Source organism: Camelus ferus, chromosome 8 (assembly GCF_009834535.1).
Source record: "Camelus ferus isolate YT-003-E chromosome 8, BCGSAC_Cfer_1.0, whole genome shotgun sequence".
NCBI classification, from domain to species: Eukaryota; Metazoa; Chordata; class Mammalia; order Artiodactyla; family Camelidae; genus Camelus; species Camelus ferus.
Window position 1 is genome coordinate 26,545,271 of NC_045703.1, and position 72,089 is coordinate 26,617,359.

General features: G+C 36.1%; 2 long non-coding RNA genes across 2 annotated transcripts; one reads left to right on the forward strand and one right to left on the reverse strand.

Moving 5' to 3' along the window:
- The first annotated feature begins 7,989 nt into the window (after positions 1-7,989).
- On the forward strand, positions 7,990-25,976 carry LOC116665302. The gene is made up of 3 exons (XR_004321850.1): positions 7,990-8,001; positions 13,954-13,959; positions 25,779-25,976. It is a non-coding gene; the product is annotated as an uncharacterized LOC116665302 (long non-coding RNA).
- Positions 25,977-40,289: 14,313 nt separating this feature from the next.
- Positions 40,290-50,496, reverse strand: LOC116665303. Its single transcript, XR_004321851.1, has 3 exons — positions 50,484-50,496; positions 41,472-41,474; positions 40,290-40,416 (listed from the first exon to the last, which is right to left on the reverse strand). It is a non-coding gene; the product is annotated as an uncharacterized LOC116665303 (long non-coding RNA).
- Between the last annotated feature and the right edge of the window lie 21,593 nt (positions 50,497-72,089).

Consider the following 72,089-nt stretch of genomic DNA (forward strand, 5'->3'; position numbering starts at 1 on the left):
CAAACTCAAGAAAGATAGTTGATTAAAAAAAATCATCCATAATCCCATCACACAGAAAAAGCTGGTACAGTTAGTTCTGCTAAAACATGACATGTGCTCTTAAAACTCATAATGTTATAATAAGCTAAGTAAGAGTGAATACATACATTTATAGGAAAAGGTCTCAAATCAGCTTTCAGTTACCTTTGCTTCTCTCCACTCTCACACAAGTCTGTTCCTCAAAGATGCCATTCTATTAAAATAAGAAGGATTCCTGATGATTTGTTCCCTGTCGCTTACCTCATGCTATTCTTTTTTCACAGTTTCTACCTGGATATTTGTATTGCTGCTTGTGAGGGTTACAGACAAATGTAGGTCAGGATGACATACCATCTTAGTGTGTCAAATTTATTTCAAAGATTTGGGGAAAAGTTTACTTATGTCTAAAACAGAGCATTACTAGACAGTAAAATATAATCTTTGCATCAATTTAGAAATGAGAACCTTACTCTTCAGAACTATTTTCCCCTTCATGAAGGCTGCTTTGTCCTTCTAGGTTTTTTGGTGGAAAAAAAATCTGGGAATGCAAGACTACAGCCTTAGGAATGCTAAATTCCTAGAAGGGGAATTTTATATGTATTTTAAAGATATTATGCATTGCTGACCTAAGACACTGAAACAATTTACCATTCCCCCAGCAGTATCTAAGTATGCTCGTTTTTCCAGTCAAGCTGTAATCATGTGAGGACCTTCAATTGTAGAGTTATGTTACAGAAGAGCCCCGATCCTGTTGGTTTTATAAGGGAAGCTCACTGGAGTTACTAATTCAACTGGACTTTTAAGCCAAATATTCATAGATGTCTTGTGTGTGCTCGTGTGTCAGCAGGGAGACACTCATACACCTTTTGTGCATGTGTCTTTATCTGAAGCAGGCACTACCATGTCATATCAAGTAATTCAAATAAACTTAGTAAACTCTCATTGTTTCTCAGTGTCATGTTTTTCGTCTTAGTAAAGGTAATAATGAATTTTTGTGTTACTTTTAAATGTGTGCAGTTTAACTTGATTCGAAAACCCTTTCCCAATGATTTAAGCATTCTTCAGAACGTTCTTTTCAGGGACATCGTTGGACGTCTTAGTTCATTTTTGTGAGCCTACATAGATATCCCATGGTGCTGAGCTCTGTTGGCATTTTCCTTTGCTTTTATTCAGCTTGGCTCTGTAACATTTACTTTGTCAATTATAGTCATCTTAGTATTCACAGTCAATTCTATCACTGTGTGACTTTAATTGTATTTCGCTAAATTAAAGAGGCATTATAAAGTTGTTACCCTTTGATTTTTCAGTTTAATTTCATTTTTCTTTAATCTTTGAAGCACACTGGATTATCAATTAGCATAATAAAACAGTCAGGGTGGAATTTAGTAACTATATTGAATATTCTATAAAGTAGACTAACTTGTACAACACAAATGTATGCAAGAAGCGGTAAAATGCTTATCATTCCATGACTCCACCTTAACAGTATCCCCAAATGTGTCTTAAACTGATAGTATATTGGACCATTACACAGGAAAACATTGTTAATGGCTGAATAATATTAATGCTGTGCACTTTAGTAATACATTTTATCCAAAGGCCTCAAAGTGCTCCACACATGACAATTAATCACGTCTTACCACCCGACTCCAAGCAAGGTGTTATTATCTGCTATTATAATTTAGATAAACTATCGTTACAGTTAAGAAAGATGAAAGATTAAGTGACTTGTCAAAGATCACATATTAGCTCAGTACCAGCGCGATATAACTCAGATTCCTGACTGCTGCTATTAACATCAAGCACAGCCACTGCGCGTGGCATCCACCGGCCATGGCGCCGTCCTCTGGAATTCATTTACTACACACTCATCTATTATGAAGTTTAAGTCAACATGAATATCATGGCATCAGACGGTGTATTCTCACCCAACGCCATATTCGGAGGCAAGTGTGTGTGTAATTTTCTGAAAGATGGGGAAATATTAAACACATCAGTTAGCATCATTTTTTTTTTTTCATTTGAAAATTTTACATTACCTTTAAAATGGTATTGAGCTCGCTCATTGTTCCTAGTAACTGCACATATGAGAACAATGGGAAATTGAAAGTGGTTTCCACTGATAATGAAAGCGGGGCTGTTACCAAAGTAGAGGTCCTGGGATGAAGTCTTTTCACAAGACTATTGCTCAGATTTCATGGTCGTGCCTAAGTGTTTGCGACAAAGGACACCGTTGATTTCTTTTATGATCTTTATAATTTGAGGGAATGGCAGGAATGGCAAGTCTCTTGTTTGCCTTTTCTTTCCTTTTATTTCCCTATATCCACCATAAATGATTTTTTTTTCCCCCTGGTAAAAGTAGTTTTATTTAGTTGAGGGCTTCTGATACCAACTCTTCATTCAGCACCGTAGATCCATTCCAATGTCCATTTAGTGAGAATCACTGAGAACGATTTGTGCAATTGATTGCTGACATTGAGCACGGAATTGATGCTTCCTCGTTTCGGGAGCCCTTCCTAGAGGAGACAGAATTGTCAAACAAAATGCAGGGTAGTATTTCATCCGGATGACACTGGATATCGCAATTGCTGGAGCTCAGCTTCTGAAAATCCTGCTTATTTTCTCTCTGCTTTTTGACACCAGGCAGCACCGATCTCCCCCGAATGCTAGAGTGTTTTGTATTTGTATTCATGGTAGCTGTGCACTAAAACTACCGCAGATAATTTAGGTAATTGGCAAACCACAGGGGCACTTAGTCTGCTCACCTGCCTGTTTTAGATTGGCTCGTCATCATTCTAATTGGCAGTGGGTAGTTACTGGTCCATTTGCCGTGTATTATGACAAAAGATGCTAATGGGCCCCGGCAGTGGGTGTGTTGTCCCTTTGCCCTGCTTCTGGCATGTGGAAAGCAATCCCACTGTTTTTGCATAGGAAGTAGCATGGCTGGACATTTTTCCTACCTCAAAAAGAGTTTTTCCTTTGGTAAAATGACAACTTTTCCTGGCAAAGGCCTAATCTCCGAATTGACAGGTACCCTTTCTCGCAGTCGCCACGCAGGACATTGTCCCTAAAAACCAGAGTACATCCGTCAAGGTAGTTTTCATCACTTGCACCACGTTTTTATTATCAGAGCTCCTCTGAAGCTTGAAATTGAAATCTGCTTCTTTCTTGACATTTTTCTCTATATTGGGCATGTAATTACGGGCCCAAACGAAGTTCAAGAGGAATGGATCAACAAAGCCCACAGCTAAGTACACTAAACTTTGATCTTGAAGGAAAATATGAATTCTGAGGTAGATTTGGACAGCTGTGCTATGAATGCCACAGTGAGCAAATGTGGAATCAGAAGAAATAGCCCATGGTTAGCTGACTTTTTTTTTTTTTTTTTACTTAAGTGCAAAGAACAAAAAAAAAAATAGAAATCCAGTTTTCCTAGCATAGGATAGTGGTTCTTAATATTTTGAAGATAAGACCTGATTTTTAAAATAATAAAGTGTCCAGTTGATAATAATTGTAATTCTACCACTTACTGATTGAAAACACATTAGTCATAATTACATAATTGGAAGAAATATTTATTGTATTAATTATATCAACTACCACATATTGAGGGGGGAAAAAAAACAGTGTAAAGGACATATATTATTGCAAAGACCATGTTTTGTGTTAATATATAGATTGGCAGACCCATTACAATAGCACTATGGCCTGTTTTGAAAATCACTGATCTAGGGCCTGCCAAGAAAGACCGAGTTTAGTTTAGGTTTATAGTCAAATGATGGTAATAAACATTCATCAGGTTAAGAAAATGGGTTAATGATGTTATGACATTGTGTGGGAAGTAATGGCAGGTGTGTTTACTAAACATTAACCTAGAACTAAGGAAAAATAACGTTTATTGATTAGAATGCTGTTAAAATTCTCTTGTAGTTCTGACTATTTGTCAGTTTGAGTTGACATTACCTGTAGTCATTAACATGAGTTGGTATGCTAAAATTTTTGATTCGTGTGCTCAGATTTGAGACAACATTATGGAATTCATTCAGAACAGAGGCTGCAGGCTCTGGCCACATTCTCACGCAATGACAGTAGAAATGAGGTAGAGGATTTCTGGCAGCTTACCCTTTAGGAGTGCATGCATTATGCGCCTGTCTACAATTCCATTCTAATCAGTTTCCCTTTCCCCTGGACATTGTTTTCTGCTTGAATTTTAGCCGGGGTAGACCCCAGCACAGTGGTATTTATTATTTGTGTTCGAAGATGCTGTTGCTGTTGGAGAATGTAGTCTGTTGAGTGAGAGAAAAGTTAGCAATGTGGACTGCAGCCGTTTTTCTCTGATGGTGCTTACTTTTTTTTCCCCCTCTGGTGTAGAGCTAAAGCTTCAGGAAAGTTTAGCACTTCAGTTGGAGTTGGGCCAGGAATCTCTGTCAAAGAGCATGGGAAATAGTCATGTCTTTAGGCTTGTCTGCCGTGTGGCTTTCCCATCACCTATATGGATACCACGTGATTAGCTATGTCGTTCCTTGGGGCTTTAAACATTGTGTCAGAGCACTTCGCTAAGGGTTATCTCATCTCAACCTATCAGCGGGGGGCTTACCAGCCATCTCGTCTCTGTTCATGTCATGAATGGTACATCTGTGCTAGCTTAACTATATTCTGGGACTTCCCAATAAATGGTCCTGGACCAAGGTTTCTCATCCTTGGCCTTCGTGCATTTTGGAATAGATAATATTTTGTTGTGGAGGACTGTCTGTGCATGGTAAGGTATGTGGCCTCTGCCCACTGGATGCCAGTAGCACACCTCTCCCTAGGTGGTGACAACAGAAATGTCTTACGACTTTGCCAACATACTCCTGGAACTAAAATCATCTCAAGTGGAGAACCACTGCCCTAATCGGGCAAGTGATGCTCAATATGGCCTATGTATTAAATGAAGATGTAAGAAGGTGGATATGATATTTATTATGGGCCTAAAATATTTAATCAGAGATAAAATGAGACAGTACAATGACCATGGTTGAAATGACTCTCCGGGCTCAAGATGGAGCCGCTCCTGCTGAGAGCACCACTTCAGCAAACCCAGACTTAGAGAGCGCCGTGTCCCTGAAGATGCTCCACTTGATCAGAAACACAATGTATTCAGTCAGCCAATCCCCAAACGCCAAGTCAGTTCTGGGCCTTCTCACCCAAGACAAGGTTGGCTCTGTGGCCCCAGACAATCAGGTATTTTCTGCTTTTCTCTCCCTTGTTCTTTATTTTTTATCCTATAAAAGTTTTCTCAATATGGGGCCTCCTGCCCCATTTTGCAGTTCTTTAAAAGGAGACTGCTTCATGAAGTGTTAAAGTCCGTTTGTATCATCTAAATTGTCTTCTTTACTCATTTTTCCACACCATTTTATAGACCCTCAGTTTGGGGAGAATTGCAGTATCACATTGTCTCTGCAATATCATTCTGTCTTCTAAAGGAATAACAAGCAGACACATAAATAATAAAGATATGTATACTGTGTGTGTGTGTGACTTTTCAGTGTGCTGAAGTCAAGTATGGGAATGTTTAGTGCTAATTTGTAAAGTTATATTGAAGCAAATTGCCTGTTCTATGGACTTGAAGTGGAAAGGGATCTGTAAATGTTATCACATTGATTTTTTTTTTTTTAAGCAGAGTTTGACCTTAGTAGGTATATAGGAAGAAACTATATTTCTTTCTTTCTTTTTTTTTGGTCTTTTGGGATTAAAAATAAATTGCCCAAGTTGAAGTAGTAAGCCTATTGTATATGAATAAAATAGACCTTAGGAAGGCGTTAGAATCAGGGACTGAGAGCCGTTTGGCGTCTTTCCATATTTGTTCATATGTTCGTTTAACAATATTTTCTGAGCAGTCCTTCTGTGCCGGGGCTGTGCCGGCCTCTGAGTGCCCAGCAATGTCAAGGCGCACATGCTCACTCGTAGAGCTCGGGCTCTCTCTCTCTCTCTCACTCGACCCCCTGCATTCCTGCTTCAGTCTTCTCTCTGTATCCCAGAAGACCAGTTTTGTGTACTTCCCAGTGTCTGTGCATAAAAGAATTTCCCCACGTAGCCTATAAATGTTAGAAACCAGGCCTACTGAGAGAGTAATCTCTTCTTGCCAACCACAGGTCTAAGGGGAAGGGACTGTGATTGGCCAAGTTGGGTCAGCTGCCCGCCCTGGACCTATCAGGTGTGCCAGGGGGTGGTGTCCCACGGGACAGGCATGTCTGCTGGGGGCTTTTCCCCATGCGAATGGGGAGGCCAGGTTCCCAGGGAAGGGAGGTTGTGGAGATTATCCTCAACATATTCTGTACCCCAACTTGGAGTGAACTGCTTAGTGATAAAATGCAAAATGTGCACATAGTAACTGAAGAAAATAAGAGGAAATTGGTTCCAGGTCATAGATGGACCAGTCTGTGCTCGGTGACATAAGTCCTCACCTTCAGAGACATAGAAAGTTAAAGAGAGCAGAGTGGAATCAATAGGAATAGATATGGTACAAGTCACAAAAGTGGCTCAGTTCCTTCCTCTCTAGTCCTTTGGAGATTCAGGGGACATCATTTGGGGATAATTCAGGAGTAAGTGTAAACAGTCACAGCTAGGAGAAGGAAGTAAAAGACCCCGGGAAAAGCACAGGCACCTTTATTTAAGGTTCACACAGACCAACCAGCTCCGTGGCTGGGGAGTGTCAAGCTACAGATACCAGAGTTTGCTGGGGAGGCCCGTGTGTTGGAGGAAAAGGAGAGATGGAGAGTAGAAGCGTCTCCTAGACAGCCATGCTCCCTGCAGCCCTGCAGTAAGCTTGCTGTTTATCACCACTGGGTTCAAGCCGTGCAGCCCTGGGACCCTCTACCGTCTGCGGCCTCTGCAGTTCACCTTGGGATCAGTCGACTAGTTGACTGTTCCTAGACCTCTCATCTCTGTAATCCTTACACAACAGCAACATTGAGAGGGGAGGGTTATCAGAATCTTTGAAAGCTAGCACATAGTTGAAAAAAGGCACATTGACCTTATACTTTGGTATTTGATAGGACCCTGAGCCTCCTGCTTCTTTCATGATTCATGAGCACTTACATTTGGGAGTAATTATGCTGTGATCTAGCTAGTAATGCAGTGTCTCATTTTCCCCAGTTTTTCTTATATCTTCTTCTGGAACCCATAGAGGAAAAGGGTGCTTTGCAGATCAGGGCTTGGGCAGTCTAAAAGTCATGTAGGAAAATAATACTAAATACTCTTGAACCTGCATCCAATCCCCAACCCTGCCATTGTATGGATATATTTACTTTTGTGATACAGACTCAGAAAGAAAACGTAACCATGAGCTTAGTTTCTCAGGGAAAGAGTAAGAATGCTTTCAGAAAAAGGCCAACAGCTCACCTGCTGTGAACGGCTATCAGCAATGAGTAATATACGTTTGTTGCTCATGGTAGAATGGTACTCATGGGTTTATTGCCCATCCAAACATGATTAGTGTTTCCAACTTTAAAACCACCAGGTAGAATACAATGATTATTAAAGAATAAGTGAGGAAAGTAAGCTAATTTAAATTTCAACTATAATTATAGCAATTGTTTAGGTTTAGAATTCTTTAAACAATCCTTTTTTTCTGGGAAGGATATTTCATTACCATCAGTGCATCCATAATATAACGCAGACTGGCTCTTAGTTGTTATTATTATTTTCCTCAAGTTCTCTATATGCAGTGCAGCCCCTCATTATCTGTCTGTCTATTTATCCATTTATATATCCGTCATCTATCTCCCTATCTATCTACCTATCTCTGTATACATTGCTACCCCTCATTTTACACATACATAAATATATGTAATCTGTGCATCTTTATCAATAAGTAAAAAGCATTGCAGTGCATATATTGCACGTTATTCTGAGGCAGACAGCTCCCCACAGCTCCCACATCCCCCATTGGTCTGCCACTGCCTCTGATTTGAATCATTTTCTCCTCTTGTGTGCTCCTCCGTATTTCCCACGTGGGGATAATATTAGAACCTACCTTTCATGTAATTGTTTTATTTAATATGTTGTGAGGGTTAAATAATATATGTGTCTGGCATATACTAAGAACTCAACTGTTTTGTTACTTATTCAAATAGAAAATTGGGATATTTTTAGTACCTCATTTTTGTGCATCACTAGGCAAGTTATAGACTACAATTGAATTGATTAAAAACTTGCTTAAAAAATGCTAAGTGTTCCAACATTTTTTGAAACTGCCGGGTGTGAATCAGATCACATTTTAATCTTCCTGGCAGAAATGCAGGGAAGCCCTTATTACAAAAATGTTTGGCACTAGCAATAGAGCTTGGATCCACTTAGAATTATACACATTTTGTTGATCGGAAAAGTTTGCAATGGTGCTGAGGGTCTTCATTATGGTAGGAGTAATCATATGATGCTTGTTGCATTCTTTGTTGTCTTGTTACACTTAGCATTTTTAGTGACTGTAGTTTCCTTCAGTTTATGTGACCATATCCAAAATCTATGACGCAAATTGGAAGTTGACCTCTAAATACAATTCTAATTCTCTTGAAAACTTATTACTTTCTATATCATGGACATATACACACATGAGCACATCCTCATAAGGAAGAAAATATTAATTCTAGATAAGGTTGAAAAAAGAAAAGTTTTCTTAACAAAAGCAATTCTGAACCATTTAGGATTGAGGTGATTTTGTTGAAATTCCTTTTTTAACAGATCTGTAGACAGGACTGGTTTAATATGGAAAAGCTAATGTATGCAAACCAGGTGAAGGAGGATTGAACTTGCTGAAAAGACTGTGAATATGAAGATGTTTTGTCCACTGTGTATGTGTGTGTATGTGTGTTTTTACAGCATCTAGAGTGTATGGTATAGTGTAACGGTGTAGTATAAACTGAACTTGCTGTTGTTGACAGAAAGGAGGATTTTAGAAACTTTTAGACCATGAAAATAAATTGCTGTTTTTTAGGGCACTTGTGGTTAGAATAATGGATGCGTGAAGCCATAGTCAACACACATCCTGGAGGATTCCAAGTGAGTACTATAAGGGGAGAGGGTTTAGCTCGGTGGTAGAGCACATGCTTAGTGTGCATGAGGACCGGGGGTCAATCCCCAGCACCTCCATTTAAAAAAATTAAAAAGAAACCTAATTGCCTCCCAGCTGCCAAAAAAAAAAAAAAAAAAAAAGTGAGTCTTATAAACTACTTTGTTAAAGGTGAAATGAGTTAAATTATACTTAGTTAGAATAACTGGTACTTAGTTCTGGGGAAACCAAACTTGAAATGCATTAATATCAGCAGTGTGTTTTGAAGACATTGCTTAGAAAGTGTACTGGGAAGCAAGGAGAGGGCAGGAAAAGGACATGTTTGACTATAGGTATTTGTCCGTTGTTTGTTCACGTAACATTATGATGCGTGGATTTTGCTGAAGGTACAGCTGCATTTTGGGTGTGCTAAGTCAGCATGTCCCACCTGCACTTTACTAAGGAGGACTGTAAACTGCACCCTAATGACACTGATAGCAGGCCCAAAGGACACGTGTCCACTGGGTTGAAATAGACTGCAAAACACATAGAGCAGACAGTCATTGCAGCTGAAATGGTGAAAACTTGATTCATGTATATGTTTATACATTATATCAGAACAAAAGTCAACACATTAGAAAAAGGAAATTACTATTAAAAGGAAAGTGATGAAAAGAACACAGTGAAGCAAGTTGTCCCTTAGTAACTTGCTGATAGGCTTTAAAAGACACAGCATTTCTTAAATTCAGATTATCATGTAATAACAAAAGTACTTGAAACTGTGTGTCTGGGTTACTAGGACTTCCATAACAAAATGCCACAGGCCAGGTGGCTAACATGACAGAAATGTGCTTTCTCACAACTCTGTCAGCTAGAAGTCCAGGGTCAAGGGGTTGGCAGGCGTGGTTCCTCCCGAGGCTTCTCTCCGGACTTGTAGACGATGGCATTGCCTTCTCACTGTGTCCCTCACAGGGCCTTTTCTCCGTGTGTGAACATTCTTGGTGTCTCTTCCTCTTTTGGCGAGGACATCAGACACACTGGAGTAAGGCCTTGCCCTGATGACCTCATGGAAGGTTAACTGCCTCTTTAAAGACCTAATCTCCAAATGCAGCCATAGTCTAAGGTATTGGGGGTAAGCCTTCAACACGTGAAGTTGGGGGGAGACAATTTAGTTCGTAACGCTGTGCAATATTTGTTTCATGTACATAGTTTTAAAATAAAAAAATTTAAGACCATTTGTGCCTCTTAATAATTCTCACAATTTGAGAAATCCTGGCATGAATTAATCAGCTAATCTTGATAGACCACATGAAGGGGGTGAAAATGCTAGCCCCCCTTTTTTAAAATAGTGGATTATTTACGTCACAAAGATTTCTCCCTCTGTCTTTTTTTCTTTTTAAATATGATGGCTCCAATTTCTACCAGGATCACTATTCAGCAGATTTAATAAAAAACAGTTTTATCATGCGTTTAGACAAATGTTTTCTTGTGGAATTTTAAAAATCTTTAAAATTTCTAAATGTATACCCATTTATTTATGCAAATAAATTATAAATAAATAAATTAGTGGGGAAAAATAAAATGCTTTGTATAATCTGAACTTTGATTTTGATAGTAAGAACGATATCAAAGGAAAAATTAAAATAGTAACTGCTATTATTTAAAAAAATACTTTCATGATCCATCACATGATTAGCTTAGCTAGATCTCCTGTGCCCTCTGTCTTTATAGTCTTGTTTTTTGGGGGGATGAGAATTATGATCCTGAATAACTATAAGATTATTCTGAGGAATAATAGTACCTTGGAAAAATTATTGTCATCGTTCAGTGTTCTTTTCTGAATCTTGGAAAAATGTCAATGTAAATGTCATATTTGTTAATTATTGATTAAAGACTCAGTAATTAACATTTTTTATTGAGTTATAGTCATTTTACAATGTTGTGTCAAATTCCAGTGTAGAGCACAATTTTTCAGTTATATATGAATATACATATATTCATTGTCACATTTCTTCTTGCTGTGAGCTACCACAAGATCTTGTATATATTTCCCTGTGCTATACAGTATAATCTTGTTTATCTGTTCCACATTTTGAAATCCCAGCCTGTCCCTTTCCACCCCCTAACCCCTTGGCAACCACAAGTTTGTATTCTATGTCTATGAATCTGTTTCTGTTTTGTATTTATATTTTGTTTTGTTTTGTTTTGATTCCACATATGAGCGATCTCATATGGTATTTTTCTTTCTCTTTCTGGTTTACTTCACTTAGAATGACATTCTCCAGGGACATCCATGTTGCTGCAAATGGCATTATGTTGTTGGTTTTTATGGCTGAATAGTATTCCATCGTATAAATATACCATATCTTCTTTATCCAGTCATCTGTTGATGGACATTTAGGCTGTTTCCATGTCTTGGCTATTGTAAATAGTGCTGCTATGAACATTGGGGTGCAGGTGTCATTTTGAAGTAGGGTTCCTTCTGGATATATGCCCAGGAGCGGGATTCCTGGGTCATATGGTAAGTTTATTTTTAGTCTTTTGAGGAATCTCCATACTGTTTTCCATAGTGGCTGCAGCAAACTGCATTCCCACCAGCAGTGTAGGAGGGTCCCCCTTTCTCCACAGCCTCTCCAGCATTTGTCATTTGTGGACTTTTGAATGATGGCCATTCTGTCTGGTGTGAGGTGATACCTCATTGTAGTTTTGATTTGCATTCTCTAATAATTAGTGATATTGAGCATTTTTTCATGTGCCTATTGATCATTTATATTTCTTCCTTGGAGAATTGTAAAGACTCAGTATTTAATTAACAACTGGAAGCTACCTCTAGTCATCCTGGATAAATAGAATTTTTACTGCTATGGAATTGATCCTTTCTTTTTTAAAAAAAAACCCAAAACCCTTGTACTTTCATTCAAACCACTTTAAAAAAAAAGATAAGCTGTTTTCTTAGGGTAATTTTAAATATCATACCTAATTAAAGTATAAATTAAGCTAAACTGTAGAAATAGTGATGGTCACCTTCATGAGCATTATTTAATAATATAAACTATTTAATTAAAGACTAAATACATTGTGCCATTGGGGTCCTGAAATTCAGCTGGAAGAATTTGAGACAGAATTCCTAGATTTTAATTTTCCAGAATTGCTAAAAGTGTGGAAGTCTAATTTTGACTTTTAAATAATATAAATTTTATACTTCCATTCTTTTTCTACTTTTCTTCATGGGTTTTCAGTGCTTACTATGGAAGTTGATGCCAGAATTGAGTTCTGGGCAAAACAGAGATGATCAAATTGATTACCATGAGCTCTGAACTCTTCTTTACCCTTGGCCTTGTTGGCATAATTGGTATTATCAGATAAGAGGAATTAAAGAGATTATATTAAAGTTGTAATTAAGTTAGACCTAAAAAAAGAGCGAGCGAGTGAGAGAGAAGGTGCTTACCTTTAGGAAAACTCGGTTTTTATTATAGGAAAATTGCTGAAGGGCTTATTTCCTAAAAGGGGATAATAGAATCTGGGAGAACAAGCAAAACTAAGAGTTCTAAGGCCCAGAACTTTACTTCCTTTTAGGAGTTATCACTGACTTACCAGAAAACTCTATGCATGAGTTTTAATCAGTCTGGCCTCTAATTTCCTTAACTGTTAGATTCAGAAACATCCTGCCAGCAAGTTCAGCAAAGATGGGATATGGAGATTAATAAATCTGTATTGCATTAAACTAATGGGTGTTATTATTCTAAAATAATGACTATAGAGTTTTAGGTAGAACACCATCTTCCTTTCATCAAAGTGATGAGAAATATCTCAAACTTTCTCTTTCTCTCTGTTCAAATAAGGATTTTAATCACATGAATATTTTCAATTTCTATAGGAAAATCTTTCACAGATTAAAAAAAATTCTTTAGCCAATTTAGTAGTGACTTTTTTTCTTATTATGGCCATGAAACAGTTGTTCAATTTGACATTTTGATTGTGTCAAATGCTTACTTAAAAAACCTTTTTAGATTAATAGATTGGTATATGATGCAGTTGGTAGATCATATGGCATTAACTATTTTGTAGTAATGATAATAATTACAGTGATAGTCAATATTTACTTAGAACATACTAGGTATGGCATTGGGAGAAAAATCAGGTTTCTGTCCCTCCTGTGAGTGAGGCACTGCTTGTCCTTGGTTCTGAACCTTCTTTTTCATGATGATTAATAGTGAACAGCCCTGGAAAGCAGAGAGAGTGTCTTCCTCCAGAGCAAAGTGCAGGCATGTTTACTGCTCATTAGAAAAGATTTCATCTTCCTTAAATTCAGAGTTGCTCTCCTGCAATGCATCCCACTACTGGGGTCATTTGGCCCTCCTATCTTCACCCCCTGGGAAGTGGGGCTCAGGGAACTGCACCCAAAATGCTGAGATTCTGGCAATTGTTACTTTTGTGAGTGAAAAACTGTTTTTCATCACTGAGCTGAGAATCGTGTCTTCTACCGTCCATGTAACTGCGGCAAACTCACCTGGAAGAAAGTTAAAATTTCAGACTCTTCACGATTTTCGGCAGGAGACACTAAATTAAGCACTTTGAAAACGCTTTCTTACCTAAGTCTCTAAATGTCCACACATTTCAGAGGTGCAGAAAAGTTATATTTCTAGAACTCACTTTTGTTTCTCTTTTAAGTCCCCACCCCAATTATCTCTCAAAAAAGAAAACAATATATTCCAATTTCTCAGGTATCAGAGTTTCTCAGTAAAGATTAGTATATTTCTGATTTAAACACATTCATTTAGGGATTTTTCTCCTTCCTTCTCCGCCCCCCCCCCCCCCCAGGATACCACCTAAGTTCCTGGATATTCAAAGTCCTATGACAGGCATAGGGTGTACCAGGGAGGGGCTGAGGAACAGGGGGGCTACAGAATCTGGTTCTCAATTATTTGCATTTCTCCTCACTGACACTGGCTGAGTGTCTTCATTTCCATTTAATTTGTCTCTGGTTCACACCACGTTCCTCTGTGGCATCCCCTTGTCAATCCCCTAAGACACCTTCAGGTCTGTTGATGACACACAACCTCTCATTTCCAACCTTCAGTCCTTTCTGAAGGGCATGTAAAACTTCAGCTGCTTTCTGAAGTCATTTTGTGCAGCAGGAGACACCGAGAGTGTGGCCTCGGGCTGTCTCCGCACCTGACAGGTCGAGCAGTGTCTTGCTGCTACTCTAATTTTCTGACTACGGTGACATGGAGAACTTCTGAGAAAGCGTTACCTTTACCTTCCAGTGTTCCCGATGGGAAGCAGGTCCAAATCAACTCTTTCATCTTAAGAGTCTCCAAACTTAGATGGTTGGGAATATCATCTCCCATAAACTCCTGTTAACAAAGATTAGCCCTTTGCTGGGATGCTGGAGGGTGATCATAGCTCCTTCTCCAACATCCCAGTCAGTTACAGTTCTTTTGCTTTCTTTAGACTATTCACTTCTCTTTTCAGGCCATCGGCGTTTTATTAAGTCTAGGATGAAGAATAAACAAACAAGCTAAAAAAAACCCGACTCGTACATCACCAGTGTTTCCAAGTCCGTTGTTTATGACATGAGTTTGGCTCTCGGTGATCCTTGATCAAGATTGTTTTGATGCTAAACCCTGTCACCTCCATTCTCTGGGGCTGTGGGAAAGGACAGCCCTACCTGCTGCTCTGTGGTGATAGGAAGGTGGGGAAATGTTACCAGGAAGAAGGGAATTACGGAATTTGAAAGAAAGCACTGGCTGTTATGAATGAATCACCCTGCTCCACATATGAATGTGTGCATACATTCGGGGCCATGCCTCATACCTCTGCTAGAGTGTCTGCTTTCTGTGGACAGGGAGGCACCATGTAGCTTTTTGTTAGTTGGCATATGGTAGATACTCAACTGTTTGATAAGAGTCATTATTAGTAAATAATTTTTTATTGACTGATCTTGTCTGTTAAATTGAGTTTACATATTTATGGCTTACAGGGCTTCAAAATTCTACCAAGAAGAGATTCATGGAAAGCAACAGTAATTCAGTTTCATAAGATGATTGAAATCTCAAGTATATAATATGCTCATTATTGAAAGTTCATGATAATTAAGTTGATCTTATTTTTAGAAAATAATATTTGATATTTATGATTTACACATGTTCCAAGTTTATACAGTTATTTGAAGTACTTGGTATGGGAGAAGTGAAGACATTTATTCTGAAGGCATAGATACCAAATATGTGATTAGAGTAGATTTTTAAGTTAAATCTATTGTACTTAGTTAATTCATAGTCTGGTAAGAAAAGAATGTTTCTTTTTTTAAAGTCTCCAAATAAATATGCCATGAAATATTAAAGTGGAAAAATTTGCATATTTTCTCATTTGTCTTTATATAACAAAACACACATAGAAATAGATCTCAGAAATATTGTTTTACCAAAAATGTGTGCAATGAAGAGTAGTCTTCTTAGGTTGGACCAAACTATTTTTTCTTTCATTTGATCCCAAACTGCATCAGCAGAAATAGTTTTTGTGTGCTTTGATTTTTCTGAGTACTGGAGAGAGAAGCTACTATATTGCAAATTGCCACTATTGTTCAAAGCCATCAGACCAAGCCTATAGAAACCTTGATAAGAGCACTTGTAAGATTCTTTTATAGTGGTAACTACAGTGGAGGAAGATACAGTCCTTAGAAAGGAATATAAGGTGTTACAAAGGAGTGTTGTGGACTATTTGAAACTCTGTGTGATAGTTATGGTACTGGATTTAACTCTTAAATTACTTTCATAATCCATCTCTTTTTGTCATATTCCACATATGTACTAATTAGCTTGGGAGGTGATAGCACCCCTATATTATAATAATTTACATATCAATGATATTGCTTATATTAAAGAGAAAAGTACAAAGAACATTAAAAAAAAACTTTCAAAAACTACATATTATGGCCCTTATTTTTGGGGGGAAGATAATCTTTCTTCAATGTATTTCCCATCTTAAAATGGATATTTCATAGGCTTTTCTGTTCTCGAAGGAAACAATAGTTTAAAGAAATAAAATGATCATGAACCTAATGTCCCTAACAATATATCATTTGATGTAGAATATATCAAATATATAAATAATAGGTACACGTAAGTAAATAAAGAAACAAGGCTGGGGATGTAGGAAGAGGTAGATAAATTAAAAAAATGTATTTGGAGGTTTTTAACTATATCAATATTTGAAAAATTAAGCAGACAAAAAGAGAAGATTTAATATGCTTAAGTCTATATGTATAAATATATCAGTACCAGTATCCATATTAGTAGAAATAACTTTATACCTGAAAGATAGTATATTTTATTTTTGAGGTTAATATTGAAACAACCATTTCTTAGGCCACAAAGGGAGTTTCAGTAAGAAAGAAACATTATCTTATAGGCTATGATTTTGGGTCATAATTTAATGAGATTAAAAATAAATAACATAAAGGTGACAAAATTTAAAAAAAAGACTTTATGTCAAGAAACAATAAACTGTCAGCATTTTGGCAAAAGAGAAAATTATAAAAGAAAAAAATCCCCCAAAACATAAAGGAAACACTTATGCTGAAACACCAATGATGGCATAATTTTTCAGAATTTGTGAGGCACAACTAAAACAGTACTTGCAGATAAATTTATAGCCTTAAATATACTGTGGAGAATAAATTAAAAACAAATGAGTTAAGTATTCAACACAAGATATTGGAAAAAGAGCAACAGAATAAACCCAAAGAAACACAAAGAAAATAACAAATAAAAGCAGAACTCTGTGGACTGGAGCAGCCACAGTGACGGCTGAGAGGAAGTGGAGAAATGGAGACACTTGTACTAATAGTCATGGGTGTGCAAGCTGGTACAGACGTATCAGCACCTCGGGAAATTGACTCAGCGTATAAACTTGGAGCCAGCAATGGGCACAAAGTTGAGAAAAACTCTGAAAGCAAGTTTTTACATGGAATAAGTGCTGAATAAAGGGGGAAAGAGAGCCAGGAAGCTGAACTGGCAGCTAGAGATCTGGGTTCCGACGAGCTTTTCTGACAACAGGGTGTCATGGAGTGGGCTGTTCACCTCTCTGGGGCTTGTTCACTTCATTTACAAACTGTGGTGAAAAGATTAGATTCATGGCTCTCAAACTAGTCTCTTAAGGAACACTAAAGCTTTATGAATTTCGTCCAGCTTTTCTCTTGATAAAATATTAGAGGTTTTTATCTGGCACTTAAATACTGAAGTTTTCCTCCATTCATTTCTCCTTTAATTTTGGTGACTGTTATTTTCCTATTCATGTAGATTAGCAGATAGCAAAATAAATAAATTATATAAATAATGAAAACACTCTGATACAACCAAAAATAGCTAATTATTTTAATGGAAACACATGGCCTTGGTTGTGATGTCATATTTTGACATGTGATGTAGGTGTATTGTTTGCCAGTGAAATTACCCTACAATTTTGGAGACCATTAAACAACTAAGACTTCCATGGAGTTTCACAAAGGGCACCCAAGGGTCAGGTGTCTCCTTTTGAACTATTTGGAGCACACACTGTGGGGCTCTTACCAGTTATTTTTACCTTTGTAAATCTATCCTTTAAATACTATCTTATGAGGATAACAATTACATATTTATAGAGCTTCTGACAAGGTTGAATAATCATGAACACTTATATTGGGGGTAGAGATATTCTAAAACTAAATTATTAATATAGAATCTCACTTACACCCCTAGAGGACATTTCAATTGTTGGAAACTCCTTTTTACAAATTATTACAAAACTTTCTTTAAAAGCAAACTTTTTAGAACCTAATTGTGTGTAACTTTTATAGTACACACATAGCATGGCTTTTATAGTGCATACATAGTGTACATTTTACATAGCTTACCCTAAACAATGAGTAAATACAACTAATAAAGCAGTGGAGACAAATAACATTTTTCTTGCAACCCTTGTAAAAAGAGAGAATCACCTACCTTAAACTCTAACACAATAATATTAAGATTTCAATATTGGGATCTCTTTTTTTCCTTTCACTAGGGACAATAATATATCACACTGGCAATTCTGGCAACTATCTGATTCCAAAATTCATTGTAGAAGAGCCCAATATGTTTGTTTTATCAACTGGGGAGTACTTTCTTCCAATGAAATAGTTTATTAAACACAGCCCAGCTAGCGCACGTTGGAGCTGCGGGTGGGGGTCCTACAGAGTAAGTAAGTGGGCACAAAGCAGCCCCAGCCCCTCCCCCTTCCACTACTTTTCCCTTGGACCCTCCCATTGTAAGTGAAGAAGTCAAATAGAAGCAATACAAGAACTGAGAAAATAAAATTTCTTCCCAAAGAAAGGCTCCCTCAAACGGATTTGGGCAGAGACTATGAGAGTGGCCCCTCCGCTCAGGGTGAGGGCTGACACGGAGGTGGCTGAGTGAGAGCGCACAGCCACGGTACCCTCTGTGCAGAGCCCAGTGCTCGCGTTCAGAAAGGCATCCTGAGATGATTTCCCCAACACACAGAAGGACAACCACAGACAGGTTCTGCTTATGCCAAATTATTTGGAAAGCTAAGAAACTCTGCTTTCTCCCATTTTGAGTATAAATGAGAAACAAGGGACGATGGTAAAACACTGAAGTGACTCATTCACATGCCAAAAAAAAAAAAAATCCTTTTTTTCTCAAAGAGTTAAATATGGAATATTGCAAGAGGGCTTATGGAGTCTTTTTTATTGACTTGGAGTTTATGTTCAAACTTATACATGAGATGTGATAATAGTCTTTAAAATTCCCCTGGATCATTTGGACTAACGTGTTACAACTATAGTATTGTTTATTTTTAATAAAGCAAGAATCATAAAAGAATGCCAATAAATTTCTACATGTAGTCATAGTAGGGAGAGACGGGAAACCTTCATAATGAAAAACAGATTAGTCCTCCCTAATTATAGCTTAAATAATTCTACTCATCTATCACTTTAATGAATTGGTACATTGATAGTAACTTACATTAGAAATTTAATTTCATTGAGCAAGTTTCACAGTTATTAGAGACCACAGATGGTGCTGTTATGTCTTCACTCTCCTGAATCTGAGATTTGAAGATACTGAGATGATCCTAAATCATCTTCCATCATAATCGACCCTGGTTCACCTTTAAACCATAAGTAAATTCTCCAGTATGCAAAAATTAGGTTTCCTTCCAATGTACCTGACTCCCTGAAACAAGGGAAGAGCGAAGATGTGACTCTGTAAGTGTCTCCACAATATCTCTTTATTTAAAATTACAAGTGCCTCATGATTATCAAGAACAGAGCAATGCTCGTCTACTGGAATCATCTTGCTAAGCTTGCATGATTTCTGGGAAATAACTCTCCGCTTCTTTAGTTGAACTGCATGATCAGGACCAGAAGTCTACAATGTGTTCGTGGCCAGGACAGAAGCTCACGGCAGGTTGGTCAGTTTGGGGCCCCACGGAGGCCTCGCTTCTGCTTGGCTTGCAGGCCGAGAGCCCGGCCTCCTCTGACTTCCAGAGCACACAGTCCTGTGGCATTGCAGATGGAAGGGCTCTCGGCAAACCCTTACAGAATCGAGACGACTTTCTGCTGGAGTCTCAGCTTTGCTTTCTGATTCATTTTCCATCTCACAAAGGTAGCTATCTTAATTTTACAAGTGATAAAATCCCTCCTGCAAAACTCAATATTAAATTCTTCCCTCTTCACCATCTCAGGAGGATCCAGCTAGAAATAAATTGTTTACCTAATCTGAAGATACTGTACCAGAGACAAAACCCCTCTTCTCTCTGTTGATACCCTGACAATGTGTTGTTATATGACAAATTATGTGTCCACCTTGATGTTTCTAGCTAGTGAATTGAACTAAAAGAACTCTCCATTTGTTGCTGTTGCCTAATTAGTGTAATGCATTTCTTTTGCTAGTGTACGCAGATTAGCGCTTCCAACAGAGAGACAGCCAAAAGGTGACTACTTGCTTTAATATTTTGGGGGGCAAACTTCAAATGACACATTTACCTGTATATACAAATGTAAGTCCTACGTTGAGTAGAGATCACTTTCTATGTGGTTGAACTTTAGTTCTTTTCATCATGAAAATGTGCTTCTTGGAGAGGTGGGAATGACCTTTCCTGAACACTTCTAATTTATCCTCTGCCTGGAGGAGAGGAAAATACTTTAGATAAACCACCTGGAAAACTTCTCACTTGTTCTATGAAAAAACAAACATTTTGTTCAGTAGAAACAACCCAACTGGCAAGAGTCTTCTTTCCATTTGGATCATTTCTTATCTAGCCTTTATTATTATTGTAAATTGAATGCTGACATCTGAACTCGGCACCACGTAAAATATAGAGGACAGCTTCTGCCTGCCCTTCTATCAGATGTTTCAGAGTTAGTGTGAAGACAGCTAGGAAGCTGTATGGAGACGGCCAAAACAAAATGAAGACTAACGAGAAATGTGTGAGGTGTGTGACTGTTTGTCCTTTCATACCCACAGATTTTAACATGAAGGTCACCTTGTTTAAATCTATATTAGCACAAGGATGATTTTGGTGAGGAAACTTCCTGTTGCTACGTGCAACTTAAGAATTTAAATACATTTAAGGAATGTCATGTTTGCCACATAATCAATTGTTAGCACTCTTTTTGTGTTTTCTTTGTTCCTGGAGTGGTACTGAGTGCCTTAAATCGGCACTAGTATCATCCCTATTTTACAGATAATAAGAGGTGGAAAGAGATAAATCAACTTGCTAAAGATCACGGGGCTAACACATTTTAGAGCTAAGATTTGAACCAAGGAATTCTGTTCTCAGAGACTGTAACTCCTGCTGTATTCTGGTGGAAGTTTTTCTAGAAACAGCAAGTGAATTTTAAGGATAGAAAGGTACACTCAGTCAACCAATACTGTTTTAAACTAGATAGTTTTCATTTGAAATACTTTCTATTTGGACTTTTGCCATGACATAAGGTCAGTGGACCTCATGTAAATATATGTATGTAAAACAGGTGGTAACTTACTACTTTTTAAGAAGTAGAAGTGAAATAAATTAGGACAAAATGTAACAGCAAGTAGATATGAATTCAGGAGAAGCAAACTGGTTTAAATGGTGGTGGTTTACTGGTGGCACTGTGGTCAGAATCTTCCCCAGTGACCAAACTACTAGGCTGAATGGGCAGAGCAGGGAGGAGACACTTGTCATTTAAACACTCCCGAATGAATCCTCTCCTCTCCAGCTCCACCATCACCGCTTTTCCCTGTGCTTCTGTTATTTCTGTCCATGTTTAGGTCAGACGGCCCATGGCTGGGCTTCTGCCCCTATCCCCTAATTCCCCAATCCATTCTCCACACTGCTGCCTAAATGAGCTCTGTACAATTCAGATCTGCTTCTCTCATTTTCCTATTTAAAATTCTTCAATTGCTTTCCCTTGCCTTCAGGACAAAATCCAAAATCGGTCTGACATCCAAGGCCTTTCATGTGTGGTAGCTATAAATAGCCAAGTTGCAAACTCTGATGTGGGAAAATGTAACTTTATTTCAATAACTCAGTATGATTTTCTGACTCTTGGAACTCTGTATAATGACAGACAACTTAATCTGGACACTTTCCGGGTTGCTCTGTCCAAATCATGTGTTTTTCAGTAAATTGGAGTTTCAAATACAGTCATAATCAGCATGCTGCCTATATGTTTTCTCCCCTGACCACATCCCTCAGGGGGTTATTCAAAGGGCACCAGGGTGAGTGTGACACACAGCGCATCGTGTGTGAGTTCTGATCTGAATGGGTTGTAAGCTGGTTTCCCTAGGGATACTGATGTCACTCCCGCCTTGGGTCCCTGGAACTGGTGGTCCAACCTTCTTAGACTACTGTTGGAAACCATTTACCCCACAATATGCTGTACAGTGCCCTTGGCAAGTCCCAGAGTCTTCCTCTCCACTAACTTCAGCATACCTGGGGCCACTGAGAAACTCAATATGCCTGTCTACTCCATGGGAGAGCAGTTAGAGACGTTGGCAGGGCTGTCTCTGGAATTCCTTCTTCCTGGACCCATTACACCAACCTGTGTATAACCCCTCCCCCTGCCCTTGTGTCAAGGGGCATATTGGTGAGGCTGAGTTCCAGAGGTAAAGAAATACTACTCCCTGAATATAGATTCTGCTGTATAAACAAGTATAAAGAACTAGTACATAGCTATCGTGTCCTGCATGGCCTTAGGTTATCTGAGACTGGGGCGAAAAGGATCCTACAATGCATCTAACTCCCCTCTTCCTCTCCAAATACACTCTCCTCCCAGGTTGAAGGACCTCCTCTTGATGTGTGAGCCAGAAAAGAACTCTTTCAATTTGATGATGTCTTCCTTCAAACCTATTCTGTTTTACACTCTTCTCTCAATTATTGAAGGTTGGAAGCTGAAATTGGGTGCGTTGGTTCAGCCTAACAATTCCTAATTGGGTGACCCAGTCTTCATGTTTTGAGTGGGGGATGCTGCTGTGACAAGGCCAAGAGAGGAACTGTTGATAATCCACAAATAAATATTCCAGACTATTATCCCATCACACACACTGACTTCCAGCTTAAACTTCTAGCTGGATCTGTTTCTAGCATCCATCTTGCAACACACATATGCGTATGTGTACTTCACCTGGGTAATTTTTAATAAGCTTTTAATACTTAGCAAAGGGATCATCCTACAACCTGGGAAATCTGCTTGTCTTCTCACACTGCCCACACACAACAGCCTGAATTTGGTGTCCTTCTCATTGTTTCCAAAGCAGCTTGCGTTTACCTTCATTATGACACTATAATGTATTAACATTATTTCTTTACTGGTTGTTTTTCTCAATAGACTGTGAATGTTTTGATTTTAAGAACTCACTTTTTATTTCTAGATAACTCCATACTCCCAATCCTTCACATTTATCCCAATTATTGGCATTCACTAGTTCTTTGCATATGTTGATTGTAGGAATGAACAACTGATGAGTAAATTAGAGCCTAAATAATTCAGAATAATGTAGGGAAGCGATCCTCAAATAATTTTTTTGTTTGTATACTCCATAAAAGAATGTTGAACATTATTTACCTGATTGCACATTTTTAAAGTTGATATTTTAAAATTTTCATTCTAAGTTTAGATAATTTTAAAGGGTATAAAACAAAATACTGAGATTTTGAAATAGAACTGTTGTACTATTTTAAGTGCATCAGACAGAGTACAAATGCTGCAGTAATTTGCTGTCTTCTACTATTCATTTACAAAATACATGAACAAGTACTTCTTAAATCGTTGGACTTTTTATCTTCTTCTTTTTCTCCCTGAACTTATATTTCAGTTCCAAGTTCCTTCACAGCCTTTTATTCTAAAGTCTTTTACGTTTGTATGTTTTTGTAGATCATCTATCATTTTCCTATACCTCAAAAAAAGGCGTGGATTGAAAATGTAATTATTTCTATTAAACTTTCTGCAACCATTAACTTTAAATGTTTTTTAAAGCTCTTGTTTGTATTATTATAGTCATTATTAGTAATATATACTTGATCAAAGCATAATAAATAAGAAATTTTGATAATACAAATAAAAAATAAATTTATTGGAACTGCATCTCTTAATAAAAACTATTGGAGCATGTGCTTCTATTAAAGGAGCTGAAAAATTATTCCTTTGTTTGGCACTTTAGAGGTTTTTGCATGATTGTAAAATGGCAGCTGAGTGAGGGGTACATTTTTAATTTCGAACATGCAGAGATGTGATTGAAAGGGTAGGTGGGAAAGAATTATTTGAAGTCCGCCCCTTTCTTGAGCAAATCAGTTTGCAAAGAGAACATATGAAATTTGAAGATCTGGAAACTGGTTTTCTTAAATCAGTTTTTAAAACCCAACAGAAAAATCTTTGTAGTTATACGTGGACCTAAGTTAAAGTCAGACCCTGATCTAGAAGATACTGGTATTGTTCGGTAAGTAGGAATCATAGAAGTTTTAACTGATAAAACGTGTTTATTTTTAAATAATGTTAAACAAATAGTTAGGGTTACACTGCTCTGTGGATATTCTGAGCAATGGAGTTAATGAACTGAAGAGGATTTTTCACTATCAATACGTTTATGGATTCCACACAAATAGGTAGTCATACACTACATAGTAATACTTAATTCTCTTGGGTAAGAACATTTTCAGATAACCTATAGTTATTTCTTACTTGGCAATTTTCTCTGAAAAAATTATGCAAAGATACACTTCAACCTAATTAAATAATAAAAAGCCTCAGAACTAGTGGAGTTTAATAAATAAGGTGTCTAAATTGTGGTTCAAGATATATATAAGTGTATATATTGCCTATTAAAGAGGTTTTTTTATTAAAACATTTTAAATGAACTGAAAACAGTTCCTTCTATTTTCAACATTTTTTCCCCACCCTCAGCAACATGGTTTTATATGTTTGTTTATTGTTTCCACACAACTACAATAAATATGTGGACATATCAATGCGATACTAGGAGACTCTTAAATATGTGAATATAAAAATTAAGCAAAATACACTCATGTGATGTTATGCATATATTTTATTTATAAAACTTTCACAATTCCTATAACTGTAATTTAAAAAAAATATTCAGTCTTAATTTAATGCTTTCTTAAATATTACTGTGGCCTCCTCATTCCTTTCCCCTACTTTGTCCCATTTAAGTCATCTCAGCCTTTTAAAACTTTTTTAGTGCCAACTCTTGTGGTGAAATATCTAGGGTAATCCTGTCCTAGTCCAGTTATTTTACAATGCGTGTAGAACCCCTCAGAATCTCTCCTGTTCACCCCGACCCTGCCGAAACAACGCTGCACCTGGGCTTTACCCGTAGAGCATAAGTGAGAAAATGAAGGGCATGAGCCAGAGAAAATCTCACCCCTCAGCAGTTCACTAGTGTCATCCTCTAAAGGGCCATGTCCTATGAATATCACGACGTTTGAATGTGTTCACCTATAGAATGGAGCAGACCAAAACTCTTGCTGCAAACAACACGTGGGTTGAATTTAAAAATGATACAAATGGGCCAATCCCTGGGGATCTCAGAAGGCGAGATGAAGAGTGAATGAGAACATTTTCTCCACAGTCTTATCTTACCAGGAAATCCTGACCCACAGCGCCTAACTGGGACTCTCAACTTCCAGCTCTTCTAGCACTCGCAGTCTAGGCCGATCCGTGGCCAAAGCCAAGGGCACCCCAGGAGCGCAGAGTTGGTTCCTGTTTTCACTGGTCAACAGGTAAGAGCTTAGAAAGAGTAATGAGCATTCCCCAGTTCACACTTCAGTGGTCAGGGGAGGTGGGAAGGAGGAAGGGAAGGTCTATAAATTCCTGGTGGAAGTTCATGAGATATATTTAGTTACGGTATTTCATATGATTGCTGTCATGAATACTAGCACTACAGCCATATATTAATTTATTAGACATTAGGATGCTTTTGTACGATGGTCCAGCTGGTTCTTCCTCATTTATAATCATTTCTCTCCTAAGGAGAAATACTTCATAAATTTTGAAGAGTGGATTTTAATATTAATTGTAGTGAGGAAAATCAACTTATATATTGATTATTGCCTATATGTATATGTATGTTTGTCTATATACTTATACACACACAAATATATATATGTATATGTATGTATACATATACACATGTGTACACACACATGTAAATTTAAATTAAAGATGATTTGCGAATGGAAGGAGGGACAATGGGATTCTCTAAGCATTGGTATTGTGGCTTCTAATTTGACCCTTATTTTTTTCTATATTTTGCAGACAAATCTTTTGGATCTACATATTGAGAGCCCTGGCCCTCCCACTAATCACATGATGACTTGGAATCACAGAGAGAAGACTCATAAATAACTAAGTTATAGCAAATGACTAGTTAAGATATGGTCATGCCGCAATTTGTCTGAACAGGGAAGATAGTATAGGATGTGAATGGATGGGACAGGGGGCTGCTGGAAAGGACATCAGTGGGAAGGGCATTGATTGTCTCCTTCCCAGGTACATGGCTGCCCTGCCTCCCTGGAGGCAGTATGAACAGTTGAATGTGAGGGAAAGTGAGCAGCAAATTTTGGGCCACTTGCCTAAAAGGAAGTTTCTTTCCCTGGACTTCCTCTATTTTCCCTTCTCTTGATTTGGAACAAGGAGGTACCCACGTCCAGCTTCAACTATGCTTATGAGGACAGGGCCATGAGGATGCGGGTGGGAGGACACAAGATGGAAGGAACTTGAGTTCTTGAATGACTTAATGGCCTGGGATTCCTATAGATGTTTAAGTAAGAAAATTATTAGTATTAGTATTAGTATTAGTATTAGTATTAGTATTAGTATTAGTATTATTCTTCGAGGTAAGATGACTGTAGTTTTGGATCTCTTTGGTGCCACTACCTCTACCACTCTAAAAGGGCTCAGGATGCATCTGTAGTGGAGAAGAAAGTCTCCAGTAATGTGATTCCATGTGGCAGATATACCCCAAAAAACTTGGGTCTTTCAGAAAGCATATGGGTATAGGAAGAGACAGATAAGACTAGTCTACACAGAGATGAACACTTTCAGAGAAACGCTGAGTTAGACCAGCTTGTGGAGGAAGTAAGGGAGCTGGTAAGCAACTTTGTGCCCAAAGATGGGAGAAAATAATTGGGAGCCCTGGGACTGTGCATCTCCTACTTGAATGTGTATCAGAATCACTGGGAAGGGTCTGGTTGAGCAGACCGCTGGCCCCCACTGCGTTTCTGATTCTGCAGGTCGAGGGTAGGACCTGAGAATCTGCATTAGTAATAAGATCTCTGGTGATACTGATGCTGTTGGTTGGTTGGGGTGACACTTTGAGAACCATGGCTAGAGGGTGTAGGGAGATTTGGAACATTTTCCAATTTGGTCTGTAGTTTTTTTGGTTTTTTGTTTTTTTCCAGAGAAGAGTCTTGACCCACCACTCATCAAGGGAGTTGGCAGCCAGACTGAAAAGACCACTCTAATCATCCATTGGATGCTGCACATGGGGATGAAAAAGATTCTTGAGTCTGTGAAAGCCAAGGCTTCACAAACCTGTGCCAAAATGAACTGAAATATGTGAGAATATGCACTCTGTTACCTACTAATTCTGTTTAGAATTTGACCTTAAGCATCCTTTGCATTTATAATAAAATAATCTTGTTTTCACATAATTAACTAAACTACTGATTGAGCATTCTGTCTTCGAGGAAAATCTGTAAAGAAAAGGGGAAATGGCTGTGGATATTGGTCTTTGGAGGAGAAACAACTCTACACAATTAACTCAAGAACACAGTGCATGGAGAAATTGAAGCAGGAAGCCTTTTTATGGTGATGACTTTCATGAACTTTATTGTCTTTCTGTCTATTAAATATAAATTATTTAGGCTCTGCCCACAAGTGAAAACTAGAAATTATTGCTTATGCAGATTCTGAGCTGCCAGCTTGTTTCACGGGCTGTTCCTGCCAACAGGTCTGAAATTCATATTTCAGTATTCAGAAGATGAGCTTTTTACTATGCATTCTTGGTCTGACAATCACACTGCAAATGTTGCTCCCTAGAATGTGACACTGCTGTTATAACCACTGTGGTATTAACATTTCTTTAAAAGACTATAATAATAGTAACAATGACTTTTTAATGATCCTCAAAATAGGTACATGTAGAATATTAGATGTAGTTACTTATAAAATGCTTTACTATTGGTTAAAATTCATTTGTACTATAATTCAATATAGAGATTTTAAAGTTATAATACTCTGATAGGGAACAATTGATGCCACTAGCTAATCACTGTTTTCCTTTATATAGTTTCTATTAATACGCACTTGGACTTAGGTTCAGGAACATCTGAATTTGCTACAGCTGACCCATAAATGACTTTCTTTTGCAACCATGAAAACTCTTTTTGAGGGCACTTATTGTTCTTTATTTTAATTATCTGAAACTTTATTGTATCTTTCTGATTACACAAATATTGTCCATCTCCCCTAACAGACTGCTAGGAAACAAGTGAAGGACCATGTATGTTGCATTCATCAAGGTCCCTCACTGCCAGTACACGGCACCTGGCTCGTAAGGGGTCAAACATTTCATGAATGAGTGAGAATGAACTAAATACAGAGCTATGAACTGACTCATTTAATGCTAGCTAATTAAGTACCTATATATTTGTGTGTGTGTGATTTACATGTACATACACATACCATCTTGATAGCAAGTTCTTACTATAAATGTGCAGTGTTTTAACTGAAATTAGCTCTTTTTTCTTTCAGTATAAACATATAAACAAGAATAACAATGTCTTTTAACAGTTCATATCGCCTCCACCCAATTGTCATTCCTAATTAGTTCTCTATCTCTATAATCAGTGAGCTGTATAAATAGTTTACATAACCATTAGCTCTTTTAGATACACAGGCTTGGGACACTTCTTTTATTTGCAGTGTTTTGCCCCTGCTGAAAGGTTTTTCTGTTTTTCTGTTGGTTTTTATCCTTGGATGGAACTATCTGGAATATGTCCTTTTGCCTTTTAGTTTTGGTTAAGCAAAAATCTATTCTTTTGTAGTTATTTTTCCTTTTTTTTTTCCTGGTTATAACAATGTTTCAGAAGCTTCTGTTCTTTTTCAAAAACCATTTGATCATGAGGGAATTGGAATGTTACATTTCAAAAATTGAACACCTCATCCTGAGAAATGAAAAGCTTTGAAATGGAGGTATCCAGTGTCCTTGCATTTCGACCAGAGCTCAGAGTCTGGACTGACTTGAAAGCTGAGACATCAAAAGTATACAATTTAGCTGAGTTTTCTCAAACTAATCTTTAAGACACCTAAAATGCAAGCTTTGCTCATCTGTCTCTTTTGAGTTCCAATACCTTGTTCAATTTCTGAAACATAAGAATAAAGGTTTTCTGGGAATTTATCAGTTAATTGAACCATGGTGATTGTAAAACTAAAGAGACAGACAAATAATGAAACGTAGGATAATTTTAACATTTTTGATTTAATTTCCATAATTTGTTAATTTAAATTACATATTCAATATATTTTTCTTTGCGTGGTCACAATCAATACATTTAATGTATTTTTAACTCAACATATATCAGACAGTCTGATGGCCTATTAGTGTCTAAATAACTATTTACACATCTAACCATTGTTATTACCTTAACTGACAGCAGAAAGTCTATAAAATTTGGTTCAGAGAATCTAATATACTATGTTTTCATATCTTAGCTATTTTTCCTTTGTATTCATTATAAAGGTTTTCTAGTATCAATACATGACTGCATGCCCTTCTTTTAAAAAACATTTTCATTATGTGATATGCATTCACTGTAAAAATGTGCCTGATAGACAATGTTAATACATATTCTAACATAAACATGTTCATATAAATAATCATATTCTATCTCTTTTCCAGTCAGGATGGAAATCATGTTTTTTTTTTCCCAATCATTTTTTTAATCACTTTTTTTTTCAATCAACTTTTAAGATTTTACTTATGGACTTTTCTTTATCATTTTCTGAATATCAGAAATGTCTCTTTTCTTTCCCTTTACACTCAAGTTAAATCCTGCCTGGAAATGACACTAAAATCCCTGCTTTTATGAGAAGCATCTTTAACAAACCACTTTCTTGTGATTTCCAACGGAACATATTGTTGACACTGTGCCTTCGTCACATTTTTAACAACAGCAACAGCTATTTTAAAGCAAACACTATTTTCTCTTGAGGTTATAAACACTCTTAAGTGATCTTTGTAACTTCCTAGCAAAATAAATTGCAAAAACATAGATTGTATAAAATATAAATGAGAGCATTAGAATCATACAAATGAATTCCTTTTAGTGATGCTGAGGTAAAGAATAATGTAAATTGATGTGCTTCTGTAACATTCAGAGTATTTGTTGAGTAATTTTGCTGCAGTAAGGTGGAGTCCGAGGAGGGTGACAATTTTACTGAGGTGTAAGTGGCATCTATCATACTTCAGACTGAGCTGCTGGCGTGGCAGGAATTTACAAGGCAGGGCCCGGTGAGGGGAGAGCTTTGTGTCGGGTGTGGGAGTCGGGGAAGGTGTCTACATGGATGTTCAGTAGTCCCCTGCGGGTTCTCACCTCAGCACTGGGCTCCGTAGAAACACAGGAAACTTCCTAGACTTCACAGAGAGAGGGCCCTCCGGGGATGGGGGCCGAACAGGGCTGCCACGGGTTGTGAAGTGCTGGGAGATGGTCGGGTTCTGGCGTAGCTGGAGTGGAGAGACTTCCCTGAATCCTCAAGAAGGCCAAACCTTGCAGGTAAGAACCACTCCTAGGGTAAGGGTCGTACTCTAAGAACTAAAACTCTTGGAACCAAACTGAGTGAGAACTACTCTAATAAAGAATAAAACCGAGTCATTCTGGGACCCGGGGGTCTTCCACCTTGTGTCTCTTTCACCTTCAGCACTGGCTCTCAAGGTCATCATGCTGTTTGCATCAGGCAGCTGGAAGGCATAAAATCTGAAAATCACACACGGGAGATATGTAAGGGCCAGGCATGGAAGATGTGCACGTTATTTGTGTTCATATCCCATTAATTAGATCTCAGGTTCATGTCTATGCCAAACTATGCAAAACTGGGAAATGTGGTCTGGCTATAAGCCAGTAAGAAATGGAATTAACTTTGGTGTGTAATTAGCCAAACTCTAAAACAAGGACTATGCATATTGAGGAGTGGAGGGCCTGTTTAGCTGGGGAAGGGAGGGAGGCTGGAAGGCTTCCATGGCTGTGAACACAGTCTACTCTGGATCATTCATCTGGTCTTGGATCCAGGAGCAGACATATCTGCTCAAGAGGAGCTGCCCGACCCTTTCCCCTCCATCCTCAGAGAGAAAATTACCAAAGTTGTATAAACTTAGGTTAAGTGATCTTCACTCTGGACACCACCGTGCTGGGCCCAGAAAGTTCATTTTCCCTGAGCTGGTGTATCAGCTGCTTTGGCTTCAATCTGCCATAGGTCCAGACAGATGGAAATAAGAATGACTTCTGTAGGACTTCTAGTGTCAGCAAGAAGCAGCCAAGCATCTGAAACTTTGCCTTTTCTCTGACTACAAGAATGTGCCTAAATTCCTTATCCATCCAGATACACAATACATCATAGACAGGTACTCTAGACACTTAACAATTTGGTATTTATGGGCATTTGAGAGTTTAGTCTGTGAGTATATATAAATGAGTCAAAATAAATACTACGCATATTTATGGCAGATGAATGTATAGACAAATATTTCCAAAGGCGCCTACGCACAATGGATTCTTTTGACATTATCAGTTAAGTTCATTGCTAAAGAACCCGACATACCTTCTTCCTCTCTGCTTTGCTTTTATTGGTACAGGAGAAAGATGCAGGGGATGGGAAAGCAGGGGAAGAACGAAAGATCATGCAGATGGAAATCAAACCTCCAGAGCAGGCGACATATGGGGCATTACTGGCCATTCCAGGTAAACTCTGGAAAAGCCTCATTTTGTCTTTGTGGACAGGTGATGAGTCCCTTTGTGTGGAACACCAGAGTGCATTTAGATTAAGTGTCTCTCCAGCCGGGTTCCTAAGCTCTTGAAGATGCTAAGAGCAGAGAACTGAATGATGCCGCAGAGCTTATCCTGAGCTTTGAGGTGATTATCCCCGAAGTTGGCCGGCCGGCCTGCCGAAGGTGACCAGCCTGTTATCTTAGAGCATGCCACACGCGGAGATCATCAACGCCATTATGGCCCTTACTGCCCGTAAATGCCTTTAAGCGGCTTTAGATGGAAGATATATTTCGTGGACTTGGAGCAGAAAATTTCAGCACCACGATTTCTCTGCTGGGCCCTTGTTTAGAAACTTCGCTCACATCTTTTGGTTTGACGGGAAAACAGCAGCTGTTTTCTGATCAGGAGACCATCTGTTCTTTATGGCTTATATTATTAACATTTACAAGGGCTAATTGGTATTTTGAAATGACTAAGGTGATTGATCAAGGAATATCCAGCTATGTTTATTATAATGCCTGCCTTAAAAATGCCAAAGGTAGCAGCAATTACGTCATATTTTCTCCACTCAAACTATTATGTGGTCCTCCTGACCAAATTCTCTCTGTTTTAATCATCAGGGAGCAACATGAAAATCTTTACTTTTTGGTTTTTAAGCCAAATCTGCTCAGCAAAATTGCTTCTTGGTCAGTCCACATGAAACCTCCCTGACTAGCCTAGTCCATAACATTCTCTTTGCCACTTAACAGGTATTTCAAAGTGCACCTGGCATTTAAAAACCTATTATTATTATTTATTACATGTTTTATTATTATTTTATTTATGTATTTATGCATTTATTTATTTATGTGTATTATTATTTATTTATCATTTTTACATTTTCCATTATGTCTTTTGTGTTAGATTAGTGTCTAAATAATATGCTTTCTGGAAGGGTAGGACTGTGTTTATTACTTATAATTCTATCTTTTCACATCACCACATAAAATATTAAGCCATAGCTGACCCTCAGTGAATATGTCCTAAATGTTTGAGACAGCCATAGTGTGGGCTGATTCTAAATAATAAAATAATAGGAGAGATTCTGCTTTTGAATTTGAAGGGTGTAAACTGTTCAAATTGCTGGTTTATACAACTAACATTCATTGAAAGCCTCCCAGGAACCGTCATCTTGCCTGAATTACTATAATATCCTTCAACTTCTTTCTGTGCCTTTAGTCTTTCTTCCTGGGTTCATTCACCACATCGCAACTAGAGTGCGTGATCCTTGAACGATGCAAATCCATTCATGTTACTAACCAGATTCAAATCTTTCAAGAATCCCTTATTTATTTCATGATCAAGCACAAACTTCCTGGCATGACATTCAGAATTCATCATGGTCTGGCTCCTATAAGCCTCCCTGCCCCTGCCATATTTCCTAGTTTTATCCAATAACATGTAGATCTTTCTTTATATTATGGTCTCTCATGCCTCCTTCCTCTGCAAAGGCTCCTCTCTCTGCCTAGAATGCACTTCTCTCTTTTTCATCTGGAAAAAGCCTATCAGACCACAAAGCATTGACAAAAGTGCCTTCCTCCAACCTCCGCCCCCCCCACTGGCGCTGGATTATATCCCACCCTTGCATTCTCACAGTGCCCGGAACACCAGCACCTAGCCCTCTGCACCATGTTGACTGCATGTTAATTTGTTCCCCTGTTAGGCTTTTTTTTTTTTTAATTCTTATTTTTCATTGAAGTGTAGTCAATTTATGTTAGTTTCAGGTGTACAGCAAAGTGATTCAGTTATACATATACATACATACATATATTCAGTTTCTTTTCCATTACAGCTCATTACAAGAAATTGAATATAGTTCCCTGTGCTATACAGTAGGTCCTTGTTTATCTATTTTATATATAGTAATGCGTATCTCTTAATCTCTGTTAGATCTTTGAGCTCTGAAGTTTAAGAGACATACTTATTTCTCTCTTTTTAGAGTAATCACAGATTCTGGCACTCATAGTTTTTCAACTAAGTGTTGGGTTAAGATTTATAAATAAAATATTATTGCAACAATATTACTCATTTCTAATACTTTTTTTAGCAATTAAAATGTAAGTATGAAGTGGTTCCTCTGTGCACTATATCATTTAATCTTGAAAATAACCCTTTGAGGAAAGCACAACTATTTTTTCTCCACTGTAGACCCCAATCTATGCTTGGACCAAAGAAGTGTCTCAATAAATATTTGTTGAATAGACCCTTGTAAGAATCCTCTAATGTAGGTACTATAAACATAACTATTCCATTAGGGTCACACTTAGGTTTAAAGAAGTTAAATAATTGGTTCAAGATCTGATGCTTATTAAATATGAGTTTTAGGATCTGAACCCAGGTTTAGATGATTCCACAACCCATGTACTTTACCATTTTTATGTCTACATCTCACATATAAAGTAAAATACTGGATTCTGAGAGAAAGAAAGAAACAAATATTTGGACAAAAGGATAATTATTCTAAAGCATTTAAAATCTATCTATAATTTATACAATATATTTATAATCTATATATTTTATAGCTTATCATATATATTACTATATTATATTATAATCCACGTTAGATGTAAGATTGTATATAATCTCATATTACAAGACAGGATGATGAAATTCATACTCAAAAAGTAAATGAGCTGTGGTCAGTTGGCAGTCAAGTGAGTCATAATTATGCTCTTGGATATAAGGGAGAACTAATGGAAAAGAGGTATTAAATTGAACCTTGAATAGGATCAAAGACACTACAGCTAAGGAAAGCCATACTCAGCTTTGGGATCAGGTACAAAATGTTATGAGTGCATAGATTTTCCTGGCCTACCAGGACAGAGAGAGGGTGAGGAGAGCAGGACATGGTGGCAGAATAAAGAAAATACTATCAGCTGGATTCACAGAACTGAGGAAATGCCTTGCATTCTATGCTAAAGAGTTTTGAACTTCATTTTGCAAATACCTATAAAGGGATTTAAAAAAAAAAAAAAGAGTAAAAGACAGCTGATCTCTGATCTACTAAGTCATATGAGGATGACCTTGGAGGAGAAAGAGATGAGAGGCAAAGCCCATCAGGAGACCACTGCGAAGGCCAGGTGAGAAACGACAAAGATTCTACTAAATCAATAGCATGAGGATGGAAATAAAGGAGTAGTTATGAACTGTGTTGCAGATTAAGAGTCCACTGGATTTTAGTGACAGATGAGTACGGAGTATGAAGGAGAGGAAGGAGTCGTAATGAATTCTGCAGTTTGTGGTATCGTAAAGCCTTGAGCTACTTCATTAGAATTGATTTAGGACATTGTCTTTCATCAGAGAACCACACTGTAACCATAGTAACGATATTTATTTATTATTGAAATGCATTTATATTACACCTGATTCCAAAGGTTATATGACAACCCATACTAACAATAATAGGTTTTGTGTTTTCAAAAAGTAAGACAATTATTCTTTTCTTGTCAGAAAGGGCAGGCTCCATTTATGTATCACTTTCTCCTTAAGGAAATTGCATTTTCTTTCTGCTGCTTTTCTAACACCAGGTACCTGATAGTTAGCAAATCAAAACCTGACATTCAATAATTTGGAAACTACCAAAATCCAATGAACAGAGTGGGAAACAGAGAAGTTGGAAAGGAGACTAAAGTCAGGTGTTTCTGGTCAGATAACAGAGGAAGGAATCAAAAAAGAGATACAGGCATGCTCCAGCGTGACATCTATGAAACTCAGGGGTATGTAACTTTCATAAGTTTTAAACTGTCCACATTATCTCTCTCTAGGTAGCCCACAAACAGATGAAATCTTAACTTAAAAATGATTCTTCCTGAAGAGGAATAGAATGTGGTCTAAATTCCTTGATTTATCTGTTTTAATTTTAATTTTAATTTATGTGTAAGAGTTGATCATTGTTTACTCATTTGGGTATGCTCTGTGATACAAGAGCATATCACAGATTTTTTTTCTGAAAATAGTTTGTTCTGATTGCAACAGATCAACGTATTCTAACTGTGTTATGCTGAATAAAAACTCCTTATTATCTGCTTCTTATTTTGATATCATAGTTTTTATTGTTATTATTATACTATGATATGATATGCTATTTCATTATACACACATGTGTGTACGTATATGTGTGTATATATATATTGCTTTGCATCCCATAAGTAGTGAATTCTTAAAAATAGTCTATTTTGCAGTATATTTTTTAGAAAACCTTTATTTAGTACACTTATTTCCTCTCAGCTACAGATATTTTGCTAACTTAACTCTCTTTGTTCTCTATATGTTGAGTCTGCACATAAACATCAGCAAGGGGCATTAACCACTAAATAATGTTTGGGGTGTACCTCAGTGTATAAGTTAAAGAGAATGTGAAGCCAGCTGATAATGGCTCCAGAATTGGCTCAAACATCTTCCCTTACCCATTCCACCATCAAGACTGGACTCCAGTGCCAAAAGAAAATGGAAGCTTTTGAACAAGGTGCCTGACTCCTCCTCCTGGAACTCACCCATCATTCCTTTATGTGCTGTTGGCATCCAATTAGCTATCGCAAAATTTTTAGTAACTGTCAGGACTACCGAGGTAGTGTTGTGGGAGAATAGATTCTTGCCTCGCGTAGGAAATTCAAGAGCAAGAGATAATAAGGTGAAACCAAGTTTATTTAGAGAGATACACACTTCACAGAGAGTGGGTCTATGTCACTAAGAAGGGAAAACCCTTAGGAGATACACACTGTATAGGCAGAGTGTGGGCCATCTCAGAAAGGTGAGAGGGAGAAAGCCGAGAGGTGTAAGGTGTTTAATTTAAAGTAAAAGTAGATACACACTCCAAAGACAGAGTGTGGGCCGTCTCAGAAGGCAAGAGAGAGCACCGTGAGGTGAGGAGTTGTTAGGTTTTATGGGCTTGGTAATTTCATATACTAATGTGTAGGAGGATTATTCCAACTACTTTGGGGAAGAAGCAAAGATTTCCAGGAAACGACCCTCTGCCCACTTTTTGAACTTTCATGGTCAGCCTGGGAACTGCCATGGTGCCTGTGGGTGCACCATGAGGCACAAGGTCTGCTGGAATTCAAATCTTCTGCCATCTTGGGTCTAACCAGTTTGTCCTCTCCTCAACTGCTGTGTCCTTCCTTCAATGGTTGTGCCCTGCGCCCTTTGCTCCCACTTCAGTAGCACCACACAGATGTTCCTTCAGGATCCAAGAGTTCATTTCCCAGCCACTAGGAGGGAGGATGCTGACAGCTCACAGCTGAGTCTTTCTCCTTTGTTCAAGCAGAGCTGCCTCACCCAAGGTCGGACCTTATCACTGGGGACAGCCTGCATTCAATGACAGGGCTTTGCGGGGGCTATACTTCATGGCTCTGTTGGGACATCTCTGCAAAATTTTCCCAGCTCCACAGCAAGACATGGAATTTGCTGAATCCTCTTTTGAAATTGCATCTCAATCCACCATTTTCTTTTGCTCAGTCCTCACTCCCTTACAAGGTTTGTAATCAAAGGCACTCCCAGGTAAAAATCTCACATGCAAATCTGTCTCAGATTTGGTCTGTGACAATAACCTTTTTTATTTTAAAGAAGAACATTTTATTTTCCTCTTATGTTTTCTGATTTTGCAAACGTGAATGAAACAAACTATGTGGAGGAAACCATCCCATGAAGATAGAGTGAGAAATGCAAAGGTTATGTTATTTTGAAAACAGACATTTTGACTGTGTGCCTGAGATTACTATGTGACTGGGAAAATTATTTACAAGTTTCATGTACCTGGACTTACAGCAGACTCAATGGGAGTCATTATTGGAATACGCCATCCCAGAAACTTGAACTATTACTTAGTTGGCTCAACTACAATTTCTCCCCAGATCTCTGAAGGCAATTAAATGAATTTTGGGGAAGGATGGTGCAAAATTTATGCTTTAATTAATTTTATCAGGTGTAGCCACTACTCATAGAATCCTGGTTTTGAATGTGTTTATCTTTAAAATAACATATTTATGTGAAGAGTGGGAAAAGAATCTCCCCAAATTAAAAAAAAAAAAGTACCAAAAAAAACTTTACTTCAATCTTGACTTGGCTCTTGTTTTGCATGTTTGTTAAAATTTTGTCACCCTAGTATATTAACTCCTTTTAACTCCTAGTAACTGCCCAAAACTTAGACTGATATGAAAACCACACCAGAATTAGGATACAAAGTTAATATAAGAATTTCCAAAAGTCACATGTGGAATATTAACTCATAACAAAAATACAAGACTCTTTCTTCTAATTTCTGTGAAGCAGCTATGACTGTTTCTATGACTATAACTCAAATCCAACATATGCATGTGCACACACAAAAACACACATTTCTTCACCCTCACCAAACGAGGAAAAACAGTTACTTAGAAGTTAACTATTCATAGGAGAAGAGTGTTTGTGAAAGTCTTGAGCATTTTATTTATGAGAAGAATTTATATAAACATATATTCACAGTTCTAAAGTTTGGAATATTGATTGTACTGCGCTTTGCAAAAATACATAAAATATGTATAAAATAATTCAAAAGTTAGGGATAATAATGCATGTGCATTTTTTTTTTTTTGCATCCAGATTATAATAGTAACCATTAAGTTACTGCAGATCATCCCAGATAGGCATGAGGGAGGGGTAGTCAGGAAGGGGAATATTACATTGGTAATATTTCAGTCCTTAAATCCATTTGAAAAGCATTTTTTATGATCCCATTTTTTCTTCTAATCATTTACACAGGGCTATAAATTTTTTATTTGTTGAAAATAAAGTTCCAAGAAGAACATTTAAATGGAGACACTATGAAAACAGAAACTATATCAATGACTCTAAATTGAGTATGCTTTATGATGTAAAATGTAGAGAGGAGATTGCTCATGTTCAGTTAAGGAGAGACAATGGGTGTAATCAGCAACATGTGCTGTGCTGAGCTACCTCTCAAAATAAACTCAAAGCATTTTTTTCATGTGTAATTACTGCTGATAATTAAGTTACATTCAAAGATTCTTCCTGGATCTTATGTGGGTTTCAGTAAATAGCCATTCTAAAATTTAAATAAAATTATGCATAACTGAATCTCTCTTAATATTAGAGCAAAAATGTATTAAATTTTAATATCCACAAAAATTGAAGATTAGCTGTAGAATAGATCTGAAATACCTGTTCACTCAGTATTTATGACTAATTTAATAGTTGATATGGAAGGCTAAATGGAACAGGAAGCCATCGCTGATATAAACCAACGTATTACCAGGAAACAGAAAAGAAACAAAAATCCCACGTAGTATGGTAGGAATAAGTTAGTTAAGTGGCTGCCCCAGCAAGACTTGCTGTCTGCTCTATTGCACTTTCTTATTTTCACGGGGGAAGTCTTTCTTAAGCATACACATACGCACACAAATAGAGACATTAAACGTATTTTATATTTGTCATCCGCACTGCATTTTGACTTTTTTCTCCGCTTGTCATCATGAGAAGAGAAAGTCCAGATTTGAAAACAGAATTTCTGAGTTTGAATCATGGTTTTGCTCCTTGAAAGCTGTATATTCTCAGGAAAGACATTAAATGTTGAATCTCTTTCCTCATACTTAGGCAGACTATATTTCTAGTACTCCTACTAATTGTAATTCTTTGAGATTAAAGAGTAATTTTTCTGGAGAATTTCAAGCGAAGAGAAAATGTCCAGCTTGTGGAAGATTTTTAAGGCAGGACTGTTTGAAGATAGGAAAAGCCAATCAAAAATGGCAACCTAACCACAGACATGACCCAGAATTTACCAGGGACTTTCAATTAGCCTCTTATTTTCCAATCATCCCTTATCACCACAAGGGGAATGCCAAATGGTTATGCTTCTTCAATTTATGGTCAATTATTTAGACACCTAAATTGTTAGTTTTTCTCAATAAAATACCTTTACTTTTCTTTTTCCTTGATTATATAAATCTGAATTTTGAACCCTGTCAGACATAATATATACTTTCTGTTAAAAATATCTTAATAACTCTTTTATTATCCTTACATATAGATAACATAGCCTAACTACAGACATCTATTTTTAAAAATAGAAGTAATATGTTAATTATAATATAGGGAAAATAAAAGGAAACTATTTAAAATATTCATAAGTGAGAGTTTTTATTTTGAATTTGCAATTACAGTTTTACAGTAGAGTTAAGATGCTTTCCAAATTGCATTGAATAAAATAGCTAGGAATAAATCTAATCAAAGAGGTAAAAGAACTGAACTGGGAAAACAACTGATAAAATAAACTGAAGACAATACAAACAAATGGAAAGATACACTGTGTTCATGGACTGGAAGAATTAATACTGTTAAAATGACCATACTACCCAAGCAATCTGCAGATTCAATGCAATCCTCATCGAAAGACCAAGGGTATTTTTTAACAGAACTAGAACAAATAATTCTAAAATCTGTATGGAAACACAAAAGACCCTGAATAGCCAAAACAATCTTGAGAAAGAAGAACAAACCTGGAGGTATCCTGGTCCCTGATTTCAAACTATACTGCAAAAACTACAGTAATCAAAACAGTATGGTACTGGCACAAAAACAGATCAATAGAACAGAGTAGAAAACCCAGAAATAAATCCACACTTACATGGACAATTAATCTATGACAAAGGAGGTAGGAACATATAATGAAGAAAAAACAACCTCTTCAGTAAATGGCGATGGGAAAACTGGACAGCTACTTGCAAAGAAACCAAACTGAACTACTTTCTCATACCATGCCCCAAATAAACTCAAATGGATTAATGACTTAAATGTAAGACCTGAAACTGTAAAACTCCTAAAAGAAAACACAGACAGTATTTTTGACATTGGTCTTAGCAATATTTTTTGTATATGTCTCCTCAGGCAAGGGCAAAAAAGGGAAAATAAACAAACGGGACTACATCTGCATCAAACTAGGAAGCTTTTGCACAATGAAGGACACAATCAACAAAACAAAATATGATTTCACTTATGTGTGGAATCTAAGAAACAAAACACGTGAACAAACATAACGAAACAGAAACAGACTCAAACATACAGAGAACAAACTGGTGGTTGCCAGAGGGGATAGGGTTGGAGGATGAGTGAAATAGGCAAGGGAGATTAAGAGGTACAAACTTCCAGTTATAAAATAAATGTCACGAGAGGTAATGTATGGACTAGGAAATACAGTTAATAATATTATAATAACCTTGTATGGTGACAGATGGTAACTAGACTTCTTGTGCTAATCATTTTGTAATGGATAAAAATATCAAATCACTGTGTTGTATGCCTGAATCTAATATTTTAAGTCAATAATACCTTATTAAAAATGCAATAGAATGTGCATTTCCTATATTGTTATCTGATAGAGAATAACTTAAATAATATTATCTCCTATTTAAAAATTATTTAAAAGTTTTATATTTAAAAAAAAATTTTTTTGAGTTAACACTCCACTCTGAAACTCTAGTGAAACTGTCTTTTTTAATTGGGAATTTTGCCTACCGACATTTATTATAACAACTGATGTACTTGATATAATCTACATATCTTACTTTAAATTATCTCTGTTTTATTTTGTTCTTTCCTTTTTAAAATTCTTCTTATTCTTGCTGCTTTGAATCAAGTTATGTCTTCTCTTCTTACATATTTTTAATTTTTGAAAGCTCTAATTTTATTCCATTGGTTCTTATCTATGGTTAGCTAATATTCATAATCCAACACATAATTATCTCCTATTTCAAAATATAAATTACCAACTATATCCCCACACCCAACTAATGCACTCTAATCCTCAAACTTCCTTCACAATAAAATGAGATATTTAGATATTTAACATGTTAAATTTTTCTACCCACTCCTAACTCTCACCATAAGGCTTTAAAATGTCTACTCCCATTTTTAGGCATCTATGATTAGCTAAATAAAAATAGTTTTGTACTTTAAGTCCCAGCTTTGGAGAAGTGGAGAGTGTTTTGATCAAAATTGGGAAAAGAGGGAAATATATATATAATCTTTCAGTATGTCATCTTCCCAGAAAACTTTACTTCAAAGCTTCCTTTTATACATTCCATGTCTCACAAATTACATGACGTGGTTTTAAAACATAGCATCAGTGCAGTTTATAATTATTTTTGGTTTGTCTATTTCTTTACACTTGTTTCAAAAACCTGATAAATTTCGGAATTGTTCCATGAGTGATTCACCTATAAAAAATAATTGTATCCTCAGGTCTCTTTCATCTATGAAGTCAATAAAAATAAAATAAAAACGCTTGGGAATGTGACCTGATACAAGAGATATTTTTTATCTTTGGAAAGCTTCTGTGGCCATGAACGTGCCTTTCCAAGTTGTGTGTGTCTCCATAAGAAGGAGAAGGAAGACTGCTGCGACTTCACACATTGCTCTGCAGCATCTCATGATGCTCTTGTGAAAAGCATGTCTAAAGGGAATCTGGAAGGAACCGAAGTGAATCATAACCCTGGAGGCAGCAGCATTTCCTAACCAGTGGACAGAGAATATCTAGAGGTTCTTAAAGGTGCCCTCTGGGGGACTGCCTTGTTAAAATTTCTGCTTTTGCAACTACTGTTTTAAAAAAGAAACAAACAAAAGATGATCCAAAAAATTTCTCCTTTGAATTGGAACCATATGAGATGTCTCTGAGTGAATAACAAATAAAAGCATAATTGGTAACTCAATCAGTTTATCACTCACCCAAACACTTAACCAGTGTGATGATTTTGGCCATTGTATATTAGTTTTAAATCAGTTTTATTGTTAGTCCTAAATTAAATAATACCAATAGTGGAGCATTTGTTAAGGACTGCTACTGAAGTATGTTAATCAGGAGTGTATGAATGATACTAATTCTGATCATTCCTTTTATGATTCTCTTTACTGTATCAATATGTTGTATATTTCATCAGAATTCTTTTATAGCACATAAGGATGTCTCTAGTATCCAAAAGAACAGACAAAAATGTTAAAATAAGAAAATACAGTTATAGTTTATACAAATTGGGAATAAGATTATTCACAAATTCCTCATTTCATTATTTGAAGGGAAGCACTTTATCATGTTGAATCGTTCTTACATAAGTCATAGTTTGGAAACAACACCTCAAATTCTAAAAAGAATCTAGTGACTTTTAAACCATGAAATGCAAGCACTTTGGACACCATATTGTAAATAAATAAAATATATATCATATATGCTTATCAACTTTCTCTATCATTGCATAACCTACATTTTAATATGTGTCTGTTTAAAAATCCTAAGAGTATGCATTGTTGTTTTATAGTTGTTTCTTGACAAATTAAGCTATGGATTAAATGCATAATTTAAGCAATAATAGCATTAATCATTTTGTATTTTGAAAGACACAAAATCTGTCTAAATTTTAGCTGTCCACATGTAGTTACTTAAAATAAAGTTGGAGTGAATTACATAAATCTAAAAATTAAGTTTCTCAGTTGCACTAGCCACATATCAAATGTGGGATATGTGGGGAGCCTGTAAAGTGATAGTTTTACAAAACTCCCCAGGTTCAACATGGTAGCCACATAGGTACATGTCTATTGGCTCTATTATTGGTTCATACAGAATAGAACATTTTCATCACTGCAGAAATTTCCATTGGTTATTGCTGGCTTTAATGTCATGAAATTAAGTAATCAGTTGATCTTAAATATATGTGCTATATTATATTATGTTGTATATATTATATATTTTATTTAAAACCATATTTATGTATGTATGTGTGTGCTTAAAATTACTTTATTGTTTTGTAAGCAAACATGATGACATGATGACATAATTTAAAGCTTTCTAAGAACCAGACTAGTTATTTAACTTTCTCATTAACTCTTTTAAAGGTGGACCTTATAATCTAATAAGTCGTTAGTGAGTTGGAATTCAGGTCATATTATAAAAATCAGTAAGTTAGCACTGCTCTTGGCAGGAGCTGTATAGCAGTTTAGCAAATCACACAGATTGGGATTTGCCTGAAGTGTAATGTCTGCGTTTTAGGTAACAGATGTGCACACATGCTATGAAGGATAAAAAACTGGACTTGTATTCTCCATGGAGGACTATAGAACATTCCCATGAATGGAGGATGTAAAACAGCCCAAAGACAGAACAAACAAATTTATATAGCATGCTGCTAATTGTGTGCTCTATTTTGCAGAGTATTTAAGAGTAGGACCAAGAGTTCTAGAAAAATTTGAGCAAGGCAACAGCCATTTGCTCTTCACTGCCATGAAAACTTTAACTTGACTCCTGAAAAATCAAGTATCTTTGAGGATGATTCCATTCTAATTGGTCTCCTAGGTCAAATATTCTCCAAAATGTACTGCCAGACAAATAAATGAGCTAATCTCATAAACTGAGATTTGTAATGAGAGATGGTGATTTTTTGACAAACCTGGTGTAGAGCTATTTATGGTAATATTTGGTCAGAGGTCAAACAAATAGAGGAGAATGTTATTCCTCTTGTTTGTTAAGGCAGTGTCTGTGGAAGTGATTAGGGCATGGTGTGATGTTATGTCTCTTTAAATTAAAATATTGTCACATTCAACTCTGTCCATTCAGTGACTTCTGGTGGTAATGTTTAAAAGGTCTAAATGCATTGAAGTGCTGGGATCTATGGAAAGGCCATACATCTTGTGCAGAGATCAGAGATGTTCAGGGTACTGTGGAGCTTTTAAAACTGCTGTTGCCCAGATCTTACCCAAACATATTAAATCAGAAGCTCTAGGGATGGAACCCATAAAGTGGTAGTTTTACAAAGCTCCTCGGGTGATTCTAATGGACAGCTAGATTCACGAACTTCTGACTTAGATTAAAGGATTTAAAATTTTCTTTTTAGTTTTCAATTTTTTATTAGATACCACACCTCACTTATCAAAACAGAGATTCTAATGCTTTAAAATAACTCATGTTGCATTCTAGTTAGTGGTAAGGGTTCTTTAAGACAATATAATATTAGTATACATTATGTGCAAAACAATATAATTTAACATTTACATTCCATGGAAAGCATTTTCTTCTAGATTCATTTGTCTGATATTTCTTAGCAATTAATAGTAGCTTACGAGCTTCAGCACACAAGGCATTTCAGAAAGTCACTGTATTTGTATTTCATGCCACCACTTTTAGAACTTCACCTCACCCTTAAGCAAGGAATCACAGCTTAAATTTGTCATTTAACCAACTGGTACTTAAACCATTTGAATGGAGTCATCCCTACTCAGTTATAATTCAGGTAATGAGACTGAGGATTCCACAATTCTCTTTTTCTTTATGCTCCTCTTTTTCCCAGCACCCTATTTAACTTGGAAGACTATAAGAAATAACTCTTTAGCGTCCAATGTGATTTCTAGGGTTATTGAAGCACAAGCTTTTGGTAGACATATAACTGGATCTAGCTACACATCCAATCCTCTGTGGTTCTCAGGTCATGTCTGGGACTGAATTTCAGTCAAGGTTTTCTTCTGTTTACCTGTTTAATTAACACTTGGTTAAAAGGCCCAGCTTTAAGTGAAATTTACATGGCATAATGCTATGTGTTTTATACATTGTTTTTTACACGGATTTTCTTTTAATTACAATGACAACCCTACAAGTTAGGTACTATTCTTCTCATCTTTGTAGATAAAGACTAGAATTTAAAGAGATTAAATTTCTTGCCTAAATTCTCACAGTTAATAGATGGTAGTATTCGGACTTGGGTATAGTATTTTGAACCCAAATCCAGTGATTTTTTTATTGTGTCATGCAGTGATTTTTTGTTGTTGATGTTCACAGATATATTTTACATTTTTCTGATTTTTCATGATCAGAAACTAGTCATTCACTGTATATTTAATTACATAATGGCCCAATTTTCCCCTAGCAAAGGAACCCACATTTTCTGTTTCATGTCTCAATAATAAGTGTTCTACTCTGTATAAATCTTCTGTATTTATGACACAGGGAAGTAACTCTACTATATGTGGAATAACCACATATATAAAGCACAATACAGAAAACAAATTGGGATTTGAATTTGGAATCTAGGTACCCATGAAATTCACTTTGGATTAACAGAATTAAAGTAGGTCAAGAATTTCCAAGTTTGAAGCCTATTTGCTATATCCATCATTGCTAACTTCAAAAGAATATCACCTGACTGGTGGGTTTTCTGTTTCATGGAGGACGTTTTCCTTGCTGCTTTAGGTGGAGCTGATTTCTTCAGAGTATTCTCACCTTAGGATGATAGAACTGTGTATGACAGAGCTTTCTGATTTATGTTTGGAAGATTTGGCAGACTGATGATTAGGTGTTGAATTTATTCAAATAAATCCTAACAATCTCAAACTTTTTTTTTTTTTTGTATATATATTACTTTCTCTCATCATTAGTACTGAGTTTGAAATCATTACTACTGAGTTGGGAAGGAGGCAGTCAAAAACTAAGAAGCCTAAGAACAAATAAACATATTAAGAGACGGTAGGTGTTATGAAGGAAATAGAGGGCTAAGATAGCTGACAAGACTGGAGGGAAATCTACAGTTTATAGCTGGGGAAGGTCGGTGCGTGGGGCACTAGACAATGAACTAATGCCAAGATGTGAAGGGAACAGTGAGCTTCTTAAGAGTTCCAAAATTGCTGAGTTGGGAAAGAGCTGATCTTTTATAGGTCTGAAAACAGTACAGTGATGCTGAAACACTGTGATCAAGGGAGGCATGAAGTAGAACTGAGGAGCCAGGCAGGGACCCATCAAAGGCTCAATGTCAAAGTGGGTTCTTGAGAAAACAAGCAGTGATGAGAGTCAAGGCTTAAGAAAAAGGACAGTTTGGTGCCTGGCAAACAGAAAACATTCAATATTCTTGTTTAAAGAATATAGAAAGGAATGTAGAAGATAGGTTTTCATGAAGACAGTTTGTGTTGGTTGTGTGAAAAAAGTAGACATTCCTCTGTTGTAGCTTAATTTTTCGGTGCAAATATGTCACCAAGAGTGAGAATGAGGAAGGGAGGTTGTGGGAGGTTTTAGACCGAGGTTATGGAATGATTCTATTATAGAGTAGGAAGGCAAGTGTCCTTCACAAATACATTAGAATTGCCAGACCATGTTAAATGACTATTTGGACTTTCCAATTATAAATTTCAAGCAAAACCAACTTTGCTGGATGATGTGTACTAACACTGTTCAGGTTCATGGGTACACACACAAATAAATGGTTGAGTTTGCCCAGGGTATGTAAAGTCAAAGGGAAAAATGTCAAGGTAGATAAGGCTTTATGTAAGGTTATGACTGTAAATGATGAGTTGTAGAAGCTAAACTGGACAGAGGAGAGTGAAGCCAAGAAGCTGATGTGAATGAGAAATTGAGCAGATGCACATACTGGAGACTTTGAAAAGCTGAAGACTTGTCCTAGAGAGTTAAAAAGATCAGAGACACTTAGACAGCGAGTTGCTTTTTGTCAGAGCTTCAGTGGAGGTCTGAAGTTCAGGTGATGGCAAAGCTGACTGTTTACTAAGGCAGTGTGTATCTGTGCTGACATGAACGAGAATCTCAGTGGAGATGATGTCAAGGAACTGAGAGTCTTGGATGTTAGATCTAAGTGGATATTGACATCGCAGAGAAAGATGAGAAGAATTGGTAGGAAGACCGGGGAGAGACAAAGAGGAGGGACTGGAAGATCAGCAGATGGTAGTTATGATGGTTATGAGGGGCCTGTGTGAGGGAGGAGGAAACGAGGGGTGTAGTCAGGTGGCATGAGCCTCAAAGCAATAAAGTTGCCTTTATCTTGGAAGTTTCAAGTAAAGATCGTTACCCTATATTTTGGCCCACAGGTCCCTGAAAGCTGAGAGAAAATTTAAGCTATGTAGAAGAATGCAGACAAGCTGTGTCCTCAGGAGACAGTTCTTTAGCTACACTGTTCTTCCTTATAAGAAATACTTGCCATTTCTAAGGTGATTTTGAAACAATGAAATATTACTTTCCTATCTTTTATTAAACTTTATTAGACTTAATTTCTTCATTTTATTAATATAATTTTCCCACTCAAATATCATTTTAATGGAAAATTAATGTCAGTTTGTGCCAGTTTTGCAAATTAATTGTCTGTAAATCATATTTTAATGCCACAAATGAAACACTTGAAATATACAGAATATTTGATTGGTTTAATTTTTCTACCAGAAACGTAAATGTTTTTTTCTACCTCTTTGGCATTTTATAAATCAAAGGAATACTAGAGTGGAGTCAAAGGACTTGGAGCAAATCTTAACTCTACAGATTACTGTTTAACTTTGGGCAAGTAACCTCCAACCCACAACTTCCACCCTCTATGACATGAGTAATACTTGCTCTATCTAACCTCATGAGCTTGTGATGCTATATTGGAATATAGTGATCCTTGTGACATCAGCTTTCTGTCAATTGCGTGTGAAATACGTTATTATGTAAATGAGTTACTCCTTATGGATCCAAAATATACAACAGTAACACAGCACCTATGCGTCATTAGACTCACACACCGTGGTTGAAAGACACTTTGAGAATGGTGTCTGGGAATTCTACATTCCACAGAATGGGCTTTTATCTGCATTCTTATGTGGAAAGGCCAATGGCTGTATTGGCTCAGCCATGATGAAGCCATGCTGCTACCCTCCGTAAAATTTATGGGATTTTAAAACCCCCTATTCAGGAGACACAGCTTCCTCAGGGAACAGTGCTGAAATCACTCTGTTTCAGTGAGGCTGATGTGTTGTGGGTCGTCGCCATGTTTGGATCTTGTTATTTCACACGTTTACACTGTGCTGTCTGTGCATAGGAAACTGACTGTGTGTTCTGATAGGATAGCCATATATGGCCATTGCTTTGAAGCAATGTATCAAGATGCTGAATACCAAGGCACAGCTATTACCGTGTTGGCACTGACATGGACTGATGTTCCACAAATGCTTTGTCAACCACTGAAAAGCAGTATGCTAGTTTTCCCTAAATTGCACTTTCTTCTTTCAATGTTGTGATCGTTAACAAAGATACCTATGAGTTTTTCTGGTAACTATGTCATTGTAATAGAGTCCATATATTATCCAAAGAACATTTGTCTTTTTGGCACTAAACATCTGGCCAAAATGAAGTAAAATATTAGTGAAATGGTCCATAACCGTGTGCATTCAGGGGATTATAACTACATAGGTGATTTATATCTTTAGCTATTCTCCCCTTGTACTCCTTTCTTCTTTGAATCATCCAGATAAATTGGTGGCTTACATCCATCCTAAATCAGACTTTTTAATATCCCATCCATTAAACACCCTAGTTGAAATATCCCCATTGTCAACCACAGTTCTGACTGTAAGCAGTTGTTCCAGACTCTCAGTTTCCTCGCCCACTGCAACTTCCTTGATCCGTAGGAAAAAAAAATGACTGTTCGTCTTCCTTATAAATTAGAAACTCCTCTTTTTAGTCCTTTGTTCTTCTGGGATTTGCTTTTCTTCTTTTTCCTTCCATTCTGCCCTCTACTCTGGTGTGTTCTGTGGTTCTCAGAAGATCTCCCTCTTTCAACTCTGGTCTTACATAAACTGCCTGGCTGCCTTCAAGTGGGCAGAAGCAGAATTTGGATGTTTTACTGGAACTCCAAGTTGCATTGTTCTCCTGCCTCCCTCCTTAGGAAGCGGATGAGGTGTCATTGTCATGTTAATGGTATATCAGGATTCAGCTGTATCCTGACAGGAGAGCTGCTAACTCTGCATTTGTTTGCAGACAAGGCCAGTTACCCGCCCACCCTCCACCCTTCCTCCCCATGCATCTCACCTTCCAGCTTCACAAAACCACTTATAGCTTGATTACCATACCAAAGTGATGCTAACACACTTTCAGGTCTTTGAATATGCAGTGTCCTCTTCTTGGATCACCTTATCAGTTTGCCTAACAACTCTATGCAGTTTGTGCTCACCTTTCCCTGACTGTTAAATATGCATTCTCTCTGCAAACACAAAACTGGATGATTAAGCCTAACAAAGTATATGCCATAAATCTACTGCAAATTTTAGTTTTCGTGTCTTTCCCTTCAATTAGCTGGAAAGATTCTTGAGAACAGAGACTGGATCATTTTAATATTTTGATCCATATCACCTGGCTCAGTGCTGAGCATATAATACGTATTCTACAGTTACTATAAAAAGATACTACAAAAGTACTGTAGGGATGAAGAATCTGAGAAACAAAGATGTGACATAAGTTGTCCAAGATTGGAGAGTCTGGCGTGGCCACGGGTTACACACACTATGACTCTTGAAACCAAGCTGGTAACTGCTATGGGAGGTCAATTAAAACATTTCTTCCAGACCTACACTGGCTCATGGTGCATCTCATTTAACAAATATGTATCCAGTCTACTCTGTGTACTCAGTGCTTTGCTAAATTCAGAGAATCGAAGTTAGATCACATGGGCACAGTACGTGCCTTCAAGGATTTCACACTCTTACGCCTAAACCACTTCTGTTGCCTCATTGGGCTACTGGGTTTACTAGCTCCAGCTCCATTTTATTTCTGAAATGCCCCATAGAGAGTTCACAGTGCCCTTTGATCTAGGGCTTGTGTGTATTTATGGCTCTTCTACTAACAGTCTCTCCATGGGTCTGGTTTTTATTTCCCTTCATCCTGCTTCCATCTAGAGAGGGAGTAAAAGTCACCTTTCATCGGATGGAATTTTCCCTGCTGTGGGTCCCAAAGTGAACACAATGGTAAGTACCCCTGCCTTCTAAAGAGTTTCCACACACTCACCTCCAGGATGGATAAAAGGAAGCCGTATGGGTCCTTCTACTCATTCCTCTGTAATTTCCCACCCAACACGGATTAGCAGAAGACTAGATTTCATTGGAAAAGTCAAAGAGAGAAATAATTGTTGGTTGGGAGGAGGGTGCTTGGTGTTCTCCCTCTGTCCTCTCATCAGAGGGGTTGGGTTTTTTCAGCATCTCCTTTCAAGCCAAATGAGAAAGTTCCAAGGAAACACAGGGAAAGAGTAGGTGGCTATCTTCCTTGATCTGGATGCTTGCTGAGGTCACAGACCCATTCAATGTCATTTGACTAGAATATAGTAAGAAAAAGGGGAACTCTAACTGTACTTTTCAAAGTCTGAGGTGGAACACAAACAAAATGACTGGTGTCTAACTCTTGGACTCTTACCTGAAGATCTGAAGGCAGGAGTCTGACTGAAACAGTCCACGATGTTAGGAGAGAAAAGGAGCAGCCAAGTGTTGACTCACTTCAGGGGTTTCAAAGAAAATGCAATTTTCCCGAGGCCCAGGGGATGCAGCAGAGGTGCTAAGCTTGAGATGCCATGAAGTTATCTCTGACAAGAGGGGGTAGGGCACGAGACAGCAGGAGCTAAAGGTATGCCCCAAGCATTCAGCTGGAGAGCATCCCCGACTCTGGAAGCTGTCCAGTGCAGAGGTCCCTGTGTGTGTGTGTGGGGAGGGGGGCGGCAGGGTAAGAAGGACGGTTCTGAAGGAAAAAGCTGTCATCTAGGAGTCTGCCATGACAGATGGCATCACCAGGCAAGAGAAGAAATAACAGCCACAGCTAAGTGAATGACTTTTTGTCTATTTTCCTTTCATTTACCATCCTTTTCCTGACCTTAAATGTCCTAACAGGAGGAAGGGGAGGATGTAAGAAAGAGAAGCAGACATCTGTCCTTTTCTGAGTCAATGGTCAGACCTTAACTGGAGAGAGGGGAAATTTGGGAGTCTGTCACATCTATGGGCAAAGAAGGGGGAAGTGGGGTTCCTATTTGAATTAGGAAATGGAGAAAAAAATAAAGTCATCCCATGTTTGCATGATTGCAAGTTCACCCTGTTGCATAAATAAGAAAAAGAAATAAAGCTCTAAGATAAATGTGAGTAGTCTTAGCAATTATATTTCTCTTGTTGCTATTGTATATAAATCTCACCAGCATTTTCCTGGGTACCTAACTTCTGCAGGAAAACAATCATAATTCCAAATTACTTGACAAAATCATGTCTTTGTTATCATTATCCCATTAATAATTAATGTTCAGTTAATATGAATTCTAACACATATGGTATAAAATACCAACCATTCATTCATGAATTCAACAAATATTTGAGCATTTATACAGCATTAGATACTATGTTACGAGGAACGTGGAGATCAGAGATGTTTGGTAAGTGGCTTAGAGTCAAAAGTCAGTTAAGTGTGGTGTCTCAGAGACGTGAAACCAGATCTTCTGACTCAAGATCCTATGTGCCGAACCTCTAGACTAGACCACCTGCATTAGGTTCACGTTCTCCTACTTACTGGGACAGGAGGAAATACTATGATCCCTTGCTATGTATTGCTCAGAAACCTGCCCTATGATAACAGTCATCAAACTTGAAACTACTCGTTTATTGCTGCTCTGCCTGGCTGGACCCTAAGCCCCATGAAGCAGGATCCATGATGATCTTGGACAAAGGGGTCCCCTCTCGGCAGCTAGCATAACACTTGAGACGTGGTGGACACTTGATAAACAGTAGCTGCATTTGAGCAGTGGAATAAATCCCATAAATTCCAGGGGTTCCATTGAAAATAAGGCCATACAGATGAGCATCAACATATTCATGGGGAATCAGAAGATTTCTACATTTTAAGAGTAAAGTAAGGTTTGGCAGTTGATAACATCAGGGAATCCAGGATTTTTTATTTTTAATTCATGAATGACATGCTGGTTGATCCATGTCTCCATGTCACAGCAGTTATCAGAACTGAACTTGAAAGCATTTAAGTTAGGGAGTCTGTGATCATATATTTCCCAAGGAATAAAGAAAACTATGTGCTGAAATGATAGTAATACAAAAGGACTCACTCCTTTTTATTAAATAATAATTTTATCATGAAATATTCCACACTTACAAAAAATGTATATAATGTAATAATGTGAATAATATAAATGTGAACAGTATAAATTATATAAGTATAAAGAATAATCAAACATGCTAGCAGGCCCACTACTTGGGGTAAGAAGGAGAACACTGTCAATATTGCTGAATTTCTCTGTCTTTCCCCAAATATATCATTTTCCATTCCCACTTCTCTCCCTCCCACTCCCCCTTCATTTAGCATGAAATTGTGTTTGTCACAATTTCCTTTAGAGTTGTACCAATTATACATGATTCCTAGGCAATATGTTTTTGTTTTTCATTTCTAAAATTATCTATATGTGACAGTATGCTTGTATTTTTCTGTAAACTTGTTTTTTTCTTGATTTTTTTCACTCTGAATTCTTTGTGCAGTTCATCCAGGCTAATGCCTGGGTCAGAGCTCATTCTTTTCATTGCTGCATTGCATTTATCCACTCTTCTGTCCATGAACAGTTGAGCAGTTTCCAGTTTTTTTATTTCAATCAGTATAGATACCATCTTTTTTTTAAATCATCATCATTATCACCACAACCACCACCATCAGCATCATCATTTATTTAAAAGTTACTTAGCAGGCAGTCACTCATGCAATACTCACAGTAAACCAATGAGGAAAACGCAATGCTCCACCACTATCCCTACTGCACATATGAGGAAACTGAAGCACGGCATGTTTTAGTAGTATGTCCACGGTTTAGACCTAGAAATGTTGGAGGTGGGATTGGAAACCGGACGATCTAGCCTCAAAGGCCACGCTCATAATTACTAAGTGAGCTGTCTTCTAATCATCCTCATAGAAATCTCCTGATGCACACATGCAAACGACGCTCTCAGGTATACAGAAGGGAACCTGCTGGGGATTAAAATATGGACCTTTTTAATCTTACAGTGTTTTATGAGTTTATACTTCCACTGGCAATGAATAAGTCTTTCCATTGCTTCATATCCCCACCAGGACTTGGTACTATGGGACTTTTCAAAGTTTTGCTCACCTCACAAAATAATACTTCATTGTAGTTTATATTTGCATTTTCCAGAAAACTGATGAAGTTCTGCACATCCTCGTGCTTGTTTGCTACGTAAAACATGTTCTTGGCTGTTAGTCGGTTTTTTTTTTTTTTTTTGTCTTATTGTTATTTTGTATGCAGGCTCTACTAATATTTTGTTGGTTATACATTCCGTTAACAAGATGTTGTAGTTTGTGACTCATCTTTTCCTTTGCTTACAGGTTGTTTTTTTTTTTTGAAATAGAAATTTTAATTATAGACTGATGTCGATAGCATCATCTTCAGAAAGGCTTCCCCACTTTCAAGTTGTAACGTTTCCCCGTAATTCTACAGCACTTTCATGGCTCTGTTTGTTGGATTCCTTGTTTGCTTTTGTATTGGGTTCTGGTTTTGGGCTTTTATGTTTAGATTTCTACTCCAGTTGGAATTAATTTTGATGTATGGTGTGAATTAGTTCCCAGTTCACTATCCAGTTGCCACCCAAACATTTTTTTGAAACTTTCTTTTTCTGAGAGATTTGAAAGAGTATCTTTGTCACACAGTAAATTTCCTTATGTACTTGCAACTACTTCTGGCATTTCTCTTCTGTTTCGTTGGTCTGCGGGTTTACTTGTGCACTGAGGTCACAGTATTTTAATTATAGAGGCTTTGTTTTATTGGTTGTTTTCGTATCTGGCAGGGCTATTTCCTGTTACTGCTCTTCTGCATAAGATGTTCCCAATCTATCTTTTCTTTTCCTTCTGTTCCTTGTTATTTGGTGTTTTTTTTTTTTTAATTAAGCTTTTTTTGGAGATAACTGTAGATTCATATACAGCTTTGTGAAATAATGCAGAGAACTCCCATGTATCATGTACTCATTTCCTCCAACGGTGATATCTTTCAAAACTGTAGTGCAATGTCACAGCCAGGATATTGACATTGACACAGTCAAGATACAGAACAGTCCCTTTGCCGCAAGGATTCCTTGTGCTGCCTTTTTAGAGCTATGATTTCCTCCCTCCCCTACTCAGTCCTTAACCCTCTGCAACCTCTGTAACATTCTCCATCTCTATAATTTTATAATTTCAAGAATTTTATATAGATGGAATCATACAGCATGTAATCTTTTGAGGTTAGCTTTACTAACTCAACCTAATTACCTAGAGAATCGTCTAAGTTGCTGCTTGTGCTCAACAGTTAGCTCCTTTTAGTTGCTGAGTATTATTCCTTGGTATGGATATATTTCACTTTGTTTAACCATTCAACTGTTTAAGGACATCAGATTTATTGCCAATTTTCGGCTATTACAAATAAAGTTGATAAGTGCATTCACGTACAGGTTTTTGGCAAACCTAAGTTTTCATTTCACTAGGATAAATGTCAAAGAGTTTAATTGCTGGAGTGTATGGTAGTTGCACATTTAGTTTTTTTAAAAACTGCTCCTGGGCATATTTCTGGAGAAAACTATTTGAAAAGATACATGCACACCAATGTTCACAGCAGCACTATTCACAATAGCCAAGACATAGAAGCAAACTAAATGTCCATCAACAGAAGACTGGATAAAGAAGATATGGTATACACACACACACACACACACACACACACACACACAATGGAATATATACACAATGGAATACTACTCAACCATAAAAAAGAACGAAATAATGCCATTTACAGCAAAATGAATTAACCTAGATATTATCACACTAAGTGAAGTAAGTTAGAAAGAGAAAGACAAATACCATATGATATCACTTATATGTGGAATCTAAAATATGACACAAATAAACTTATTTACAAAACAGAAACAGACTCACAGATACAGAAAACAAACAGTAACCAAAGGGGAAAAAGGGTGGGGGAGGGATACACTGGGAGTTTGGGATTAGCAAAAAAAAAACAAACAAACAACTGCTAAATTGTTTTTAGACTGCCTGCACATGTTACATTCCCATTAACTGTATGTGAGTGACTAGTTTCTCTACATCCTTGCTGGCTTGGTGTTGTCTCTTGTTTTTCTTAATTTTATCTAGTTCAGTAGGTATGTAGTGATATCTTACTATGGCTTTAATTTGCATTTCCTCAGTGTCTACTGACGTTGAACATCTTTTCACGTGTTGTTTGCCTTTCATGAAATACCTATTCATGCCTTTTGTTTATTGTGATAGGTAATTTTATGTGTCAACTTGACTGGGCTAAGGGATGCCCAGATAGCTAATAAAACATTATTTCTGGGTGTGTTTGTGAAGTTGTTTCCAGAAAAAATTAGCATCTGAATAAAAAAAGAAGACTGTTCTTACCTATGTAATTGAGCATCACCAGGCCATTGAGGGCCTGAACAGAAGAAAAAGGTGGAGAAAGGACTTGCTGTCTGCTAGAGCTGGCACGTCCATACTCTCCTGTTCTTGGACATCAGTGCTCCTGGTCTTCAGGCCTTCAAACTCAAACTGAATTACACCACTGGCTTTCCTGGCTCTCCAGCGTGCAGAAGGCAGATCTTTGTACTTCTCAGCCTCCATAGTTTTGTGAGCCAATTCCTATGATGAACAAATAAACAAACAAATCCAATCAGTGATCAATTCTGTTTCTCCAGAGAAACTTCACAAATACATTCATATTCCATTTGGATTGTTTACTTTATTAAGGTAACACGTTGTGAGTTCTTTATATATTTTTGAGACCAGACCTTTGACACAAAGGCAGTTAGCAATTTTTCCCCCAATCTGTAGTTTATCTTCCCATCCTTTAACAGAGTATTTCACAAAGCAAACAATTTTTAAATTTGATGTTTAATTTATTTTTTTTTCTTTAATGCATTGAGCAGTTGGGGTCAAGTCTAAGAACTTTTTGTTCAGCCCTAGATCCCAAAGATTTTCTTCTATTTTTCTCTATAAATTGTATAATTTTAGATTTTACCCTTATGTCCATGATCCATTTTGAGGTTTTTTTTTGTATGAAAGGTTAGGTTTAAGTTCTTTTATCCTATGGATGTTTAAGTTGTTCAAGCACAATTTGTTGAAAAGGCTATCCTTTGTCATTGAATTGGTTTAGTAACTCTTCAAACTTCATTTGCATGTATTTGTGTGGGACTATTTCTGGGCTTTCCATTCTACTTCATTGATTTAATTGCCTCTCCCTCTGGCAATACCACGTTGTCTTGATTATTGTAGGTATACAGCAGGCCTTAATAATAGATAGAATGATTTCTACCACATTATTCTTCTTTGTAAAGATTGTTTTAGTTATTCTAGCACCTGTACCTTATTGTATAAATTTTACTGTTAACTTGTCTATGTCTCCCAAAAACCTTGCTATGATACTGACTGGAATGGATTTAAATGCTTAGATCAATGTGGATAAAAAGTAAACTTTTAAGTCAACTTTTGTCACACTAGAAATTAAAAGCCTTGCTTGGATTGTGATAATTTATGTATTAACTTGTGAAGAGCTGACATCTTTATGATGTAGAGTCATTAAAGCACAGAGGATGACTTTCAATCAAGCTCACTTTCCTGTTTTTTAAGAATTTAAAAAATTAGCAGGGAAAGATAAATTGGGAGTTTGAGATTGGTAGATATAAACTACTTTGTACAGAATAGATAAACAATAGTTTCCTACTGCATAGCACAAGGAACTATATTCAATGGCTTGTAGTTACCTGTAATGAAAAAGAATATGTGTATGTGTATATACATATTATGTAAACATATAATATATATATAATTGAATCACTATGCTGTATACCAAATACAACATTATAAATCAAGTATACTTCATTAAAAAAATGGGGAAAATAATTCAAAATTTAATATAATTTCAGAATAATTACTCTTAAATTTATTAAATATTCTTTGTTGTGTTTATAAATGAATTAACCCTCCTATCACACCTTCTTACTTGTTATTGTTTCTATATATGAATATTATTTTTTGTATTTTAGTTATATATTACTAACCTGCTAACTTACTAAATTATTGTATTGTTTTGATCATTTTTATCAATATTCTTGAGTTTTCCTTGTATACATTTATACTATCTATAATTTTTGTACCTCTAATTTTTATCATTTGTCTGATTATAATTGTGCTGTCAAAACAATGTTAAATATTACTGGAAATATGAGAATATTTGCTTTTTTAAAAAAGTCTTTATGAGAATACCAATAGGTTTATTAAGAAAAAATGCAGAAAAAATAGATATTACTATATATACTGAAAAATAGATATCTTATGGTGTTAAGGAAATATACACAATATTTCTTATTTCCATAAAGTAAATATTTTATGGTGTTAAGGAAGTATGCAATTTATTTTACTGAGAGTGATTTTTAAATCAGGAATGTGCACTGAATTTTGTTAAAAATCTTTTCAGCATCTATGGAAATAACTATGTAATTTTCTTTTCATATCTATTAATATTGTAAATTATATCCACAGATTTTCTAATATTGAACCACACTTGCATTCATGGAGTAAATCCTACTTAACAATGAAATATTTTAAAAAGTGCTACTGGATTCTGATCGTTAATATAGAATATAAGATTAGTGATATCCACTAATGAAATTGGCCTGTAATTATGTATTTTTTATGATATCTTTATCAGGTTAGTTATAAATGCTACAATTGATTCTTTCTTATGTTCTGAAGCACTTTAGAAAGCATTGGCATTATCTGGCATTTAAAAGCTTAGCAGAATTCCATTGTGAAATCATCTGGGCCTTAACAAATTATTTTTATAACTTTTTCTATTTATAGGAAATTAATCTTTTAAAGACTTCTATCTTTCCTATGTTCAGTTTTGGTAAACTGAATTTTTCTTTAAAATTCTCTATCTCCTGTAGGTTTTCATATTTATTACCATATAGTTGGGCATAGCACTTTTATTTTTGAAGTTACCTTCATTTTGATTGTTATTGTTCACTTATTTTGTGTATTCATGCTTGGAGTTGACATTCTGGGCCAGTTTGCTAGGTATAACGTGAACCATTTAAATAAGTAGGTTCAGATTTTCTTTTGTTTCTGGAAAGATCAGATTATTGTTTTAATTATTACTTATATTTCTTTGTGGTTGTTTTATTTTCTTTTAAGGATTCAAATTATACATTTGTTGGATCTTCTTTGTATATCATCCATATTTATCACATTCTCCTGTATAAGTTTTATTAACCTCCACAATGCCCATTTTAGTATGTTCAATCAATTCTACTTTCCTTTAGACACCATGGTTTAATCTTCAATTTATTTATGCTTTTTTCCCTTTGTTTTTCATTTATTTTTCTGAGTTTGGTGAATACTTTCCCATCTTTCTGTTTTTTGTTTCTTTCTTGAATTATTAAACCTCTGATGTGATATATTTTCATATCTGACATTGCTTGTTTAAGGAGATTTAATTGAGTGGAGTGTTGTTTTAGAGTGTTCCTCTGTTTTCTTTTCTCTTTGTATGAGTGTGTGTGTGAGGAGGATGAGGGGGTATGGGCAACAAGAGCATGGTTTCATCATCCAAAATGTTTTTATTCCAGTTTTTTTTTTTTAATTTTCTGCTTATACTAGCTTTGTAGAAATATTGCTTCTTTTTTGTAATTTGTAATTTTTTTTTTTTAAAGCTTTCCTAAGAAGCAGTAAGAGGTGATTCTATGTTAGCAGGTGATTGGGGTTTTGATGGCTTAATGAGTTATTATTTCAAAGCAACCTCTTCACTTGGTTCACTGAATTGTAGTATCTTTTATCAATGGTGTTTTTCTTTGTTGTTGTTGTTAGTTTGTTTTGTTCTGAAGGAAGAGGTTGCTGTGTCTCCTGGTTTTGTAATCCTATTCTGTTTCTTTAGAACACTTAATTTTCACCAGTTGTTTTTTATCCACCAAATTTTCAAGATATCTTCTCCCTTTTCCATCATTTTTCTCTCCCTCAGAAGTTGTGCCTTGCCCACAACATCTACCCCTAGTCCCATACAATTTTAAGCCCTTTCCTTTTGATTTCCCTATTGTCAGTGTTCTGTCTACCAGGTCTCAGACTTTCATTTCTCTCTTAGGTTGGGATTTTCTCTTTCTAGGATGATGTGAAACCATCTTCATGGCTTGCACTATCCTCATTTATTTTCTGCACAATTTGGGCTGACTCTTTTCTCTGCCCTGAGTGCCATATTTCTGTTTATCTTAGGTATTTATTTCTTTAATTACAAGGAAATTAAAGTTTGTAATGTTGTCAGTTATTTGATAGAGTGATTTATAGGTGGTTTTATATGTTTACCTTTATAATTTGTATGCTTTGGGGAGGAATTTGCAGAAATCAGATTTAAATGACTTCCATTATTTTGCAAGAACTTTTCTCATGTGATTTAGAAATTCATCTGTGATGAATATGCTTTCTAGATACTTGAAAGTCTTTATTATTCTTGGTTTTCAGTTAAAAAAATCTTTTTGAATGTCAGATTATTTCTGATTTCTCAAAAATTAGTATATATAATTTGAGGATCTGGATGTATTTCTCCATTTTGCCAGAGGATTTTACTATCGCTTTTGGTCAGTAGCTGGAATAAGGGTAATAATAGTTCCTGATCATTTCAGTCCAATATGATATTAAAAGGATTGGAAGCAGGCTTCAGTCCCCATGAGTGACTACTTCATGTTCTTCTTACCCTTCGAATTCAGTACTTTAGAACCCCCACAAATGTCTTGGTGTTTAGCAGAGTCTCTCTTCTTTGTCTAGCTCTGAATTTCAATTTTTGTCTTCTTACTTGATATATCTGCAAAACAACTTTGTTCAGTTTTTTAGTTTTTAGTTCATCACTCCCAGAATCTGTAATTACTTTGTGTGGAGAGTGACTTCAAAAGCCTTTTTTATTTGAATTTCCCTCTGTAGGTCTCATTTTGTTCTGGATTATTGACTTGCAAATCTTTCCTTCCTTAGACACCTTCCAATAAATTTAAAGAGATTTTTGTTATTGTTAGGTGTTCTTTTATTATGTGAATTACCAGATAGTCTGAGTAGGAGGGTTGGTCTGAAAACCAAAGTTCACATTTACGAGAAAATCTTAAGTACTTTATCTCATTTCTGTTCTCAGAGGTTGTCGATTAGTATTTCAGCTTTATTTTGATTTGTTTAAAGCCACAAATTAGATATGGTACTAACTTATTCAACCAATGCTTGTATAGATTACCTGATATATGTTGCATTATTTTTTAAACTTGGCTTTTCCACTTATTTTTCAAAGCTATTTCTAGGATTATTTTTTTATCTCCCAATATAATAACCTCTGTAATTTCCTTTGCTGAATTTCTGCTGTTGTTAAGTGCTTTAAATTTCTCTTTGTTTGAACATGCCTTTATTTCATCCTCATTCTTCAATGATAGTTTTCTTTGGTGCTCTGCATTTTTACTAGTATGCATCTATGTGTAGGTTTCTTTTCTTTTCTTCCTTTTTTTTTTTTTTTTTCCTGCTTGGAATTGACTGTGACTCTTGACTAGGTAGACTCATCTCTTTTGTCCATTTGAGGAAATTCTCAAAAATTGTCTGTTCGAATATTATTTTCCCTGAATTTTTTCTAGTCTCTCCTTACGGAAACCCAATTAGATAGATGTTAAGTCATTTTACTTTATCTTCTGCTTCTCATCTCTCTTTCATATTTTCCTTCTCTTTGTTTCTACAATTCTGTTAATTTAGTCTGGATTGTCTCCCAGTTCTGGAATTCTATCTTCACTTGTGCCTAATCCAGCTGGCAGAGGATTTTAGTGGAGAGTGGCCTTTGCAGACAGACTGCTGAGGTTTTAATCTTAGTTCTGTTATTCAGTAGTTACACAATTTAAGCAAATGTCTTAATCTGTTGTCCTTATTTTTTATCTGCAAAATGAAATAAATAATACATATTTCATGAGTTGTTATATGAATTAAATTAGTTAATTAATGTAAATGCTCAGAGGAGTATCTTGCACATGGTAAATCTCATTGAGTTAGTTATTATTATTCTTTATTAATCTGCTCTCTAACCTATCCATTTACTTTTATATTTAAAGTATTATATTTTTATTTCTAAAATTTTGTAAAATTTTTACAAATGCTCTGTCATTTTTTATTTCCATTTTTTTCCCTCCTCATGACTTTGATTCCCATTTTCATTTCTTTAGCCATACTAGACACATTTATTTTATTCTGGGTCTACAAATTTTAATTGAATGAAGCCCCATCATAAAACTACAAGTAATGCTAAAAAAAAAAAAAACCCTATCATGAAAACATGGGTTTGTGTTATCATAAAGTTAATAAAATTGGGTTGAGCCACTCATTTTAACTAGCTTGTTGTGTTTTGAGGTCCTCAGATCCCACCATCAATATTTTAAATTATGAATGTGGGAACATTTTACTACATATATTCTCTTTTTATATATATAACATATTTTACTTCTATATATTTTCATTTATCATGCTGTTTCCTTGTGCATTTTTTTTTCTTTCTTGAGAATTTATTTTCATTTGGCTATTTTTCTCTCCTGCATAAGGGTGTATTTCCTTTTAAAGAAGATTTGCACTTATTATATCAAGTAGCTAAATGTGCCACCTTGTGATAATTCTAAATTAAGCATTGGCTTGGTAATTTTCAGATCCACAGATCAGATGATGATCAGCTTGAAACTATAAATTTTTAGGAAATATATTGTATTTCTCCATGGCAGGCTGAAAATGGCACCCCAAAGATATTAGATCCCAATCCCTGGGACCTGTGAATGTTACCTTATTAGGAAAAAGGGACTTTGATTAAGTTAGGGACCTTGAGATGGGAGATTATCATGGATTATGTGGGCTGGTCCTGTATGCAATTACATGAATCCTCCTAAGTCAGAGGTAGAGTGGGATTTAAACATGAAGGAGAAGGCAGTGTGACTACAGAGGCACAGATTGGAGTGATGCACCCACAAGCTGAGGAAAGTCAGCTGCCACCAGAAGCTTCAGGAAGCAGAGAATGGATTCTTCCCTGGAGCCTCTGGAGGGAGCACGGTCCTTGATTTTGGTTCCAGAACTCTGAGAGAGTAAATACATGTGGCTTTAAGCTACATAGTTTGTGGTAATTTTTACAGCCACTCCAGGAAACTAAGACACCCTCCATTAAAAGCCCAAGCTAAGACAAACTCCTCTGACATTTTTCTTTGTGGAGTAATAACAAAAATTAAATATTTGTTGATTAAATTCATGTTGATCACTCCATTTATAAAGCATAGTCCATGAAATTAGAAGAGAGTCACAAAGCTCCTAAAACTACATTGAGAGTTTCTTTCCAGGCTTTATTCCAGCAACTTGACTGACTCATATCACAGTTGGTCCATGTGAAGAATGACAGATTTTCAGAAGTGGACCTTCAAGATGCCATATGTGATGGGAGCACCCTAAGGCTGATCTTTAAACAGACCACCACACAGTACTGCAATAAATCACTAGGTTTTAAAAGCTAGTTAAAATTTTATGTTACTTATTTTCCTAGACTTTGCTTTTACCCAGTAAAAGTTTAGCTCCAAGCAACATCCAACTATTTGACTAGAGAAAAGTTTCAACAACTAGGCCAGTAGTGGGCTCTGCTGCCTTTGATTTGAAAGGAATCTTCTCAGAATCATTGAAAAAGACAAGTTTATTTCTACTTCATACATTAGTCTTCTAGAGGCCTTTGATCCCTTTAAAGGTATTCATGGTCTAAATAACCACCACATTCTTATAGAAATAAGTGAAATCTGGATTTAAAATAATTGACACCTAAGGGAAATCTTATTAAATGTAATAATCTTTATCTACCATGTAAAAGTTGTTTTTAAGATCAAACATTAAAGGTGAATAAATTCTTTTCTCCCTTCCTTAAAATTAGTTATTTAAATATGAGTAAGGCTATCTATTCATTATTAAATAGAAAATCACCCTAAAAACAAAGATAACTTAAGTAGAGGCATTCTGCCAAATTTAGCCGCATTCAAAATATACTTTCTTCAACTCAACTCAAAATAGGAAAGAAAAAAAAAACAGATGGTGCATACAAAACAGTGACATATGATGACAAATTTAACTAACAAGCATTTGCATCTTTTAACATAGCACCGTTTTTCACTTAGGTGTAGATAGACGGGTGAATTCTTTGAAAACCAGTAATTCTTATTTTGAGTTTAGAGATTACTATGGGATTTTATTTTTTAGGGAATTTCTCACTACTTGAAATAAAATTCATTTTCTCACAATTGCATTTACTTTCATCAGTTGAAGTACAAATCTTATTATACCTCAATTTTGAAAAGGAACCTGGTCTTGAATATAAGGAATTTCACTCCTGGGATCTCATTTCAGATACTAAAAGCCATATGGCTAACGAATTACTATGTTCCATGGTTTAGAAGTGCAATAGACTGTGCTTTGGAGTGACACCTGAGGGATGCACAGGTTCTTTTGAGGAGTGAGAATTAAAAGAGCAAATATATAATAATGAAATCAAGAGATTAGTCCTATGAAAGAAACAGGGAAAAATCATTTGTATGGCTCCTGAAAGGAATAACAGTACACATTTTACGTTTAACACTGTGGCTTTTGAGTATGGGGCAGATTTGCTGCACTCTAAACTGAAATAACTTTGTATCTCTCTTGTTGGTCTTAAAATTGTTTCGCTTTTCAATTTATACTGCATGTGTTCTATGATTGTGAATGGTTCATACAAAGATGGGTAAGATATTATTTCATGGGCTTGGCATTCTTCCAAATTGTGACCATAAATTTCATATTTTATACGTAAAAATGCTTTGCGTGACAGACCACATTGATTCCATGTGTACTCCCTTCCTTAGGTAAGTGTGGCATCACTGTATGTCAATTCAAACCACTGGCACACTCATTTTTTTCTACAGAAGTCTGATCCCTGAAAGTTTGTGTTTTAATCACTGTAGCTTTCTGAGTGACACCAAATGAAGGTGCAATTGAACTGACTTATGATGAAGAGAATTATTTTAGCTAATGGGACTTAAAACAGAAGACAAATGCCATTCAAGTTTTTAGGCTAAACTTCTTTGACTATGTTGAAACTATTTGAAACTATTCAAATAAAAAAGAATATTTTCTTAGAGTATTTTCAAGAGTGAGAAAAAGGATCCTCAAATAAAGGTTAAGAAAATTGGGAGAAATAATTGTGCATGTGTGTGTGTGTGTGTGAAGGGAGATTTTTTTTTTTGAGGAAGTAACTGAGTGGTATTCTTCAAGTCTGTGGAGCATCATTATGAGCAATTAACTAGTTGTTTCTTATCTTAAAAGAATTCCCTGGAATAAATAAGCACAAAGTTAAATGGGACATTTGAATCAACTTCTGAAGGTCAAGTTGGAGAAGTCATAGACTACATTTTCAAAAGCTGATTTGAAAGTCAGTGGACAGCATTAGGGAGAATCTGACTTGACATCTCTGTGTGTCTTATTGTCTTAAGGCTTCTTCACCGTTGTCTGCAAAATGAAATGGTGTGGTTTTATTGCAAACGGCTGCCTGCCTTTGTCTGAAAACTTAAGTATCTTTGAAAATTAGACATTTAAAATAAAGATTATTTGCTATAACATAAACCATATTTTGTTCAGTGGAATTTGTAGCAGTTTCAGGGTATCATGGGGTTTTTCTTTGTTTCCATATTTTCCCCTTGAATTATACACATTTCCTGACCCTTTGCCAAGCCCCTGGTAGTGAAACATTATTTAGGAGATCAAACACAGATCATATGAAAGAAACATCTGTTGTAGCTATTGTTTTTCAGAAGTTCAGGTTGCCTGAGAGGTCCACAAAGCAGTATTTTCCAATCCTCATTTCTATACAATTGGGGGATCTTGGTGGCAGCAAAGGATAAAAGGCCATTAATTTAATGTTTGAGATGTGTGTGTCCTGAAGTTATTTGGACTGAGAGTGTTTTGGAAGGAAAAAAAATAATCCGTAGTGACTGTTTTAGTTTGTTCTGCTCTGTTGCCAACCTGGGCTACAAAACTCATCATTGAGAGTTGATAAGAAAAGGCCAGAGAGGAAGGGATGGGAGGCAGCTGTTGCTTTAATTGTTTCTTGATTTCCTAGTCCCGTCTCCACCTATTGCTTTAATCCCCAACATTTTCCTATCCCAAGCCTCAGAGCAGAGCTCACTTTCAGGGGAGAAGCAGCTTCTTTCCAGGCCAACATTCTTCTCTACTCCGATTTCGCCTACCCCCTGCCTCCCAGTCAGCTGTCCAGCCTGCAGTTCTCCTCTAAAACAGATCAAAAAGGGAAAGGTAATTTATATCTTAATGACAAGGCTTGGTTCTGTGTTGGACACAGAGGGTTTAGAACCCTGGGAGGTAATTACTCAGGTTGAAAGGTGCTTCATCTGTTCAGGTTGCAGCTTCCAACAGGGTGATGTTCTCAGTGAAACTGGTGATGGCAAAACCATCTGAGACACCATGCAAGGAAACTGCATTGAAGAAACATTTCCCTTGTTCTTCAACTACTAAATTTAAAGTTAACTACGAATTTTATTACTTTTATTAAAACAATCCAACCAACAATCCAGTAATCGAAAAACCTTTACGATGCTGTATAAAATTTCCTATGTAAGATGCAACAAAGGTTGCTCAAAAAATCCCTGGACTAGGGGCATTCAGTAAACCACAGCACTGCAACTTACTAATTCAGTGACCGCAGGCCTGACCTCTAAATTTCATTCTAGCTTGTGCCACACGTAATCCTATAGAATACAGGAAAATTCAGATTTCCCCCACAATCAGCATGGTCTTTTACATAGAATGCATTCTATCATAAAGATGAGAGAATCAGAGGGAAGTAGGCAAATTATTTTCTTACCTTTACTTTAGAAGATGTTCACCTCAATGCCATTTTACGCTTAAAGGAGAAAGGAGCTGATTAATTCTTTCGCACAGAATTATCATCACCATCATACTACCTATGAAAAACAATTTTAAAACACTGTACTATGCCAGGGATAGAAAAATATTATGCTGTCCTAAGGAATCAAGAAAGGAGTCTGAGAACTAGTATTATACGGAGTAATAGTTTGATGCTAACACTGGAAGAGAAGTTTAATATGTAACTTTAAAACTTTTATTTTGAAAAAATTTTAGGCTTTGAGAAGAACTGCAAAATTAGTTCAGAGTTTTCGTATATACTTCACCCAGCTTCCCAATATCTTGCATACCATTAGTATGATTCTCAAAAGTAAGAAATTAACTTTGATATGATACTCCTAACTAAGCTGTGAATCTTATTTGGATCTCACCAGTTTATTCCTATTGTACTTCTTCTATGCCAGGACCCAATCCAAGATACCACATTGCATTTATTTTTATGTCTTCTTTGTCTTTTCCAATCTGTGACAGCTTCATAGCCTTTCCTATCTTTCATGATTGCGATGCTTTTGAACAGTGTGGTTAATTATCTTGTAGAATGCCTTATAGTTGGCTTTTGTCTAGTCTTTTCTCATAATTAGATTAAGGGTATGCATTTTTGACAAGAGTGCCACAGAAACGATGTGCTCCTGTAAGTCTACCATACACATCAAAGGGTACATGAAGCTGATACCTTGTTTACCCTTCATCACCTGGCTAGCGTGGTGTCTGCGGTGCTCCTCCACTGTAATGCTGCTGTTTTCTCCTTTTGCATTAATAAACACCCCAGGGGAGTTAAGTTGAGACTGAAAAATCTCATGTTCTCCTCTGATTTTTGCCCACTACTGTTAGCATCCGTCTTTAGCTCTTGTCATCAACAATTTTTACCACGATTTTCTAGTGGTGATTTTCCATTTCCCTTATTCTTTCTACATTTGTTAATTTAAAATATTCTGTAAGGAAGAGCTCTTACTTCTCCCTCATTTATTCATGTGTGCCAATATTTATTTATACCAGTATGGAATGCTTGGTATTTATTTTATTCTGTAGGCTATAGTCTAATGCTATGTTTGTTCATTTTGTTTCTCAAAATTTTCCAGCTTTGGTCAAAAGGAGCTCTTTCAGGTTGGCTTTTATGAATTTGACTACTTCATAACAACACAAGATGCTCCCGTCTCATCTGCCATTTTCTTGCTCCAGCCCATTTGGTGAAATCAACCATTTCACCAAAGAACATTGATTACTTTAAACAGATGATGGTATTTAGAAGGCAAGATCTAGATGGAAGATGCACTCATTGCTACTAAAATGCATTGCATCTAGGCCCCTCTCAGTGGATAAAACTTAGAAATGCATATATATATATATATATATATATATATATAGTAACTCAACCATACACACGCACACCTCAAGTTATTTATGTATCTATCAACATACATGGTATAAAACCACAAGTTCATACTAAGACCTCTGATTCCGATCCAATACCACAAGTTCACTCTAGCTTTCCTATATTCTATAACGGTACCTTCCTTCTCTGATACTAAGAAACTTGACTCTCATTATCTACAATATGCTCACTTATTTTTTTAAACATAGTATGTACAAAAATTCATTTTAGAATTGCTGACCTATACATACATACCCCTGGGAGAAAGATACCTGTTAAATATAGTAAAAATATTTTCTCATAGCTCTTCTTGCTGTTGACTTACAGTATCCAGTCAAAGTACTGGTTCCTGCAGTGACCTAGGTTAGTTCTCTTCTTCCCTATGCAGTGTGGATTCATCTGTAATACAGTTGGGTTCATCTGTTGCTGTTTGTATTCTATTTTGCTTTTCTCATTCTGGAAGAAGATTTTCTATCCAAAGGCTCTATAAACTACAAAAACTCTTTGCCTGGCCTGAGATCCCAAGGATCTTCTCCTATATTTCCTGCCAGAAGTTTTATGGTTTTGTGTTTTATGTTTTGGTCTATGATCCATTTTGAGTTAACAAAATGTGAGTCAAAGTTCATTACTTACGCTGGACACACAGATGTATAGTTTTCCTAGTTCCATTGTTGAAAAGACTATGCTTCCTTCACTGAATAGCCTTTGTACTTTTTTCCCAAAATTAGTTGATTATGATGCCCTGGGTATATTTCTGGACTCTGTTCCATTGACTTATGTGTACTATCACCACCATCTTGATCATTGGAATAAATATTGAATTGGGTAGTGTTTGTCTTCCTTTTTTGTTCTTCATTTTCAAAATTAATTGGATTTTCTAATTTTCTTGCTTTTCCATATGCATTTTAGACTCAGATAATCAATATTTACAAAGCAAGACTCCTGGGAATTTAATTTGAATTAAGTTGAATAGGTAGATTGATTTGGAAACAATTTATGTCTTAATAATATTAAGGCTTCTAATTCATGAACACTGTATATTTCTCCATTTACCATTTTTTAAAATTTCTTTTATCAACGTTTTATAGTTTCCCCATATTTATCCTAAACATATTTGTTAGATTTATACCTAAGTATATAATTTTTCTGTGCTGTTGTAAATTTTACTGTGTTTTAAAATTTCAATTTCCAATTATTCATTGCTGATTTATAAAAATCCAAGTGATTTTTGTATATGGTCTTGTATCTTGTGAACTTTTCAAATTGACCCATTTTAAAGATGCTTTAGGATTTTCTACACAGATGTGTTGTTGTGAATACAGACATAATTCTTTCTCTCTTTCCAGTCTGTGTGTCTTTTATTCTTTCCATGTCTTATTCCACTATCTAGGACTTTCAGTATAATGTTGAATAGAATTTATGAGAAAGGACATCTTTGCCTTATTCTCTGTCTAATGGGGAATCCCAGTGTTTCATCATTAAGTACTATAATGACAACTTTCAATTTTTAGTAAAATCTATCTATCAGGTTGAGTAAGCATTCAATTTTTAGTTTCCTGAGGAATTTTTAAATCATGAATCAATGTTGAATTTTGTCAGAAGCTTTTTCCCACACCTGTTGAGATGACTCAGTGACTTTCATCATTGGTCTGCTAATCTAGTGAATTATTTTAATTGATATTCTAATACTAGGCCAAGGCTTGCATTCTTCAAATGAATCCTACTTGGTGGCAATCTATTATTCTTTTTATATATTGCTGGATTTGATTTGCTAATATTTTGTGGAAGATTTTTTGCATCTATGTCCATAAGGGATATTGGTCTGTAGTTTTTTTATATTGTCTTTATCCAGTTTTGTTATTACAGTAATGCTGAACTTATAAGATAACTGAATTAATAAGAGAATTAAAGAAGAAGTATTCCTTCATCTTCAATTTTCTAGGAAAGTTTTTATAGATGTGGTAGTATTTCTTCGCCAAATATTTGCTAGAAGCTGCCAGTGATGGTTTTTGGGCCAGGAGTTTTCTTAGGTAACATATTTTAATAATTAACTTTAATTCTTTTATAGATATTATGATATTGTTTCTTCTTTCTTGAGTGAATTTTGGTAGTTTGTATCTTTGAAGGCATTGGTTATTCATTTAAATTGTGGACCCTATGGGTATAGATATCAATTCTATTTACATTTTTATAGGCATCAGTTTTGCTCTCATTGCTTTTCTCTATTTTTATGTTTTTTAATTGTATTTATGTCTGCTCTTAAGATCATTATTTTATTTCTTCCTTTAGCTTTGGGTTTAATTTTTTCTTCGCTTTCCAGTTTCTGAAGCTAAGATTACTGATAATCAACTTTACTTACTTTCCAAAATAAGCATTTAATGGTACACATTTTCCTCTAAACATGGTTTTAGCTGTATCCCAGAAATTTTGGTAGGTTGTATTTTCATTTTAACTCAGTTCAAAATACTTTTTAATTTCCCTTGAGGATTTCTCTTTGACCCAGAGTTATTTCAGTGTATATTATTTAATTTATAAATATTTGGAGATTTTCCAGGTATCTTTTTGTTTTGATTCCTAATTTAATGCCTTTGTACACTTTTACTTTATGTTATTTCTAGTCTTTAAGATTTGTTAAGATTTTGTTTATGGCCCAGAATATAGTCTATGTTGCTGTTTAACATGTACTTGAAAAAATGTGTTTTCTGCTATATTCTGCCAATAAGTTTGAGTGTATTGAAAGTGTTAGGTCTTTCATATCCTTACTGATTTATTTGTTCTATTAATTTCTAAAAAAGAGAGGTGTTGAAATCTCCAAATATCATTGTAGGTTTGCCTGTTTCTCCTTTCAGTTCTGTTGTTTTTTGATTAATATATTTTGAATATTGAAGAATATATATCTACTCCTGGATACGTAACAGTTGATATGATATTAATTAGATATAGACTGACACACATAAACTTCTCTCAAGATGATTAGATATAAGAAATTCTGGTAAAATATCAATTACAGTAGACTATGATTTTATATATAGAGAGAGAGAAAGAGAGAGAGTGAGTAATACCTAAGTCAACTAAGAAAGTTCAAAACTCAGATAGTATCAATAAATCTAGATGCAATACAAAAGAGATATTAAAATAACCCATGAGAAAATAAAAAAAAAAGAGAACAGAAGAATGAGAAACAGAGGCAATAGTCATAAAACAGATAACAAAATGCCAGACTTAAGCTGTAACATGTCAACAGTTACCTTAAATGTAAATGATCTAAATACATAATTAAAAGCAGAGGTTGGCAGAGTAGGGGAAAAAAAAAATCCAGCTATATGTTGTCTACAAAACATTCTCTTCAAATACAAATAATATAAATAATATAGGTAAGTTGAAAGTAAAAAGATGGAAAGTCTTCGGAATCTATGGCAAAAAAAGGAATTCTTAAACTTAGTACCAAAAACATGATTCATTATACGAAAAATTGATAAACTGGACGCCATCAAGTTTAAAACCTTTTGCTCTGTGAAATACCCTGTCAAAAGGAGGGAAAGAGAAGCTAAAGACCAGAAGAATATACACCTATCAGAATGGCTGAAATAATAAATACTAATAAGAATACAAAAAAACTTATCTTTCATATATTGCTAGTGGGAATATAAAATGATATAGCCAGTCTGGAAAACAGTTTGTTAATTTCTTGTAAAACTTAATATGCAATTGTTACATTGCTCAGAACTGTCACTCTTGGATATTAATTCCAGAGAAAGGAAAATGTATGCTCACACAAAGATCTGTATACAAGGTGGCCATAGAAGCATCATTAGTGATAGCCAAAAAGGGCAACAATCCAGGTGTCTTTCAAAGGTTGAATGGTTAGGTGATTAAACCATACAATGGAATACTACTCAGAAATTAAGGAAAAAATGATATATGCAACAACATAAATGAATTTCCAGAGAATATGCTGAATGAAAAGAAAAGCTAATCCCAAAGATCACATGCTGTATAATTCTATCCTTAGAATATTCTTCAAAGGATGAAGTTATAGAAATGAAGAAGAGATTAATGGTTGCTGGGGCCAAGGACAAGAGAGAGGGTGAGTGTGGAGGATGAGGTTATGAAGGGATGAGGGATCTTTTTGGTAGTAAAAATGTTCTATATTTTGACTGTATTAATGTTAATATCTTGGTTTGATACTTTATGATAGTCTTGCAAGATGTTACCATTGAGGGAAACTGGTTACCGGGTGTAGGAATCTCTGTATCACTTCTTGCAGCTGCATGTGACTTCACAGTTATCTCAAAGCTTAATTTTAAAAATTT